This window comes from Phyllobates terribilis, unplaced genomic scaffold (assembly GCF_046119375.1).
Source record: "Phyllobates terribilis strain yellow unplaced genomic scaffold, ASM4611937v1 Scaffold_2__4_contigs__length_985480577, whole genome shotgun sequence".
NCBI classification, from domain to species: domain Eukaryota; kingdom Metazoa; phylum Chordata; class Amphibia; order Anura; family Dendrobatidae; genus Phyllobates; species Phyllobates terribilis.
Window position 1 is genome coordinate 319156452 of NW_027362762.1, and position 72089 is coordinate 319228540.

Sequence of the window (72089 nt, forward strand, 5' to 3'; positions counted from 1 at the left end):
TTTTTCTGCATCTACCTCTGAAAAAATATTGGGCTTCTAGCTGTGTGTGGGACTTGTTGTATTAGTCCATCTATACTGACCTCCATCAGGTTGCAAATTAAAAATAATTTTTATCTGCATCTACAGTACCTCTGAAAAAATATTTGGGCTTCTAGCTGTGTGTGGGACTTGTTCTATTAGTCCATCTATACTGACCTCCATCAGGTTGCAAATTGAATATAATTTTTATCTGCATCTAGCTCTGAAGAAATATTTGGCCTTCTAGCAGTGTGTGGGACTTTCTCTATTAGTCCATCTATACTGACCTCCATCAGGTTGCAAATTAAAAATAATTTTTATCTGCATCTACCTCTGAAAAAATATTTGGGCTTCAAGCTGTGTGTGGGACTTGTTGTATTAATCCATCTATACAGACCTCCATCAGGTTGCAAACTGAATATATTTTTTTCTGCATCTACCTCTGAAAAAATATTGGGCTTCTAGCTGTGTGTGGGACTTGTTCTATTAATCCATCTATACTGACCTCCATCAGGTTGCAAACTGAATATATTTTTTTCTGCATCTACCTCTGAAAAAATATTGGGCTTCTAGCTGTGTGTGGGACTTGTTGTATTAGTACATCTATACTGACCTCCATCAGGTTGCAAACTGAATATATTTTTTTCTGCATCTACCTCTGAAAAAATATTGGGCTTCTAGCTGTGTGTGGGACTTGTTCTATTAATCCATCTATACAGACCTCCATCAGGTTGCAAACTGAATATATTTTTTTCTGCATCTACCTCTGAAAAAATATTGGGCTTCTAGCTGTGTGTGGGACTTGTTGTATTAGTCCATCTATACTGACCTCCATCAGGTTGCAAACTGAATATATTTTTTTCTGCATCTACCTCTGAAAAAATATTGGGCCTTCTAGCAGTGTGTGGGACTTTCTCTATTAGTCCATCTATACTGACCTCCATCAGGTTGCAAATTCAAAATAATTTTTTGTCTGCATCTAGCTCTGAAAAAATATTGGGCTTCTAGCTGTGTGTGGGACTTGTTGTATTAGTCCATCTATACTGACCTCCATCAGGTTGCAAATTAAAAATAATTTTTATCTGCATCTACAGTACCTCTGAAAAAATATTTGGGCTTCTAGCTGTGCGTGGGACTTGTTCTATTAGTCCATCTATACTGACCTCCATCAGGTTGCAAATTGAATATAATTTTTATCTGCATCTAGCTCTGAAAAAATATTTGGCCTTCTAGCAGTGTGTGGGACTTTCTCTATTAGTCCATCTATACTGACCTCCATCAGGTTGCAAATTGAATATAATTTTTATCTGCATCTAGCTCTGAAAAAATATTTGGCCTTCTAGCAGTGTGTGGGACTTTCTCTATTAGTCCATCTATACTGACCTCCATCAGGTTGCAAATTAAAAATAATTTTTATCTGCATCTACCTCTGAAAAAATATTTGGGCTTCTAGCAGTGTGTGGGACTCATTGTATTAGGCCATCTATACCAAGCTCCACCAGCTTTGAAATTAATAATAATTTTTAGCTGCATCTAGCCCTGAAAATAATTTTTCCCAATAGTGGTAGCAATAGAAATATGGGGCGCGCGCCTGGCTAACAAAAATATACGCTTCATAACACAAAACACCAGCCTAGTGCACTGCATTAATAAGATGGCATCATCGTCTCTCCCAGTGCTAGGCCTACTACGCAGGCTAGTATTCCTGTGCCTAAAACACAATATATGGGTCCGTTCTAGCCACTATGCTGAGGGGTATAAAGCTGCTGCTAACGCTTTATAACAATTCAATTGGCAGATTTTCACAGAGCTCTTCCACAACGCCCACCCATCGGGCAACAGTTGTCCACCCTCCCTATGGGATCTAGTGGCGAATAGTTGAAGCCATTAATCAGAGCGTCAGTTGCCTCGTCAACGTGGCAAGCATACGGTAAGGCATGGGAAGATTGGACACGACTAGTAGCAGGCAGACGGGTTGACCAATGTGAACAAGCCAGATCACAAGTCACCATAGAATTTCTCCACCAGCTAATGATGAGGGGCATATCAGGGGCGTCAGCGCAGCGGTGTCTGACCGGAGTAGCATTTCACTTCCAACTACTGAATTGGGGAGATGTGACAAAGATTCATCATCAGACAATCCATAAAAGGGTGGAAAAGGGGTCAGCCAAGTCAGGAATGTAGACTTCCCGTCCCGTGTCACTAAAACTGATTTCTCACATCTTATCCCTAACACCATTAACATGACACTCACAATTTGAAGCAACACTAATGTCTACTGCATTTGTGATCGCCTTCTTCGGGGCGCTATGTATAAGCGAATTAGTCCCTCAATCCAAAATTACCACCAGTGGACGCTTATTACAACTAGTGTTGAGCCACCCCCGTAGTGTTCGATTTCGGTTCGGTTCGTCGAACACCCGTGTGTTCGCCGAACTGTTCGTCGAACTGTTCGTCGAACACCTTCGAACACCGTTAAAACCAATGGCAGGCAAACAAAAACACATAGAAACACATAGAAAACACCTTCAAAGGTGTCCAAAAGCTGACAAACTGCTCAGAAGACACAACTAACACATGGAAAAGTGACAAGTACATATAGTCATGCGAAAAGAAAAGAGGTGGAGGAGTAAAAGGAGGGGGAGACACAGATATAGGCATGTCATGCCCTTCTAAAATCCAAAAAGTGAGAAGCCGAGACGGCCAGTCCGCTCCTGCCCGTGCCACCTCCGTGTCGCCGGGTTTGTGCCAGAGCCGCGGTGAACCCTGACGGCCAGCCCCCCTCTCCCAATACTGGTGCCTGTCCGCTGGTGGGTCGAGAGAGCCCCCCTGTGGTGGAGGCAGCTCTAAGCTTTTTAATTTAAATTGTCCCTCTAATTTGAATGAATACACTTTAAATCCATTTACAAGGATCTATTGGAGGGCAAGTCTTATGCCAGCAGCCGCGTAATTCCAGCTCCAGTAGCGTCCACTAAAGCTGCTGCAGTTAAAAAGCTTTTATAAGGATCGAGCTCGGCTGTCCACCGCAAGGCATCCTAGTGCCAGTCCCAGCCCCTATGCCTTGGGGTGCCTCCTGATGCTCTTCACTAAGTATCCCGTGGTCCCGAAGCATTTCCTTTGAAAAAATTAAGTGTCCAAACTACAGGTGGTGTAGCTTGCTTAACAGCCGGGATAATCCGCTGACTAGCAGACACTGCTACTAGGCACAAAGTATTTCCTGGGCTAGATGCAGTTAAAAATTTGTAAGTAGATACTCTCGTTGGATGCTGAGAAAGCATTCCATAGAGTCTCCTGGCACGCCATATATGATTCTCTTAAAAAGCTTGGGGTAGGGGTCTAGGGGACCCTTTTATAGCCAAAATCACGGCCCTGTATCACAATACGTCACCTAGGCTGAAGATAAATGGAACTGTAGCACCGAGGGCTCGGTTGCTACAGACGTATTGCACCTCACCCAGAGGTGTGATATCTCACTCTCAGATAAGGATGGAGTGTGGATCAGGACCCGACACCTGCATGCATTACACCACATTGCCGTGGGGCAGGGCGACCAATATGCCCCTGAGATGGGCACGACAGTCCCTGTCCCTGGCTGGAGTGGGGGGAGGGAACACTGAGGAAGGGGAACCCTGCAGTGCAGGAGCAGGGAGGAAGCAGTTCCTGGGTGCATTGAGAAGGGAGTATAAAAGGTGGGCAGCATCTTAGTTCAGTGCAGAGAAGTCTGAGCAGAAGTGGCAGGGAGCAGGGGCTCTGCATGAGCTCTGCTCCGGAGGCGGGCCTAGTAACAGAGGCCCAGGCCTGCAAGAGGGAGAAGGAAGGAAGAGGAGCGGAGAAGGCTCCAGGAACGAGGAATGAAGGGATCCCAGGGGTGCGGACGGGCGAGTCGCCACCGCACGCCCGAATCCACCTGCGTGGAGGGGTCAGGCCAAAGGGGGAGACCGGTCCCCGAACTAGTGGAGGCAGGAAACGACCCTCAGCTAGAAACCGGAGGCTCTGACATTTTATGTGGCGCAGCCCCTTGCTCCACCCGCTAGGAAGGCACCACATAGGGTCAGGGAAACTGGCGCCAAGTTTACCAAGAGGAGGCCCGAGGCAGCCGGACAGAAGTGTTGGTAAGAAAGGCCAGACAAAGGACACACAAAGGGGGTCCTGTGAAGCGCTCCAAAGTTATCTGGGAGTTGTCTGAGCCCCTCACCTGGTGAGCACAGTACGACGTGGGCAGCCGTTACCTGCAGACGTGGTCTGGATAATAAGAACTGTGAGTAAAGGCCCTGAACTGCATCACTGACTCCGTGTCGTTACTGCTGCTGCCCTGCACCATCACCCCCATCCTCCGCATACACTGCCCTGAGGCTATACTCCTCCCGTGGGGAGTTATGCTACGCTCTGCTGCACCCACAACACCAGCCTTAGCGGTCTGCCCTGTAGCGGCGGTTCACTCTGACCGCAATCCACGGGTGGCGTAGTCGGACATTTAAACATCAAAACCACATAAATAGTTCCGCCACTGGTTTGACCGCCCTGAGCCACGGAACCGGATCGCCGCCACGAAGACTACAACCACCAGCATCCACCAAAAAGGGTCCGGCTCCGGGTGTCCCAAGGCCCAGGGGGTGCGTCAGAACATTTTCATCACCTTTCACAATCACCAATGGGACAAGGCAGGGATGTCCTCTGTCCCCTCTCTTATACATCCTAGTGACGGAGCACCTGCTCTCATCAATTCGCCATAACCCCAATATTAGGTGGATTGAGGTGGGAGGCACCGAGTACAAGTGCTCTCTATTTGCTGATGATGTCCTAGTATATATCACTCAATCACATATATCCATCCCTGCTGTTATGGCTGAAATAGATCACTTTGTTACATGGTAAAATTTTAAAATCAATGCAGCGAAGTCTGAGGCCCTCGATGTCTCCCTCCCTAAATCCATATAGGATTCCATCCAGTCCAACTTTCCCTTTGCCTGGCCCTCACAGGGTATCAAATACTTAGGAATTCCTATTCATAGAGACCTCTCCCATCTATGTTATCTTAATTTTGGGCCCTTTATTGAACAATTCCATACAGACCACGGTTGGCAAGTTGGAACTGTGAGATTCACTACGTGCACCACTGGTATTTTGTGGAAAAGCACATGTAAGATTCTGCAACAGTCTCTGCTGATACTCCTGCATGCGTGCATCCCTTTCTATGGCAGGAATAATTTCTGCAAATTTACTTTTGTACCGGGGATCTAACAGTGTGGCAACCCAGTAGTCAGGATTATTTCTAATTCTCACAATTCGAGGGTCATGTTGCAGGTAGTGCAGCAAGAAGGCACTCATGTGTGTTGCGCATCCAGGAGCACCAAGTCCCTGTTGTGTTGGTGGCGAGGTAACAATCATGCTTCCTTCCTCTGTCCTCTCCCCCCAACCTCGCACAACAGAAATGTGATCAAGGTCTCCCTCATCTGATGAGTCTTCCATCAGTTCGTCCTCCACTTCTTCCTGGGCTCCTGCACCTTCCTCACTAGTTTGGCTGCTACCATGCGCCCTGGTAAAATCATCTCCCCCACCCTCACATGCCTGCCGCCCTGGTGCTGCCGACCGTCTGGACCTTGCAGATGTTAGCCCTTCCGCATACAACTCCTCCTCCTCTACTTCCTCCACCTCCTCTTGTGCCACCACCTGACTCCGAATTCTGTTTAACATGTGCTCCAGCATGTAAATCACCGGAATAGTCATGCTGATAATGGCATCGTCAGCACTAAACATCTTCGTCGCCATTTCAAAACTGTGCAGAAGGGTGCATAGGTCCCTAATCTGAGACCACTCCTCCAGCGTGATTTGCCCCACCTCTGAATCTCGTTGGCCCAGGCTATACGTCAGAACGTATTGCACCAGGGCTTGTCGGTGCTGCCACAGTCGCTGCAACATGTGCAGAGTTGAATTCCACCGGGTAGGCACATCGCATTTTAGCCGGTGAAGTGGCAGGCCCAACGACTTCTGTAGAGATGTAAGTCGCTGAGCTGCGGGATGCGAACGGCGGAAGTGAGCACACAGCGACCGTGCCCTCTGCAGAAGGCCATCTAGTCTGGGATAGTGGGCTAAAAATTGCTGGACAACCAGGTTCAACACGTGAGCCATACAAGGCACGTGTGTGACATTGCCCCGGCGAAGGGCCGCACCCAGGTTTGCAGCATTGTCGCACACGGCCTTCCCTGGTTTCAGGTCCAGTGGAGACAACCATTCATGAAATTGGTTCTCCAGAGCTGACCACAACTCCTCAGCTGTGTGACTCACATTTCCCAGACATTTCAATGTAAAAACCGCCTGATGACGTTGAGCCCTACTGCCAGCATAGTAAGGAGGTGTGCAGGATCCCTTCTGCGCAGTTAGAAAGCTTGTGGCATGACCAGACAGGCTTTGGGTGCAGGTGGAAGACCGAGAGGAGGTTGAGGAGGCAGAAGCAGTGGAGGAAAAATGACATAAAGAGGATTGACGCACAACTCGTGGGGACGGCAAGACTTGGACAGCAGCCCCTTGTCCTGCTGTCACCATAGTTACCCAGTGCCCAGTCAGCGACATGTAACGCCCCTGTCCATGCCTACTCGTCCAAGTGTCTGTGGTGAAATGCACCCTGTCACACACAGAGTTTCTCAAAGAAGCGGTGATGTTGTGTGCGACATGCTGGTGGAGCGCAGGCACACCTTTCTTTGAGAAGTAGTGCCGACTGGGCATCTGGTACTGGGGCACTGCGACGGACATAAGGTCTCAAAAATCCTCTGTGTCCACCAGGCGGAAAGGCAGCATTTCTGTAGCCAAGAGCTTGCAGATGGTGAAATTCAACCTCTTAGCTTTCTCATGGCTAGGAGGAAATGGTCTTTTACTTGTCCACATCTGAGGGACCGAGGGCTGGCTATTGTGCTTAGACGGGGTTGATAAGGGTGTCCCCGGCAAACTGCCGGTCTGTGAGGAAGATGCAGGCGGACATGTTAGGTTGCCTTGATCCAAAGGTGGTGCTATCGATGTCGGACAGCGCTCAAGACCAGCTGGTGTTACCACCTCCAAAGAAAATGATGACCTGCCAATCACGCTGGCTGTTGCGGGTAAAGAGGTGGCAGGTCTGCGCCCCAAAACAGGTGTGACTGCTGTCCCCCCAGTCACAGAGGATGAAGAGGCCGCGGATGCACAAGATATGGCAGACGGTGGTTGGCCCGGCCGGCTAGACCGCATTGTAGCACACTGAGCTTCCCACTGCAACTTATGCTTCATGTCCATGTGCCGGTTCATGCATGAAGTACTCAAACTATGTATTTTTTGGCCTCTACTTAGCTTTTGCTGACAAATGTTACAGATAACACGAGTTGGGTCATCTTTATCGATCTGAAAAAATGCCCAGGCTATGCAAGGCTTAGCACCCATGCGACCTGAAGAGCCACCACGACTTGTGGTGAGAGGCAGAGTTGTGTTTGAGGATGCAGTTGTTGACGTGCTTCCAGTACTACGTCTCTGTCCAGGAAGGCGCAACCTGACCTCGTCGTCACTAGCATCTTCCTCCACCTCCTCTGCTGACCTCATCTCTTGGCTGACTGTGGGTTGACAGTAAGTGGGATCTCCGACCTCATCATCATCACCCTGTGCGTTATCACACCCGTCGTCCTCAGAGCCAACCTGTTCCTGCCCTGACAAAAAACTAAAGTTGTCGCTCCAATCAGGTATTTGAGTCTTATCATCGTCTTCCTCATTGTCTCCACCAACAGGAGTTACAGTTTGGGAATGAGGGTCTACATTATGGTCAGAACCTTCTGCGTCTGGTCCTGGATCCGACTCATAAAGATTCTGGGCATCAGTGCAGATCATTTCCTCGTCTGGATTCACAGAAGCGCTGGAGTCGACCTCTGATTCCCAGGCTATAGTATGAGTAAACAGCTCTGCAGACTCAACCATCTGTTCTACCTCATACTCAGACGGGCAGCTGGAGATTTGGGAGCTGTGAGGAAGCAAGTGCGATTTGGGTGACACCTTTGAGGACTGGAGTATTTGTGATGTTGAAGTTGATGTGGAGGAGAGCCCACTTAAAGGAGCACTTGATATCCGTTGAAGCACCTGCTGTTTTTGTGCCTCATCTGGAATTTGTAGCGATTGGCGTGGCCGTAAGAAAGGGATCTTATCACATTGTCTGCTAAAAGAAGTAGACATTTTAGTTTGGCTGGAAGATGGTCTTTCTTCTGCACCTACCCCACGGACACAACCTTTTTTCCCCTTCCCAACACGCACGCCTATTCCCCTTTCCACCAGCAGCAGGCCTTTTTCCACTCATTTTGGTGGTTAACTAATTCACAACTCTGGAGTTGTTTGCACAAAAAAACAATGGATGGTAACCGAGCAGAGCTGAGTGGCCAAACTGTGGTATTAGGCCAAAACTATTGGCTGGGTTAGATGCAGAAAAAAAATATTTTTAATTTGCAACCTGATGGAGGTCAGTATAGATGGACTAATAGACCAAGTCCCACACACCGCTAGAAGCCCAAATATTTTTTCAGAGCTAGATGCAGAAAAAAATTATTTTTAATTTGCAACCTGATGGAGGTCAGTATAGATGGACTAATAGACCAAGTCCCACACACCGCTAGAAGCCCAAATATTTTTTCAGAGCTAGATGCAGAAAAAAATTATATTCAATTTGCAACCTGCTGGAGGTCAGTATAGAAGGACTAATAGAACAGGTCCCACACACTGCTAGAAGCCCAAATATTTTTTCAGAGCTAAATGAAGAAAAAAATTATTTTTAATTTGCAACCTGATGGAGGTCAGTATAGATGGACTAATAGACCAAGTCCCACACACTGCTAGAAGCCCAAATATTTTTTCAGAGCTAGATGCAGAAAAAATTATTTTAAATTTGCAACCTGATGGAGGTCAGTATAGATGGACTAATAGACCAAGTCCCACACACCGCTAGAAGCCCAAATATTTTTTCAGAGCTAGATGCAGAAAATTTTTTTATTCAATTTGCAACCTGATGGAGGTCAGTATAGATGGACTAATAGACCAAGTCCCACACACTGCTAGAAGCCCAAATATTTTTTCAGAGCTAGATGCAGAAAAAAATTATTTTTAATTTGCAACCTGATGGAGGTCAGTATAGATGGACTAATAGACCAAGTCCCACACACTGCTAGAAGCCCAAATATTTTTTCAGAGCTAGATGCAGAAAAAAATTATTTTTAATTTGCAACCTGATGGAGGTCAGTATAGATCGACTAATAGAACAAGTCCCACACGCTGCTAGAAGCCTTAATATTTTTTCAGAGATAAATGAAGAAAAAAATTATTTTTAATTTGCAACCTGATGGAGGTCAGTATAGATGGACTGATAGACCAAGTCCCACACACTGCTAGAAGCCCAAATATTTTTTCAGAGCTAGATGCAGAAAAAAATTATTTTTAATTTGCAACCTGATGGAGGTCAGTATAGATGGACTAATAGACCAAGTCCCACACACCGCTAGAAGCCCAAATATTTTTTCAGAGCTAGATGCAGAAAAAAATTATATTCAATTTGCAACCTGCTGGAGGTCAGTATAGAAGGACTAATAGAACAAGTCCCACACACTGCTAGAAGCCCAAATATTTTTTCAGAGCTAAATGAAGAAAAAAATTATTTTTAATTTGCAACCTGATGGAGGTCAGTATAGATGGACTAATAGACCAAGTCCCACACACTGCTAGAAGCCCAAATATTTTTTCAGAGCTAGATGCAGAAAAAAATTATATTCAGTTTGCAACCTGATGGAGGTCAGTATAGATGGACTAATAGAATGATGCTATGCCCAAAAGATTTTACTTCACTAGGTGCAGTAAAAAAATTGGTATTCTATACACAGGTGGTATATCTTGCAACACAGATAGGCTACTCCACTGACTAACACACTCTGCAATAGGCCAAAAAGGATTAGCTTTGCTAGATTCAACCAAATGCTGTGAAAAAAACTTGCACAGCACTGGCACAGACCTGCCTGGCAAAAACTGATAGGAACTGATGTAACCTAGTCCTGAAAAGGACTCCAATTACAATTAGTCTTTACTCCCACAATCTATCTATTTAAGAGCACAGACCTGCCTGATAAAAGTCGTAGGAAATGCTGTAACCTAGTCCTTAAAAGGACTGCAATCACAACTATTCCCTACTCCCAAGCTATCTGTATATTTGTGCGAAAATTGGCTTGAAATTAACAAGGTATAGCGCACACAGCAACAGCGGTGCCGTCTAACACGCAGCTGCAGCAGTGAGAAAATGGTGGCGACGGGGAAAATGGCTTGGTCTTATAGGGCAAGGACATGTGACATACACTGCCAATCACACATGCCCTTGCTTGTGTGAAAAAAAGCACTTCGCTCCGTGTGTGCGCTGCTGATAGGCTGACAGATTGCACCTCCCCACTGCAAATGCGGGAAAGAGAAAAAAAAATGGAGATCTTCATTGTTCCTGCAGAGATCCATCCCCTGCCCCTCCCCCCGCCCCGCTGTACACTCAAACGGCGTATTAACATTAATTTTCATCATTACTGAGAAAAAATCCAGTTATGATTTTGGTGCACGAACAGTTATCGAACATAACCTCGAACAGCCGAATTTTTCTCAAATTGTTCGTGTTCGCCGACCGGCTCGAACACCGCCCAAAACAGCTCGAATTTGAGATTGGCGAACAGTTCGAGTAGAACAACGCTCATCTCTAATTACAACAGGAAGTAGTCATAGCCAATAATGCAATACGTGTACGCATACACCAATCGAAAACGGTTCCAGTGGGCAGGGGTACTTGTTTACTTCTACAACCCACAAACGGTACACTTAGTAAGGTAACAATAGTAAAAACATATCTAACCATCAGATCACAAAGTAATTTCTTCGTATCACACATTGATGGAACGCCATTATCAAGATACCTGTTCCAAGCTATATTTAATAAATGCATAACAACGGCAGGGAACCACCCCAAAGATTACGGGACACACTCATTCCGCATAGGTGCGGCCACGGAAGCAGCAAGCGCAGGACTGTCAGAAACGGAAGTTCAGAGGATAGGGAGATGGCGATCCACGTGTTTGGCGAGATACATAAGACCGGACTTGTTATCCTAACGTGGTTTGTTTCTTTTACAGGTGACGCTAAGCCAACAGCGTGAGTGATAGGCCACTCGTATATATATTGGGCACAAAAAAGGGCGAAAGTCCGCCCAGGCGGGAGGAAATTAGAGTTTCATAACACATATTTCAACTGGAGAGGTATTAGAGGCCTGTTATGGCCACAGGTACTAATGGAGGTAATCAAGGTAGGGAGAGAGGCAAGAGGTCCGGTCATCTTAGTTATACAGGCCGGGGGAAACAACCTAGGTCATCACAAGAGCGCATAACTAATGGCAATAATGAAACTAGACACTGAGCGCTTCAGAGAAATTTTCACAAAATTAGCTATAGTATGGTCAGAGATTGTGCCGATAGCGGTATGGCAAGGTGCGCGAGACATCACGGCCATCGAATGGACAAGGCGGGTAATAAATATTCGGATGGCAAAATTTAGAAGAGACAGAGGCAGTGTAGTGATACGACACCGACAACTGGAAGGAGATAAAGCAGGCCTCATACGGCCCGACGGTGTTCACTTAATAGATATTGGACTGGACATATTCCTGTCAGGACTCCAGGACGGAGTGGAACAAGCGTTAAGAGTGATGGGTGGGGGTCAGAGTCCTGCATACGAGTACGCTGGATCCTCCGTGGCCTGGAAATAGAAAGGACATGTTGGAGAGTTACACTTGTTGGCCAACTTGCCGGAGTGGGGACCCAGGGCATGCTGCAACAAGCTGAATTATTTTAGAAATAAAATGCCTTTCTAATGGAATGAGTATAAAGAGTTAATAAAGCTGTGACCGATCCTCACCCATCCAGTTGTAAGAGTTAAATTATTGGGTTGTCCATGAAAGGGGGGTGGTAGGGGGGCTGAGCATCTGGGTTTGGTTGGGGGTCCCCACAGTCTGCCTAGGCTAGATTAATTTAAAAATTCTTATTAGATACACAGGCGGTGCAGCTTGCTTCGCAGCTGGGCTACTACGCCCAAAGTATTGCCTAGGCTAGATGCAGTTAAAAATTCTACGCTGACTAGCAGACACTGAAGATTTGGAGCAGACCTCTGAGTAAACAGCTCTTCAGACTCAACCATCTGTGTTACCCCAAGCCATAGTGTATGTAGTTTCTTACAGTTAAAAGGGGGGGTGCGACACAACCCACCTGGAATTGACGATGCCAACGTCACGTAAGACACAGCAAGGGGACTGTCAAAATTGTGGCACAGACACCACTTAACCCTAGAACGCATACCTGTGGCCTTGCAGGCCCGCCCAGTTAATTGTTTTCTATTTTCTGCAAGATTGCTTTAGTTAGAATTTTGAAACTCTAGGTATTCTTCATGTATATAGTTGTTTGTCATTTGAGTTTGAGTTATTCCATGTTATTTGCACACGGGCCTAAAGGGCCCCAGGTATGTGAAAGTGTAGATTTTTATGGTCATGCGTTCTAGGGTTAAGTGGCATCAATTGCCCCACTGTTGCTTAAAACGGTTGGTGAGGTGATTTTACCAAATCCCCAAGCTTTTAGTCTCCCAAGGATGACACAGGGGTAAAAATGTCCTTGCGAATCCATGATTTGATCATCTTTATGAACGTGAGTCTGTCTACATTCTCAGTGGACAGCCACGTGCGCTTATCTGTCAGCACACCACCAGCAGCGCTGAACACACGTTCAGAGAGAACGCTGGCTGCATGGCATGACAAGATCTCCAAGGCGTGAGTGGCGAGCTCCGGCGATTTTTCAAGATTGGAATGCCAAAATGAGCAAGGGTCCAGTGACACAGTCATGGCTTCGATGTTCACTTGGAGATTCTCCTGTACCATCCTCTCTAGGCATTGACTATGTGTCAGACTTCTTGTCTCCTGTGGCCTTGCAAAGGATGGTCTAAAAAAGTGGTGAAACGATTTCACAAAATTGCTGTTACCAGCAGATACTGTTTTACTGTTACTGTTTGAGTGATGAAGACTCGACAGTCCCACCGTTGGCAAGTTAGAACTGTGAGATTCACTACGTGCACCACTGGTGTTTTGTGGAAAAGCACATGTAAGATTCTGCAACAGATACTCCTGCATTCGTCAATACCTTTTTATGGCAGGAAATATTTTGGCAAATATACTTTTGTACCGGGGATCTAAGAGTGTGGCAACCCAGTAGTCGGGATTACTTCGAATTCTGACAATCCGGGGGTCATGTTGCAGGTAGTGCAGCAAGAAGGCACTCATGTGTCTTGCGCAACCAGAAGGACCAAGTCCTTGTTGTGTTGGTAGCGAGGTAAGAATCATGCTTCCTTCCTCTGCCCTCTCCCTCCAACCTCGCACAACAGAAATGTGATCAAGGTCTCCCTCATCTGATGAGTCTTCCATGCCCATTGCCAGTTCGTCCTCCACTTCTTCCTCGGCTCCTGCACCTTCCTCAACAGTTTGGCTGCTACCATGCGCCCTGGTTAATCCCTCTCCCCCACCCTCCCATGCCAGCCGCCTTGGTGCTGCCAACCGTCTGGACCTTGGAGATGTTATCCCTTCCGCATACGACTCCTCCTCTACTTCCTCCACCTCCTCTTGTCCCACCACCTGACTCCGAATTCTGTTTAACATGTGCTCCAGCATGTAAATCACCGTAATAGTCATGCTGATAATGGCATCGTCAGCACTAAACATCTTCGTCGCCATTTCAAGACTGTGCAGAAGGGTGCATAGGTCCCTGATCTGAGACCACTCCTCCAGCGTGATTTGCCCCACCTCTGGATCTCGTTGGCCCAGGCTATACGTCAGAACGTATTGCACCAGGGCTTGTCGGTGCTGCCACAGTCGCTGCAACATGTGCAGAGTTGAATTCCACCGTGTCGGCACATCGCATTTCAGCCGGTGAAGTGGCAGGCCCAACGACTTCTGTAGAGATGTAAGTCGTTGAACTGCGGGATGCGAACGGCGGAAGTGAGCACACAGCGACCGTGCACTCCGCAGAAGGCCATCTAGTCTGGGATAGTGGGCTAAAGATTGCTGGACAACCAGGTTCAACACGTGAGCCATACAAGGCATGTGTGTGACATTGCCCCGGCGAAGTGCCGCACCCAGGTTTGCAGCATTGTCGCACATGGCCTTCCCTGGTTGCAGGTCCAGTGGAGACAACCTTTCATGAAACTGGGTCTCCAGAGCTGACCAAAACTCCTCAGCTGTGTGACTCACATTTCCCAGACATTTCAAAGCAAACACTGATGCCCTGCTGCCAGCATAGTAAGGAGGTGTGCAGGATTCCTTCTGCGCAGTTAGAAAGCAGGTGGCATTACCAGACAGGCTTTGGGTGCAGGTGGAGGACCGAGAGGAGGTTGAGGAGGCAGAAGCAGTGGAGGAAGTTCGAGATAAAGAGGATTAACACACAACTTGTGGGGACGGTAAGACTTGGACAGCAGCCCCTTGTCCTGCTGTCACCATAGTTACCCAGTGCCCAGTCAGTGACATGTAACGCCCCTGTCCATGCCTTCTCGTCCAAGTGTCTGTGGTGAAGTGCACCCTGTCACACACAGAGTTTCTCAAAGAAGCGGTGATGTTGTGTGCGACATGCTAGTGGAGCGCAGGCACACCTTTCTTTGAGAAGTAGTGCCGACTGGGCATCTGGTACTGGGGCACTGTGACGGACATAAGGTCTTGAAAATCCTCTGTGTCCTCCAGGTGGAAAGTCAGCATTTCTGTAGCCAACAGCTTGCAGATGGTGAAATTCAACCTCTTAGCTTTCTCATGGCTAGGAGGAAATGGTCTTTTACTTTTCCACATCTGAGGGACCGAGGGCTGGCTGTTGTGCTTAGACGGTGTTGAGTAGGGTGTCCCCGGCAACTGCCGGTCTGTGAGGAAGATGCAGGCGGACATGTTAGGTTGCCTTGATCCAAAGTTGGAGCTCTCGATGTCGGAGAGCGCTCAACACTAGCAGGTGTTTCCACTTCCCAATGAACTGACGACCTGCCAATCACACTGGCTGTTGCGGGTAAAGAGGTGGCAGGTCTGCGTCCAAAAACATGTGTGACTGCTGTCCCCCCAGTCACAGAGGATGAAGAGGCTGCGGATGCACAAGATGGGGCAGACGGTGGTTGGCCCAGCCGGCTAGGCCGCATTGTAGCACACTGAGCTTCCCACTGCAACTTATGCTTCATATCCATGTGACGGTTCATGCATGAAGTACTCAAACTATGTATTTTTTGGCCTCTACTTAGCTTTTGCTGACAAATATTACAGATAACACGAGTTGGGTCATTCTTATCGATCTGAATAAATGCCCAGGCTATGCAAGGCTTAGAGCCCGTGTGACCTGAAGAGCCACTACGACTTGTGGTCAGAGGCAGAGTTGTGGTTGAGGATGCAGTTGTTGACGTGCTTCCAGTACTCCGTCTCTGTCCAGGAAGGCGCAACCTAACCTCGTCGTCAATAGCATCTGTGATGCCCCGCTGCGCATGGTATCACAGATCCTACAAGAGTGCATTGATGGAATCCTCCACAAGAGGCCCCCATAAACATTCACACATCTCCACCTTCCACCTCAGACCAGCAGAGGGAGCCCGTTAGGGATATAAATAGGGAAGGTGGAGCTAGGCAGTTCAGTTCCTCTGAAGAGTTCCTGCAGTAGAGAAGCCTAAGAGAGGTCAGTCTGCAGTGGAGCTCAGTCTAGTCTAGAGAGCGCAGTTAATAGGTCAGCAGTGGAGCACGAGGCTCCTGCTTGCTAGATTCAGGGAGCCCAGATAGAGCTTAAGGTGTGCCGGTGCCGTAAGATCAGTGAAGCGCGGCAAGCTGCCGTTAGTGTGTATAGCCTAGTGAGGGCCCGAGTAGGCCGAAGGCGAGTGGCGAGTTAGTACATAAGGGGCAGAGGAGCTTAACCAGCTCACCCCGAAGCATTTACCGGACACAGGATCCAAGCTTACCGGTATCTCTATGACCCAGTAAGGCATAACCGGAATCCCTGGAGAACTACAAGTCCCAGGATCGCTAAGGTGCTGATATGTAACAGAGCCAGGAGACGCTTAGGCCCCGCATACAGGGAGTGTGAACTCCAAGAGAAGGCCCTACCACAAGGTCAGCCAGCGCAGGACAGAGACAAAGTTAGGCCTAGCTCCAGGCAGGTCAGAAACTTACTACGCAGAGGCAAGAAACAGGAGGCCCTACACCCGCTCATTGGGGAGGATCCTGATATGCACCCTTCAATCTACAGTGCTCCGGGATGTGCCTGAATTTCCACCAGTAAAAGGTACTGAAGTGACTACCGTGTCCGTTCCCGTTCTTGCTCTGACCCAGCTGGATCTCGCCTGTCCTGCATTCCCCCTGCATACGCTGCCCTGAGACCTAGCTCCACCTGTGGGGAGCTATACCATCGAGCTGCCTTATCACCGGCCTCAGTGGACTGCTGCAGCGCTGGTGCTTGTCACCAGATACCACAGGTGGCGTCATGAACTCTTATCAAATTAACAATTATCCACCCTTTTAAAGAGAGACCCCAGGGTACGGGCCAGGGAGCCGACCACCGCGACATCCCCAAGGCCAGGCAAATGCCCGGATACCGAGTCATCCCCATCCCCAGGGCTAGTCACATCCTCCTCCACCTCCTCTGCTGACCTCATCGACTGTCTGACTGTGGGTTGACAGTAAGTGGGATCTCCAACCTCGTCATCATCACCCTGTGTGTTATCACACCCGTCGCCCTCAGAGCCAACCTCTTCCTGCCCTGACCGAAAAGTCAAGTTGTCGCTCCAATCAGGTATTTGAGTCTCATCATCGTCTTCATCATTGTCTCCACCAACAGGAGTTACAGTTTGGGAACAAGGGTCTACATTATGCTCAGAACCTTCTTCATCTGGTCCTGGATACAACTTATAAAGATTCTGGGCATCGGATCAGATCATTTCCTCATCTGGATTAACAGAAGCTCTGGAGCAGACCTCCGTTTCCCAGGCTATAGTATGAGTAAACAGCTGGGCAGACTCAGCCATCTGTGTTACCCCATACTCAGACGGGCAGCTGGAGACTTGGGAGCTGTGAGGAAGCAAGTGCGATTGTGGTGACACCTCTGAGGACTGGAGTATTTGTGATGTTGAAATTGAGGTGATGGAGAGCCCACTTGAAGGAGCACTTGATATCCGTTGAAGCACCTGCTGTTTTTGTGCCTCATCTAGAATTTGTAGCGATGGGCGTGTCCGTAAGAATGGGATCGTATCACATTGTCCACGAAAAGAAGTCGACATCTTAGTTTCGCTGGAAGATGGTCTTTCTTCTGCAGATGTTACTCCCCCCCCCACCGTGGGGGGCCTCGACCCACCGGCGGACAGGCACCAGTATTGGGATAGGGGGGCTGGCCGTCAGGGTCCACCGCGGCTCTGGCACAAACCCGGCGACACGGAGGTGGCACAGGCAGGAACGGACTGGCCGTGTCGGCTTCTCACTTTTTGGATTTTAGAAGGGCATGACATGCCTATATCTGTGTCTCCCCCTCCTTTTACTCCTCCACTTCTTTTCTTTTCGCATGACTATATGTACTTGTCACTTTTCCATGTGTTAGTTGTGTCTTCTGAGCAGTTTGTCAGCTTTTGGACACCTTTGAAGGTGTTTTCTATGTGTTTCTATGTGTTTTTGTTTGCCTGCCATTGGTTTTAACGGTGTTCGAAGGTGTTCGACGAACAGTTCGACGAACAGTTCGGCGAACACACGGGTGTTTGACGAACCGAACCGAACTCGAACACTACGGGGGTGGCTCAACACTAGTTGTGGGGTCTTTTGTGACCTCTTGGATGAGACGTCGCTGCACATTTGAGGTAATTTTTGTCGGCTGTTGCATGTTTTCGCCATGTGTGGATACTTGCTCTCACTGTGGTTCACTGGAGTCCTAAAGCAGTAGAAATGGCTTTATTAACTTTTCCAGACTGATAGATCTAAATTACTTTGTTTCTCATTTGTTCCTGAATTTCTTTGGATCGCAGCATGATGTCTAGCTTTTGAGGATCTTTTGGTCTACTTCACTTTGTCAGTCAGATCCTATTTAAATTGAACTCAGCTTCCCAAAGATGTGATCAGCCACATTTAATTTGTTTTAGCCACTTTGTCACACAGGGCGCCGTAGGTTTGGATTTATTTTTCCCTGAATAATAAAGACCTTCATTTAAAAATTGCATCTTGTTTTTACTTCTGTTATCTTTGTCTAATATTTAAATTTGTTTTGCTATGTGAAACATTTAAGGCTGAGTTCACACGATGCAGTTTTTTATTGATGATGTCTTTTATTGAAAATGTGCAGACCATTTTGCTATGCGGTTAGTAATGGGGGCGTCTTATAGATGCCCTCCATTACTAACCTGGGCTTCATGTCAGCTGTCAATACAAGGCTGACGTGACCCCAACCCTATTACCCCCTGCCACCGCTACAGGGCAGTGTGGAAGACCAAGGCTAAGCACCAGATTTGGCGCATCTTATGGATGCGCCTTTTCTGTGACTGCTGAGGGGTGATATTAATAGCCGCAGAGGGGGCTAGTATTCATGGCCCCTTCCATGGCTATTAATATCAGCACGCAGCTGTCTAGTTTAGCCTTTGCTTGCTTGATTTTATAGGGGGACCCCATGTAAATTTTTTTCTGGGGTCCCCCTATAATCTAGCCAGTAAAGGCTAAACAAACAGCTGTGAGCTGATATTAATAGCCATGGAACATTGTTGGCTAATGGCCCCTTCCACAGCTAATAATATCATCCCCCAGCTGTAGGCTTTCCCTCTGCTGGTTATAAAATGACACGGGAGCCCACGCCAATTATTTTTTTAATTTAAGGCTTTGTGCCCATAATTCAGACGTAGCAGCGCTTTGGATGCAAATTTTTGCTGCGTCCAAAACGTTGCATTCTATTGAATGCAGATAACTCCACATGTGTTCACCGAACCATGCGGATTTAACGCATTCTATACTTTCTACTGATCAAATTTCTGTTATGGAGACTAGCGACTCCGCAAGAGAATTTGACATGCTGCGGTCCTGAAAGACGCATCACATGGCAGTGTCCGTGGGTGATTCGCAGCCTCAGATGCACGCATAGTGGACATGGGATTTCTAGAGATCCCATCCACTATGCTGTAACATGTGGATGCTGCAGGTTTGACGCTGTATAAACACACAGCGTCAAACTTGCAACAGCTCCTGACTGTGGCCACGTACCCAAAATCACACGCAGCATGTCAATTTCTGTAGTGGACACGCTCGTCTCCACTGCAGATTTTGACCGATTGAGACCGATTGAAGTGTCATTATATGCGGTGGATTCACATTTACCGACAACAAAGTGTGGCATTAGAACGCCGCGTTTTGGACATAAACACGTTGTGTCCAAAGCGCTGCTGAGTGCTGATCGGGGAATGTAGTGGCTAACGAACCAGCTGGAGATGTTAATTATAGCCAGGGAAAATGTTTGCCTACTGGCATATTCCCAGGCTAAGAAAAACAGCTCACAGCAGGGGCATAAATTACATGAATAGAAATGCTAATGAAGATTGGGTGAATGAGACTAGCTGACACCCATCTCTTTTGTTTGGTGATGTCAAGGTGTCAATCAGACCTTTTCATGACCAAAAAAAGTAAAGAAACACACACAGTGTAAACACTTTATTTGAAATACAACAGAGCCATTCTTTAATTATTTAAATGAACCAATATACTCAGCCCTATGATAATCCAAGGGCTTAAGCAATGTCCCACCAACTTTATAGCTCCAAAAATCATTCACTGATGCTCAAAAACGCTTCAAAAAACGCTTAAATAAACGCATGTAAAAGCGCATATAAAAACGAGTAAAAAATGCATGTAAAAACCGCATGTGTTTTTTCTGGCAAGGAGAGACAAAAATGCTCACGAAATTTCTGCTTCAAATCTGCATCGTGGGCACATATCCTAAGAGTGTGACAAACACGCAAAATAATAAGAAATCAGCAATGGGCAAACACTTTTTCAAACCACGGTAGGCACACACAGGGAAAGAAATTTTACAACACCCAACATTTTTGCTATGGCACCTACGATTGTTAAATGCAAATAGTCAAACAATTGCAAAACCTTAACCTGTTATATATGTATACATTGTTAGGAGGGCGGTTGCAGACAACTTTATTTTAATGGAACACAACTGACCCCGGGGTCCGCAATGCAGCCTAATGGACTGCTGCCGAACACTTTCCGGGTGGAAAGGAAAGTGACAACTAAACTGATAACCCGTCCGTGTTAACAGCACACCGGACCGGGTAAAGCGATACGCTCTATCTCCGTTAACTGCACGGAGGGAGAGCGACCGGCGACGCACCTATCAACTATCTTAGCCCTTCGTGTTAATGCACACGGAAGAGTTAGATGGTTCGCACAATCTCCAAGAAATGCAGGGAGACGTGTGACCGTGGGAGAAGAAGTAGCCCTGTCTTTGATACAGGCGCTACGCTATGGGGAATGGCGCAAAAGCGGCTCACACAATCTCCAAGAACCGCAGGGAGACGTGTGACCAGACTAGGAGCAGTAGACCTGTCTTCGATACAGGAGCTACGCTATAGGAGATGGCGCTAGTATGTGGGTGTGATACCCGCCGGGTATTCGTGCACTCAGCCGGCTTGCTACCGGACTGAGCAGACCCGCTCTATATGGCTCAAGCTACCTGCCTGCATAAAGCTATGGCTCTTAGAGGAGCCCAAGAGTTTCAGCGTGCACACCACAAACAACCAGCTCAAAAGATCTGAGCACGTCGCCATGTTTGAGGGCAGGCCTTTTAAAGACTAAGCCCTGCCCACCGACGCGCCATTGGTGACCTTACCCGTGAACCAATCAGGCGGTGCCAGGTCACCGGGTCAGGTGGGTGCCAAACCACCAATCATGATCCGCCAGGTCACGGACATGCTCAGTGCGGCAAACTCTGGACTTAGAATCCGCAAGCCCTATCTCTCTCTGCAGCCCAGGCTTAACATTGTTAGGCACAACTACCTGGGATATAAACAGTGCTCACGGACCAGCTAGGCGTTGGGGCTGACGACAATGCTGAGCAGCATCAGCCCCAGCAGGACTGAAATGGGAGACCACAGAAGGTCCTGGACCCATTTCGAATCCAGCACCAGACCGACGCCTAACATTATCCCCCTTTAACATTCCTCTCCACTTGACGCTCATTTTTCTCCATGAGCCGGGGGGCAAGGAAGTGGTCCAACGGGTCACAGAGAGGATTCACCAAACAGTGACCCCTCCGGTGTATAGGGTACCCTCTTTTAGAACGGGAAGCAGTGACATCTGGTTCTCTATGCGTAGAATCCTTCATGGGTGACAGAGAGGAAGGACCCGCCGGTCTCTGGCGAAAAGATTTATCTCTCGCACAGACGGAACACGCGAGAACAAAGTCCTTGACGTCCTGGCGCCACCGGGGCCACCAATAGGACCGTTGAAGGGACTTAGTGGTACGTTTGACCCCCAGGTGGACTCTGAACTTAGGGGCATGAACGCCGAAGAGCACCAGATTCTGTAGATTGGGGGAAACAAACGTCCTCCCCGATGGAACCGGGTTAGAGGACATTGCAGCCACCCTCTCTTCCTGAGAGTTCTTTACGGCATTATCTGACAAGACCCGGGTGACCTTGACCATACACTGAGATGTACAATTCTCACTCCAGGAAGAAATTCTCCCCGTATTCCAGTCAATGTGTGGAGTATGACAACGTAACCAGGGGAGCCCCAATAACACCTCGTCTAATCCACTGGGAATAATAAGAAATGAAATAACCTCCCGGTGGCCCTGGGGAAATGACATGGTGAGAGGAATCGACTGGTGGGTGATTTGCACATCCAGGAGTGAACTATTAGCAACACTAATGTTCATGGGACTAGAGAGTAGCTCAATAGGCATGGCATGCCTCTGGGCAAACGTAGATGATAAAAAATTGCCATCAGCACCAGAATCCACCCACGCCTTGGCAGTGCCTGCAGCTTTACCAAAGGACAATGTCACATTATGTAATAATTTGGAGGAAGAAGTCCCGGAATTAAATATGGCGCTAGTATGTGGGTGTGATACCCGCCGGGTATTCGTGCACTCAGCCGGCTTGCTACCGGACTGAGCAGACCTACTCTATATGGCTCAAGCTACCTGCCTGCATAAAGCTATGGCTCTTAGAGGAGCCCAAGAGTTTCAGCGTGCACACCACAAACAACCAGCTCAAAAGATCTGAGCACGTCGCCATGTTTGAGGGCGGGCCTTTTAAAGACTAAGCCCTGCCCACCGATGCGCCATTGGTGACGTTACCCGTGAACCACTCAGGCAGTGCCATGTCATCGGGTCAGGTGGGTGCCAAACCACCAATCATGATCCGCCAGGTCACGGACATGCTCTGTGCGGCAAACTCTGGACTTAGACTCCGCAAGCCCTATCTCTCTCTGCAACCCAGGCTTAACATTATTAGGCACAACTACCTGGGAGCATCAGCCCCGGCTGGACCGAAATGGGAGACCACAGAAGGTCCTGGACCCATTTCGAATCCAGCACCAGACCGACGCCTAACATATATAATATATATTATTATTTTTATTATTATTAATTGTTTTCTTTTTTTAATAAATATTGACATATCTTCTCCCTTTCAACCAAACTTAAACCAGACTTAGTAGGTTGCAAAGTTGCTACCCGTACATTCACCACTGGAAATAAGCAAAAGCGAGCAGTGTGGTCATGGGGTGTATGGTATCTAAGGTAGATAATTAAAGCAGGTATTCAAAAAACAAAAATTGCTTTTACAAAATAGGATGGGACTAGGAAATTTATATATCACTTGAATCTATGGATTAGTATTCACAGACTGAGACTAGCACTCCCATTTTCAATCTGGTACATTAGAATTAAAGGTAGTACACACACTATCGCTACGAGGTGTGCTAGGGGTTCTTATCCTTACATAAAATGATGCTCCTTGGCAGGCCTCTATCCTTCATACTGACTCAAATTGCCCCCATGATTGGCTAGCTTAGACCTCGGGATATAATTGTGAATAGGGTATTATGGGGAAGGCCAAGCCATTATCACGCTCACTGAGTCTCCAGTAGTGTGTCAAATGGCACCTGGCATATTTTTTTTTTGCTGATCAAATTGGCAGAGTGTTTGAATCCATGTGGAACCATAAATTTCAACAAATTTGACTCAAGCTCAATCATCTGTTGATCTCTAAAAATAAGTCATTCTGCATGCTTTTTCATTTCTTGTGGATCCCTAAATTGGAAGGATCCCTGTGCATTACCTTTTAAACACAAAATGATTGTAAGATTGCTCTTACAAAGCGCTATTAGGCAGTTAGGTGACATCTAAAAATGTACAAATTCACTACAAGGACACAAGGCTTTATGTTCTGATCTCATTTTTTCAAGTTGATCAGGTCACTTGATGTGAAAAAGATGAAGGTATTGAGTTAGAGCCCTTTGGGAGTAATGTAATCTTCGGTAGATCTGGTTTAATTACCAGTGAAACTAGATAGCTAACAGTAAATTAAAATATATTTGGAGCAACTTTAGAGGGAATTCCTAAAAATAATGTATATACAATTATATAAATATGTACATACATGCATAAAATTTTTAAATGTTACTTATGAGAGAAATCTAATACTGTATATTCTGTAGATTAATCTATAGCTTCTACAGCCGTAACACATTTAAAAGATGGTCACAAATGTATTATTTTATGCTTAGAGCTTATCGTCTTTTATCAGGACCAGATCCCTCCCTTTATTTGCCAGGAAATGAGGAAGCTCGTCCCTTCATTGCTGCATATCAATATCGCTGAGATAAAAGGACAAAGATAACAAAAAAGATTCATCTCTGGACAGATTAAAAAGAAAGGAATTCTGACAGCCATATTCTGCTTGATTCTTACATTGCAATATTATGAATAATGTTTACTCTATGTCATAATATAAACAATATATATAAGTACAAGTTCTAATGTACAGGAAGAATGAAACACACCAACCCACACACACACAGACATATACAACACACACACACACACCTTACACATTCTTTCATATAAAATAAAATATACATTATTCAAATACACTAATCTGTTCAGTTTGTATAAGAGTCAGAATGCTGTTGTAAATATACAAAATTATATGGAAGGTTTCAAGCTTCAAAATTACAAATCAGCCCAATAAATCAGTCCAATAAATTAGCATTAGGTGTTGCTGGTTATGCTGTTATTTGATACACACACTCATGCACAAAACACACCACAAATATTTAGTTTAAATATGGCTTGGTTGTACAGTTTTGCAATGCTTGTTTTGGTTTATATTTATATTTTTAATAGTTTTGTCCAGCATGGAAAACTATTGATCTTTCCATTTCACTTTATTAGGGCATCTGTCTTCAGTCCTGAAAAAAATGCAGTTTCGTAGCTTCCAAACCCATACATTTTCCCAGTCTATTTGGTTTTCGCTTCATTAATATCTGATGTACAGATGATGGCAGTAAAAGGGTCACCTCAACACCTTTGTCTCACTAACTCTGGAGATAGACCTGCTGCAGGAGATTGTTCTGATAGCACAACACTTAAAGGGGCAGACAAGTGCTGATCCTTTCACTAACATCATCTGAACTCTAAATTAGTACATTCTAATATACTGTAAATACAACTAAAGAAGAGATTTGAATGCAATTTTTTAACGCATAAAGACAAATTCCCTAATAAAGTGATTTGCAAAAATTAATAAATATCTGTGCTAAACAAAATTATTACAAAAATGAAAGTTTAATTACTTAGTTAAAAATATATTAACACGTAGTATTTTTTTTTAAGATTTTTAATGCCTATTTCGTGCCATATTGTACAAAATTCACCATCAAATAAATATTACCAACAGTCTAATAAGGGCAGCACAATAATACGTTCTAAACTATCTAAAGTTGATATATGCCACTTATGCCCAATCAGCAAAACTCTTAATCATAAAAATGCATGGATTAAATGAAAATTTTGAATAATTTAGGCAAAAGTTTAATTTAATCATTTGCACTCATAATCGCCTTCAATTAACTTTCCAACATTTTTTTTTACCAACTCTAGAAGTGTTCAAGTGCCTGTCTAAAAGGAATCCAAGCAGACACATCATCACCTTGGTATGATGCAGCACCAACTAATAGCAAGACTGGGTTATGGAGGCCAATAGCGAGGCATGGTACCCTATTTAAATCTCTTTGTTCTCAGTGGGAAAAACAAGATAATCTTGTAGCTATGATACTTTGTCACACTAGCAGTGACCGTTATAAAGTTATATTACTGGTCCTGTGCTACCTATGCCAGTTGCTATATTGATACCTTACATGTTATGAACTAACCCGGGTTGGAGTAGTGGTATTGCAACCACTAGGGGCAGCATCGGCAGGTAGCATAGTCAGGAATCAGCCAGAGGTCGGTATATGGGAACAGCAGTATAGTTTGAAGGATAAGCAGGTTGTGTAGTCAGGAATCAGCTAGAGGTCAGTACAAGGAAGCAGCAGTATAGTTATGGATGAGGCAGCAGGTGAATGGAGAGCTTGACTAAAGGTTGAGGGCTCAATAATCTCACAAGGAAAGAAGTGCAATGCCAGGCTTAAGTAGGGTGTTCAATCAGGAGCTTACAGGGTTGAGACAAGCAGGAACTCGGGGTGGAGGCAATCAGGAACAACACAGGAATAGCATTGAACTTTCCAGTGAGCTGAATAACTCAAAGGGAAGAGCTGCTGACTGGTGCACAAGAGCTGCTGGGTTTGAGTCCTGACAGTAGTCCCCTCCTTCCAGGATAGCCTCTGGACATCTCAAGAGCTGGCTTCTCTGGATGCCTCTAATGAAAGACTCTTGTAAGCCTGGGAGCATGAATGTTGCACCCTTGCTCCAATGAATTTTCTTCTGGTCCATAACCCAACCATTGCACCAAATATTGTAATCTTCCTCTAATTCTTTTAGAGTCCAGAATTTTATCCACAATGTACTCTTCTTCACCATGAACTTTTTATGGTGGAGGAGGTGTCTGAGCTCTTCCTAGAAACGGGTTCTCATTGAATGGTTTGAGCAAGGATACATGGAACACAGGGTGAATTTTCAGGCTGTTAGGAAGTTTTAAATGGAAAGCAACTTGGTTACTTCGTACAGAAATTTGAAAAAGTCCTATGAATTTTTTACCCAATTTAGAAGACGGTACATTCGTTTTAAGATTTTTTTAGGTAGCCAAACCTTGTCATGGACCTCAAGGGTAGGGGGCTTTGCAATGTTTATCTTCTGCTTCTTTATAATCTTTTTGGGCCTTTTTTAACATCTCAATTAGTTCTTTCTGAGATTTCTCCAACTTTGTAAGTCTGTCAGTAACAGCAGGAATGGAAGTATTAAATGGGAGATTAGGAATAAATGCTTGATGCAAGCTATAGTTAGCAAAAAATGGATTTTGAGATGTACAACTATGTATGGAGTTATTATAGCCAAATTCTGCTGTTGATAAATAGTCCACCCAGTCATCCTGCAGGTAAGAAATAAAACTGCTCAGGTAATGTTCTAGAGTTTGGTTAGTTCTTTCAGTCTGGCCATTGGATTGTGGATGGAAGGCAGTAGACAAATTGCAAGTAACTCCTTAAGCTGCACAGAAGCTTTTCCAAAATCTTCATATAAACTGAACACTTCTATCAGAAATTACATTGTCAGGAATTCCATGCAGCCTAAATATCTCTCTGTCAATTAATTCTGACATTTGTTCAGCAGTAGAAATCCCTTTAGTTGGAACAAAATGGGCCATCTTTGTGAGCCGATCCACCACAACAAGGATAACAGTTATTTATTTAGATGGAGGTAGGTCCGCGATAAAATCCATTGAGTTTGATCCCAAGGGCCTGGATGCAACTGGAAGAGGTTGAAGGAGTCTTAAAGAAGAAGATCGTGGTGGCTTGTTCCATGCACATGTTAAATAGGAGGAAACATATTTTCTCACATCCTTCCTACAATTAGGCCACTAAAAAGAACAAATCAATAGTTCTTGAGTTTTCATGACTCCAGGGTGTCCTACAAGTTTATAATAATGGACTAGTTTGAGGACTTCAAGTTGAGCAGATTCGGGGACATGCATCCAAAATCCCTCCCTAAAAGAAAGATCAACATCTTTAGAAGGATGGTTAAGAAAAAAGTCAGTTTGGTATCTATCTTTAATCTTCGTTAAAAATTCTTTATTGTCCAGTTTTCCCAAGAATTTTTTTGGGCGTAGAAGGGTACCATCAGTGTTCAACCTCTCCTGAGGTTTGGTAAATATCCTGGACCGAGCATCAGCCTTGCCTTTCCTTGAACCAGGCCAATAGGAAATTATAAAAATAAACCTGGACAAAAAAAAGGCCCAACGTGCTTGCAGAACAAAAAACAAGGGTGCGCCAGCTGGAGAAGAAGAAGGTTGAATGAAGCCTTTCTCTAAATTTTCATCTAGGTAATCTCTTAGTACTTTTAATTCTGGTTCAGAGAGATTGTAAATTCACCCAAATAGAATAGATGCTCCAGGAAGCAATTCAATTGGACAATCGCAAGAACGATGAAGAGGCAGTTGATTGACTTTCTTCTTACTGCAGACCTCACTGAACTGTTGGTACTAAGGTGAAAGTTTATCATAATTCCGATGAGAAATCTCGGATACTTGAATTTGTTTGAGAACAGATAAATTCACATGGCAATTGTCCTTACAGTACCCAGAGGGAAAGGTAATATTCCTCAATGCCCAGTTGAGAGAAGAGGTACGAATTGAAAACAGGGAATTCCTAGAATAACTGTAAATTTTGATGATTTGGTTCAATACAGATTTCAAGTTCAATTGTCTCATGAGTAACAGGCCCAGAAGATAAGGGTGATCCATCCACAGTTTCCATATTGATTGGCATGGATTTAGTCCTACTTGCAATGTTATTATCAAATGTAAATTGTTAGTCCATGAAATTCCCTCCTGCTCTAGAATCTAACATGGCAGACCATTGCATTTTTTGGCTCCCGATTATGACCTGTATGGGAATGACAAAATGAGAAAATAGTGATTGTTCTTTGCCTTTATCCTGCATTACAGATGAGATGGTCTGCATAACAGGATCTGGCCATTCAGAAAGGTCTAAATTGCTTGCAGTTTTGGCATTTGTGCAGGCTATAGTCCTTTTACTAGGACAGTTAACTGCAAAATATCCAGAGCCCTCACAATAGAGGCATACATTTTCTGTACGTTGCCTCTCTTTCTCTACTGCAGAGAGAGGGTTTTGGATGACATCAATTCGCATAGGTCCAGGCACACTTTCCATTTCCTGTTGGTTTTTCATTGCTAATTGAGTAAAGGAGTAGTTAGGGTTGATTCCAAATACTCGGAGTCTTTCCTTTCTTCGTTCAGTGAGTCTTTGATCAATTTGGATGCACAGTTGAATAAAGTCCTCTAAATTATCAGGAGTCTCAACTATTGCAAGTTCATCCTTTAGTAGCTCTTATAATCCTCATCAAAATTGTCTCCTCTGGACAGCTAAATTTCATGTGGTGTCTGCTACCCAGCGGCAGAATTTTGAGGTTTATTCAGGTACAGAGTGCCGCCCTTGACATAAATTATGCAACTTGGTTTCAGCTGTAGCACAACGATTCGGGTCATCAAACACTTGATCCATAGCTGTGATGAAGGAAACTAAGTCATTGAGGAGGTCACAATTCTTTTTCACATAAGGTTAGGCCCATGCAAGAGCCTCATTAGTCAGGAGATTAATGATGAAAAGAACCTTTTCCTGTCACTGGTAAATTGAGAAGGTTGAATTTGAAAATAGATACAGCATTGATTAAGGAATCCACAGTAATGATGATGATCCCCACTGAACTTTGTAGGCAGTATCATGCGTGCATTTGATTTCGAGACTGAGTTGCGCAAATTCAGAAGTTGCCTCTATAACTCAATAATTTCTTTTTGCTGATCCGACTTAGAAAATTTTTCTTGGTATGTGCAAATTGCCTCTTCTTCTTATTATGTGGAACCAAAATTCTGAAGTTCAGCAACTTGTTGCCTCAGGCTGGTTACAACAGACCCCATTTTGTGTATGAGATTATCCTGTTACGAACTGACCTGAGTTGGAGTAGTGGTATTGCAACTAATAGGGGTGGCACCATCCGGTAGCATAGTCAGGAATCAGCCAGAGGTCGGTACATGGAAGCAATAGTATAGTTTGAAGGATAAGTAGCTTGCATAGTAAGGAATCAGCCAGAGGTCGGTACACAGGAGCAGCGGTATAGTTTGAAGGATAAGTAGGTTGCAAAGTCAAGAATCAGCCAGAGGTCAGTACACGGGAGCAGCAGTATAGTTATGAACAAGACAGCAGGTGAAAGGAGAGTTTGACTAAAGGCTAGGAGCTCAATAATCTCGCAAGGAATTGTCTCCTCTCCCATCCTTTGTAGACTGTGAGCCCTCGCGGGCAGGGTCCTCTATCCTCCTGTACCAGTCACCGTCACATTTTTGTTCAAGATTATTGTAATGGTTTTTGGTATGTATACCCCCTTTTCATATGTAAAGTGCCATGGAATAAATGGCAATATAATAATAATAATAATAATGAGGCCCAGACTCAGTTCTACTGAGACTGGACCGTGTGGAAGATAGAGTGGTAGTGGTGGCAAACCAAATGGAAGCATTATCTATTTATTTATCTATCATTTATGTATTTATCTGTTATCCAACTAACAACATTTTCACACTGGTCTGGCTTCAAGAATGGTATTCCGTGGCCCCCTAGAAAGTGGGACAGGAAGTTAGGTTGACATGATGTGGGTGCTTGTGGTACTCCCTCAGCACGCACAGTTTCATCTTGCCCACGGCCTCGGCCTCTGCGTGCACCATAACCATTATGTCCACTTTCCCTCACTTGCCATATGCCTTGCCAATTTTAATTGAAGTTTAGTATTTGTCATGCTGCCAAAAATGTTTGTATTATTATCACAGTAATATGGGATCATGTCTGATGACCATGGTTTTAGGCAGTGACCTGGGATGCAGAGATGCTTCCAGGGGTCTTCCCCATGCTGTTCCCATGTCATTTCAGCACTGTATGGATTTGTCTAATCATGTATCATACATCATATGACCAGATAAGGTAGTAAAATGTTAAAATTACATTTACTGGTGAATGTATTTTTCACCAATGAAAGCAATTCAAAAGTGCAAAAACGCATCCAAAATGCTACGTGGGAACTTTTGGAGGAGCATTTTTGCTTTTGGACATTTATTTTGCCTTATATACAAGTCATTACCCTGGAAAGAATGTTCCGTAACATTTTTTCCAGAAAAATCCACAACATTGTTGACAGCAGTGACCTGGGAGTCAGAGATGCTTCCAGGGGTCTTCCCCATGCTGTTCCCATATCATTTGAGCACTGTTTCCATCAATTGGCTAATTTACAGGCCCCCTCCAAACCTCCGGAGGGGCAGTTGGAAAAATGATCGAGTTTCCTACCTGGGCATTCCGATTTTCTTGACCGGAGCAACGAGCACCCAAGCATTGTAGTGATCGCTCATTACTAATGGGTTCACGTTTCATGAGATTTTGGCCAACAACCTCCTTCCCTCAGTAAGAGCATTTAAGATGGTTCATAGCTGGGTCTTCCAGCATGACAATGACCTGAAACACAGAGCCAGGACTACAGGGCAGGTCAAGAACTAGAGGAAACGACTGACCTCTCTAATTGCAAACAAAGGATTCTGTAACAAATTTTAAGTTCTGTTTTTCTATTATATCAAATACTTATTTCTAGTGTTGAGCCACCCCCGTAGTGTTCGAGTTCGGTTCGGTTCGTCGAACACCCGTGTGTTCGCCGAACTGTTCGTCGAACTGTTCGTCGAACACCTTCGAACACCGTTAAAACCAATGGCAGGCAAACAAAAACACATAGAAACACATAGAAAACACCTTCAAAGGTGTCCAAAAGCTGACAAACTGCTCAGAAGACATAACTAACACATGGAAAAGTGACAAGTACATATAGTCATGCGAAAATAAAAGAGGTGGAGGAGTAAAAGGAGGGGGAGACACAGATATAGGCATGTCATGCCCTTCTAAAATCCAAAAAGTGAGAAGCCGACACGGCCAGTCCGCTCCTGCCCGTGCCACCTCCGTGTCGCCGGGTTTGTGCCAGAGCCGCGGTGAACCCTGACGGCCAGCCCGCCTCTCGCAATACTGGTGCCTGTCCGCTGGTGGGTCGAGCGAGCCCCCCTGTGGTGGAGGCAGCTCTAAGCTTTTTAATTTAAATTGTCTCTCTAATTTGAATGAATACACTTTAAATCCATTTACAAGGATCTATTGGAGGGCAAGTCTCATGCCAGCAGCCGCGGTAATTCCAGCTCCAGTAGCGTCCACTAAAGCTGCTGCAGTTAAAAAGCTTTTATAAGGATCGAGCTCGGCTGTCCACCGCAAGGCATCCTACTGCCAGTCCCAGCCCCTATGCCTTGGGGTGCCTCCTGATGCTCTTCACTAAGTATCCCATGGTCCCGAAGCATTTCCTTTGAAAAAATTAAGTGTCTAAACTACAGGTGGTGCAACTTGCTTAACAGCCGGGATAATCCGCTGACTAGCAGACACTGCTACTAGGCACAAAGTATTTCCTGGGCTAGATGCAGTTAAAAATTTGTAATTAGATACTCTCGTTGGATGCTAAGAAAGCATTCCATAGAGTCTCCTGGCATGCCATATATGATTCTCTTAAAAAGCTTGGGGTAGGGGTCTAGGGGACCCTTTTATAGCCAAAATCACGGCCCTGTATCGCAATACGTCACCTAGGCTGAAGATAAATGGAACAGTAGCACCCTGAGGGCTCGGTTGCTACAGACGTATTGCACCTCACCCAGAGGTGTGATATCTCACTCTCAGGTAAGGATGGAGTGTGGATCAGGACCCGACACCTGCATGCATTACACCACATTGCCGTGGGGCAGGGCGACCAATATGCCCCTGAGATGGGCACGACAGTCCCTGTCCCTGGCTGGAGTGGGGGGAGGGAACACTGAGGAAGGGGAACCCTGTAGTGCAGGAGCAGGGAGGAAGCAGTTCCTGGGTGCATTGAGAAGGGAGTATAAAAGGTGGGCACCATCTTAGTTCAGTGCAGAGAAGTCTGAGCAGAAGTGGCAGGGAGCAGGGGCTCTGCATGAGCTCTGCTCCGGAGGCGGGCCTAGTAACAGAGGCCCAGGCCTGGAAGAGGGAGAAGGAAGGAAGAGGAGCGGAGAAGGCTCCAGGAACGAGGAATGAAGGGATCCCAGGGGTGCGGACGGGCGAGTCGCCACCGCACGCCCGAATCCACCTGCGTGGAGGGGTCAGGCCAAAGGGGGAGACCGGTCCCTGAACTAGTGGAGGCAGGAAACGACCCTCAGCTAGAAACCGGAGGCTCTGACATTTTATGTGGCGCAGCCCCTCGCTACACCCGCTAGGAAGGCACCACATAGGGTCAGGGAAACTGGCGCCAAGTTTACCAAGAGGAGGCCCGAGGCAGCCGGACAGAAGTGTTGGTAAGAAAGGCCAGACAAAGGACACACAAAGGGGGTCCTGTGAAGTGCTCCAAAGTTATCTGGGAGTTGTCTGAGCCCCTCACCTGGTGAGCACAGTACGACGTGGGCAGCCGTTACCTGCAGACGTGGTCTGGATAATAAGAACTGTGAGTAAAGGCCCTGGACTGCATCACTGACTCCGTGTCGTTACTGCTGCTGCCCTGCACCATCACCCCCATCCTCCGCATACACTGCCCTGAGGCTATACTCCTCCCGTGGGGAGTTATGCTACGCTCTGCTGCACCCACAACACCAGCCTCAGCGGTCTGCCCTGTAGCAGCGGTTCACTCTGACCGCAATCCACGGGTGGCGTAGTCGGACATTTAATCATCAAAACCACATAAATAGTTCCGCCACTGGTTTGACCGCCCTGAGCCACGGAACCGGGTCGCCGCCACGAAGACTACAACCACCAGCATCCACCAAAAAGGGTCCGGCTCCGGGTGTCCCAAGGCCCAGGGGGTGCGTCAGAACATTTTCATCACCTTTCACAATCACCAATGGGACAAGGCAGGGATGTCCTCTGTCCCCTCTCTTATACATCCTAGTGACGGAGCACCTGCTCTCATCAATTCGCCATAACCCCAATATTAGGTGGATTGAGGTGGGAGGCACCGAGTACAAGTGCTCTCTATTTGCTGATGATGTCCTAGTATATATCACTCAATCACATATATCCATCCCTGCTGTTATGGCTGAAATAGATCACTTTGTTACATGGTCAAATTTTAAAATCAATGCAGCGAAGTCTGAGGCCCTCGATGTCTCCCTCCCCAAATCCATATAGGATTCCATCCAGTCCAACTTTCCCTTTGCCTGTCCCTCACAGGGTATCAAATGCTTAGGAATTCCTATTCATAGAGACCTCTCCCATATATGTTATCTTAATTTTGGGCCCTTTATTGAACAACTCCATACAGACCACGGTTGGCAAGTTAGAACTGTAAGATTCACTACGTGAACCGCTGGTGTTTTGTGGAAAAGCACATGTACACTGCGTTCCAAATTATTATGCAAAAAGTGTTTAGGAGTGATAAGGGAAGAATTTGTTTGTTTGTCAGTTAAACTCATTGATGGTGATGTGTGTCAGGGCTCTTTATATCACTGTAAGCAATTGCAGACACCTGTGCTAATTAGTTTGGCAGGTGTGTCCAATGAAAGGCAAGACTACTTAAGAAGGCTCTCTCACATTATTAAGCAGCCTACATTTTCTGCCAAAATGGGAAAGAAAAAGGATGTGTCGGCTGCTGAGAAGCAACAAATTGTGGAGTGTTTAGGTCAAGGCATGACTACAATCAACATTGTGCGATGATCAGGATGAAGTGTCTTGGCAATCAAGAAGTATGTAGCTGATTCACAGTACACACGTGTGCGTGCTGATAAGGGCAAATTGAGGACTCTTTCCTACAGGCAATTACGTCAGGTTGAAAGAGCAGCGGCAAAAAAGCCTTGTCATAGCAGCAGACAAGTTTTTGAAGCTGCTTGTGCCTCCAACGTCCCCCGAACAACAAGATGCAGGGTCCTTCAGAGGTTTGCAGCTGTGCATACGCCATCCTGTCGACCTCCTCTATCCACTTCACACAAGCAGAAACGGCTCCAGTGGGCCAAACATTACATGAAGACTGATTTCAAAACTGTTTTGTTCACGGATGAGTGCCGTGCAGCGCTCGATGGTCCAGATGGATGGAGTGGAGGAAGGCTGGTTGATGGACACCCCACGCAAACACGGCTACAGCGCCAACAAGGAGGAGGTGGAGTAATGTTTTGGGCTGGAATCATGGGGAGAGAGATTGTTGGCCCCTTTAGGATCCCTGAAGGCGCTAAAGATGAACTCCATAATGTATGTGGATTTTCTCAAACAGCACTTCCTGCCATGGTTCAAGAAGAAGAACCGTGTATTTCACAGCAAGATCATTTTTCTGCATGATAATGCACCATCTCATGCTGCACATAAAACATCTGCATCTCTGGCTGATATGGGCATAAAAGGGGACAAACTTATGGTGTGACCCCCATGCTCCCCTGACCTCTACCCCATTCAGAACCTTTGGAGCATCATTAAAAGGAGTGTCTATGATGGCGGGAGGCAGTTCACATCTAAGCAACAGCTCTGGGAGGGTATTCTGTCCTCATGCAAAACAATTGAAGCAGAAACCATCCAAAACCTGACAAATTCAATGGACGAGAGAGTTCAGAAGCTCCTTTCGAACAAGGGGTCCTATGTGAAAATGTAACATCACCTAGAATAAAGTTTTGAGTTGAAAACTGTTTGATTTCAGTTTCTAACAACCTGCTAATGCTTATAATTTCAAAAATGACCATTTTTTTGGTCTTTATTAAAATGAAAAGGTTGATCGAAAAGTTTGGGGGATCTAAGAGTGTGGCAACCCAGTAGTCATGATTACTTCGAATTCTGACAATATGAGGGTCATGCTGCAGGTAGTGCAGCAAGAAGGCACTTATGTGTCTTGCGCATCTCGGAGCCCCAAAATTATTTTCCGGGCTAGATGCAGCTAAAAATTATTTTTAATTTTAAATCTGGTGAAGCTTTAGTATAGATGGCCTAATAGGATCAGTGCTGCACACTGCTACAAAGCCCAAAATATTTTCCAGTCAAGATACAGATAAACATGATTAGTAATTTGAAAGCTTAAAACGGTTGGTAGGGTGATTTTAACCAATCATCAAGCTTTTACTCTCCCCAGGATGACACAGGGGTAGAAAAGTCGTTTCGGATCCATGATTTGTTCATCTTTATGAACGTGAGTCTGTCTACATTATCAGTGGAGAGCCGCGTGCGCTTATCTGTCAGCACACCACCAGCAGCGCTGAATGCTGGCTGCGGGGCATGACAAGATCTCCAAGGCGTAAGTGGCTAGCTCCGGCCATTTATCCAGATTGGAAGTCCAAAAAGAGCAAGGGTCCAGTGACACAGTCGTGGCTTCAATGTTTACTTGGAGATACTCCTGTACCATCGTCTCTAGGCGTTGACTATGTGTCAGACTTCTTGTCTCCTGTGGCCTTGCAAAGGATGGGCTAAAAAAGTGGTGAAATGATTCCGCAAAATTGATGTTACCAGCAGATACTGTGGTTCTGTTACGGTTTGAGTGCTGAACACTTGACGGTCCCACGGTTGGCAAGTTGGAACTGTGAGATTCACTACGTGCACCACTGGTATTTTGTGGAAAAGCACATGTAAGATTCTGCAACAGTCTCTGCTGATACTCCTGCATGCGTGCATCCCTTTCTATGGCAGGAATAATTTCTGCAAATTTACTTTTGTATCGGGGATCTAACAGTGTGGCAACCCAGTAGTCAGGATTATTTCTAATTCTCACAATTCGAGGGTCATGTTGCAGGTAGTGCAGCAAGAAGGCACTCATGTGTGTTGCGCATCCAGGAGCACCAAGTCCCTGTTGTGTTGGTGGCGAGGTAACAATCATGCTTCCTTCCTCTGTCCTCTCCCCCCAACCTCGCACAACAGAAATGTGATCAAGGTCTCCCTCATCTGATGAGTCTTCCATCAGTTCGTCCTCCACTTCTTCCTGGGCTCCTGCACCTTCCTCACTAGTTTGGCTGCTACCATGCACCCTGGTAAAACCATCTCCCCCACCCTCACATGCCTGCCGCCTTGGTGCTGCCGACCGTCTGGACCTTGCAGATGTTAGCCCTTCCGCATACAACTCCTCCTCCTCTACTTCCTCCACCTCCTCTTGTGCCACCACCTGACTCCGAATTCTGTTTAACATGTGCTCCAGCATGTAAATCACCGGAATAGTCATGCTGATAATGGCATCGTCAGCACTAAACATCTTCGTCGCCATTTCAAAACTGTGCAGAAGGGTGCATAGGTCCCTCATCTGAGACCACTCCTCCAGCGTGATTTGCCCCACCTCTGAATCTCGTTGGCCCAGGCTATACGTCAGAACGTATTGCACCAGGGCTTGTCGGTGCTGCCACAGTCGCTGCAACATGTGCAGAGTTGAATTCCACCGGGTAGGCACATCGCATTTTAGCCGGTGAAGTGGCAGGCCCAACGACTTCTGTAGAGATGTAAGTCGCTGAGCTGCGGGATGCGAACGGCGGAAGTGAGCACACAGCGACCGTGCCCTCTGCAGAAGGCCATCTAGTCTGGGATAGTGGGCTAAAAATTGCTGGACAACCAGGTTCAACACGTGAGCCATACAAGGCACGTGTGTGACATTGCCCCGGCGAAGGGCCACACCCAGGTTTGCAGCATTGTCGCACACGGCCTTCACTGGTTTCAGGTCCAGTGGAGACAACCATTCATGAAATTGGTTCTCCAGAGCTGACCACAACTCCTCAGCTGTGTGACTCACATTTCCCAGACATTTCAATGTAAAAACCGCCTGATGACGTTGAGCCCTACTGCCAGCATAGTAAGGAGGTGTGCAGGATCCCTTCTGCGCAGTTAGAAAGCTTGTGGCATGACCAGACAGGCTTTGGGTGCAGGTGGAAGACCGAGAGGAGGTTGAGGAGGCAGAAGCAGTGGAGGAACTTTGACATAAAGAGGATTGACGCACAACTCGTGGGGACGGCAAGACTTGGACAGCAGCCCCTTGTCCTGCTGTCACCATAGTTACCCAGTGCCCAGTCAGCGACATGTAACGCCCCTGTCCATGCCTACTCGTCCAAGTGTCTGTGGTGAAATGCACCCTGTCACACACAGAGTTTCTCAAAGAAGCGGTGATGTTGTGTGCGACATGCTGGTGGAGCGCAGGCACACCTTTCTTTGAGAAGTAGTGCCGACTGGGCATCTGGTACTGGGGCACTGCGACGGACATAAGGTCTCGAAAATCCTCTGTGTCCACCAGGCGGAAAGGCAGCATTTCTGCAGCCAAGAGCTTGCAGATGGTGAAATTCAACCTCTTAGCTTTCTCATGGCTAGGAGGAAATGGTCTTTTACTTGTCCACATCTGAGGGACCGAGGGCTGGCTGTTGTGCTTAGACGGGGTTGATAAGGGTGTCCCCGGCAAACTGCCGGTCTGTGAGGAAGATGCAGGCGGACATGTTAGGTTGCCTTGATCCAAAGGTGGTGCTATCGATGTCGGACAGCGCTCAACACCAGCTGGTGTTACCACCTCCAAAGAAAATGATGACCTGCCAATCACGCTGGCTGTTGCGGGTAAAGAGGTGGCAGGTCTGCGCCCCAAAACAGGTGTGACTGCTGTCCCCCCAGTCACAGAGGATGAAGAGGCCGCGGATGCACAAGATATGGCAGACGGTGGTTGGCCCGGCCGGCTAGGCCGCATTGTAGCACACTGAGCTTCCCACTGCAACTTATGCTTCATGTCCATGTGCCGGTTCATGCATGAAGTACTCAAACTCTGTATTTTTTAGCCTCTACTTAGCTTTTGCTGACAAATGTTACAGATAACACGAGTTGGGTCATCTTTATCGATCTGAAAAAATGCCCAGGCTATGCAAGGCTTAGCACCCATGCGACCTGAAGAGCCACCACGACTTGTGGTGAGAGGCAGAGTTGTGTTTGAGGATGCAGTTGTTGACGTGCTTCCAGTACTACGTCTCTGTCCAGGAAGGCGCAACCTGACCTCGTCGTCACTAGCATCTTCCTCCACCTCCTCTGCTGACCTCATCTCTTGGCTGACTGTGGGTTGACAGTAAGTGGGATCTCCAACCTCATCATCATCACCCTGTGTGTTATCACACCCGTCGTCCTCAGAGCCAACCTGTTCCTGCCCTGACAAAAAACTAAAGTTGTCGCTCCAATCAGGTATTTGAGTCTTATCATCGTCTTCCTCATTGTCTCCACCAACAGGAGTTACAGTTTGGGAATGAGGGTCTACATTATGGTCAGAACCTTCTGCGTCTGGTCCTGGATCCGACTCATAAAGATTCTGGGCATCAGAGCAGATCATTTCCTCGTCTGGATTCACAGAAGCGCTGGAGTCGACCTCTGATTCCCAGGCTATAGTATGAGTAAACAGCTCTGCAGACTCAACCATCTGTTCTACCTCATACTCAGACGGGCAGCTGGAGATTTGGGAGCTGTGAGGAAGCAAGTGCGATTTGGGTGACACCTTTGAGGACTGGAGTATTTGTGATGTTGAAGTTGATGTGGAGGAGAGCCCACTTAAAGGAGCACTTGATATCCATTGAAGCACCTGCTGTTTTTGTGCCTCATCTGGAATTTGTAGCGATTGGCGTGGCCGTAAGAAAGGGATCTTATCACATTGTCCGCTAAAAGAAGTAGACATTTTAGTTTGGCTGGAAGATGGTCTTTCTTCTGCAGATGTTACTGTTGCTTTAACACCTACCCCACGGACACAACCTTTTTTCCCCTTCCCAACACGCCTATTCCCCTTTCCACTAGCAGCAGGCCTTTTTCCACTCATTTTGGTGGTTAACTAATTCACAACTCTGGAGTTGTTTGCACAAAAAAACAATGGATGGTAACCGAGCAGAGCTGAGTGGCCAAACTGTGGTGTTAGGCCAAAACTATTGGCTGGGTTAGATGCAGAAAAAAATTATATTCAATTTGCAACCTGATGGAGGTCAGTATAGATGGACTAATACAACAAGTCCCACACACAGCTAGAAGCCCAATATTTTTTCAGAGGTAGATGCAGAAAAAAATATATTCAGTTTGCAACCTGATGGAGGTCAGTATAGGTGGACTAATAGAACAAGTCCCACACACTGCTAGAAGGCCCAATATTTTTTCAGAGCTAGATGCAGAAAAAAATTATATTCAGTTTGCAACCTGATGGAGGTCAGTATAGATGGACTAATACAACAAGTCCCACACACAGCTAGAAGCCCAATATTTTTTCAGAGGTAGATGCAAGTCCCACACACAGCTAGAAGCCCAATATTTTTTCAGAGGTAGATGCAGAAAAAAATATATTCAGTTTGCAACCTGATGGAGGTCAGTATAGGTGGACTAATAGAACAAGTCCCACACACTGCTAGAAGGCCCAATATTTTTTCAGAGCTAGATGCAGAAAAAAATTAAATTCAGTTTGCAACCTGATGGAGGTCAGTATAGATGGACTAATACAACAAGTCCCACACACAGCTAGAAGCCCAATATTTTTTCAGAGGTAGATGCAGAAAAAAATATATTCAGTTTGCAACCTGATGGAGTTCAGTATAGGTGGACTAATAGAACAAGTCCCACACACTGCTAGAAGGCCCAATATTTTTTCAGAGCTAGATGCAGAAAAAAATTATATTCAGTTTGCAACCTGATGGAGGTCAGTATAGATGGACTAATACAACAAGTCCCACACACAGCTAGAAGCCCAATATTTTTTCAGAGGAAGATGCAGAAAAAAATATATTCAGTTTGCAACCTGATGGAGGTCAGTATAGGTGGACTAATAGAACAAGTCCCACACACTGCTAGAAGACCCAATATTTTTTCAGAGCTAGATGCAGAAAAAAATTATATTCAGTTTGCAACCTGATGGAGGTCAGTATAGATGGACTAATACAACAAGTCCCACACACAGCTAGAAGCCCAATATTTTTTCAGAGGTAGATGCAGAAAAAAATATATTCAGTTTGCAACCTGATGGAGGTCAGTATAGGTGGACTAATAGAAAAAGTCCCACACACTGCTAGAAGGCCCAATATTTTTTCAGAGCTAGATGCAGAAAAAAATTATATTCAGTTTGCAACCTGATGGAGGTCAGTATAGATGGATTAATAGAACAAGACCCACACACAGCTAGAAGCCCAATATTGTTTCAGAGCTAGATGCAGAAAAAAATATATTCAGTTTGCAACCTGATGGAGGTCAGTATAGGTGGACTAATAGAACAAGTCCCACACACTGCTAGAAGGCCCAATATTTTTTCAGAGCTAGATGCAGAAAAAAATTATATTCAGTTTGCAACCTGATGGAGGTCAGTATAGATGGACTAATACAACAAGTCCCACACACAGCTAGAAGCCCAATATTTTTTCAGAGGTAGATGCAGAAAAAAATATATTCAGTTTGCAATCTGATGGAGGTCAGTATAGGTGGACTAATAGAACAAGTCCCACACACTGCTAGAAGGCCCAATATTTTTTCAGAGCTAGATGCAGAAAAAAATTATATTCAGTTTGCAACCTGATGGAGGTCAGTATAGATGGACTAATACAACAAGTCCCACACACAGCTAGAAGCCCAATATTTTTTCAGAGGTAGATGCAGAAAAAAATATATTCAGTTTGCAACCTGGTGGAGGTCAGTATAGGTGGACTAATAGAACAAGTCCCACACACTGCTAGAAGGCCCAATATTTTTTCAGAGCTAGATGCAGAAAAAAATTAAATTCAGTATGCAACCTGATGGAGGTCAGTATAGATGGACTAAGGCTGTGTGCCCACGTAGCGTTTTTCAAGCGTTTTTGATGCGGAATTTCCGCAGCGGAAACGCTTGTAAAACGCTTGGTAACCCGCACCCCATGGTCCCCAATGGGATTCCGCAAGTTCTATGCACATGCTGCGGTTTTTTCCGCAGCGTTTATGCTGCGTTCAAAAATCCGCAGCATGTCAATTAATTTTGCATTTCCGCAAGCAGAATTGCCATAGTCCAATGCATAAAAAACGCAAGGCAATTCCGCATGTGGAAAACGCGTGATAAACGCGCGAAAAACGCGCGATAAACGCGTGCGGAATTCCGCATGCGTTTTTCCGGGAGAGGACTTGCATTTATGCAGCAGAAATTTTCTGCTTCATAAATGCAACGTGGGCACATAGCCTAATACAACAAGTCCCACACACAGCTAGAAGCCCAATATTTTTTCAGAGGTAGATGCAGAAAAAAATATATTCAGTTTGCAACCTGATGGAGGTCAGTATAGGTGGACTAATAGAACAAGTCCCACACACTGCTAGAAGGCCCAATATTTTTTCAGAGCTAGATGCAGAAAAAAATTATATTCAGTTTGCAACCTGATGGAGGTCAGTATAGATGGATTAATAGAACAAGACCCACACACAGCTAGAAGCCCAATATTTTTTCAGAGCTAGATGCAGAAAAAAATATATTCAGTTTGCAACCTGATGGAGGTCAGTATTGGAGATGAGCGTTGTTCTACTCGAACTGTTCGCCAATCTCAAATTCGAGCTGTTTTGGGCGGTGTTCGAGCCGGTCGGCGAATACGAACAATTTGAGAAAAATTCGGCTGTTCGAGGTTATGTTCGATAACTGTTCGTGCACCAAAATCATAACTGGATTTTTTCTCAGTAATGATGAAAATTAATGTTAATACGCAGTTTGAGTGTACAGCGGGGCGGGGGGAGGGGCAGGGGATGGATCTCTGCAGGAACAATGAAGATCTCCATTTTTTTTTCTCTTTCCCGCATTTGCAGTGGGGAGGTGCAATCTGTCAGCCTATCAGCAGCGCACACACGGAGCGAAGTGCTTTTTTTCACACAAGCAAGGGCATGTGTGATTGGCAGTGTATGTCACATGTCCTTGCCCTATAAGACCAAGCCATTTTCCCCGTCGCCACCATTTTCTCACTGCTGCAGCTGCGTGTTAGACGGCACCGCTGTTGCTGTGTGTGCTATACCTTGTTAATTTCAAGCCAATTTTCGCACAAATATACAGATAGCTTGGGAGTAGGGAATAGTTGTGATTGCAGTCCTTTTAAGGACTAGGTTACAGCATTTCCTACGACTTTTATCAGGCAGGTCTGTGCTCTTAAATAGATAGATTGTGGGAGTAAAGACTAATTGTAATTGGAGTCCTTTTCAGGACTAGGTTACATCAGTTCCTATCAGTTTTTGCCAGGCAGGTCTGTGCCAGTGCTGTGCAAGTTTTTTTCACAGCATTTGGCTGAATCTAGCAAAGCTAATCCTTTTTGGCCTATTGCAGAGTGTGTTAGTCAGTGGAGTAGCCTATCTGTGTTGCAAGATATACCACCTGTGTATAGAATACCAATTTTTTTACTGCACCTAGTGAAGTAAAATCTTTTGGGCATAGCATCATTCTATTAGTCCATCTATACTGACCTCCATCAGGTTGCAAACTGAATATAATTTTTTTCTGCATCTAGCTCTGAAAAAATATTTGGGCTTCTAGCAGTGTGTGGGACTTGGTCTATTAGTCCATCTATACTGACCTCCATCAGGTTGCAAATTAAAAATAATTTTTTTCTTCATTTAGCTCTGAAAAAATATTTGGGCTTCTAGCAGTGTGTGGGACTTGTTCTATTAGTCCTTCTATACTGACCTCCAGCAGGTTGCAAATTGACTGTAATTTTTTTCTGCATCTAGCTCTGAAAAAATATTTGGGCTTCTAGCGGTGTGTGGGACTTGGTCTATTAGTCCATCTATACTGACCTCCATCAGGTTGCAAATTAAAAATAATTTTTTTCTGCATCTAGCTCTGAAAAAATATTTGGGCTTCTAGCAGTGTGTGGGACTTGGTCTATTAGTCCATCTATACTGACCTCCATCAGGTTGCAAATTAAAAATAATTTTTTTCTTCATTTATCTCTGAAAAAATATTTGGGCTTCTAGCAGCGTGTGGGACTTGTTCTATTAGTCCATCTATACTGACCTCCATCAGGTTGCAAATTAAAAATAATTTTTTTCTGCATCTAGCTCTGAAAAAATATTTGGGCTTCTAGCAGTGTGTGGGACTTGGTCTATTAGTCCATCTATACTGACCTCCATCAGGTTGCAAATTAAAAATAATTTTTTTCTGCATCTAGCTCTGAAAAAATATTTGGGCTTCTAGCAGTGTGTGGGACTTGGTCTATTAGTCCATCTATACTGACCTCCATCAGGTTGCAAATTGAATAAAAAAAATTTCTGCATCTAGCTCTGAAAAAATATTTGGGCTTCTAGCGGTGTGTGGGACTTGGTCTATTAGTCCATCTATACTGACCTCCATCAGGTTGCAAATTAAAAATAATTTTTTTCTTCATTTAGCTCTGAAAAAATATTTGGGCTTCTAGCAGTGTGTGGGACTTGTTCTATTAGTCCTTCTATACTGACCTCCAGCAGGTTGCAAATTGAATATAATTTTTTTCTGCATCTAGCTCTGAAAAAATATTTGGGCTTCTAGCGGTGTGTGGGACTTGGTCTTTTAGTCCATCTATACTGACCTCCATCAGGTTGCAAATTAAAAATAATTTTTTTCTGCATCTAGCTCTGAAAAAATATTTGGGCTTCTAGCAGTGTGTGGGACTTGGTCTATTAGTCCATCTATACTGACCTCCATCAGGTTGCAAATTAAAAAAAATTTTTTTCTTCATTTATCTCTGAAAAAATATTTGGGCTTCTAGCAGCGTTTGGGACTTGTTCTATTAGTCCATCTATACTGACCTCCATCAGGTTGCAAATTAAAAATAATTTTTTTCTGCATCTAGCTCTGAAAAAATATTTGGGCTTCTAGCAGTGTGTGGGACTTGGTCTATTAGTCCATCTATACTGACCTCCATCAGGTTGCAAATTAAAAATAATTTTTTTCTGCATCTAGCTCTGAAAAAATATTTGGGCTTCTAGCAGTGTGTGGGACTTGGTCTATTAGTCCATCTATACTGACCTCCATCAGGTTGCAAATTGAATAAAAAAAATTTCTGCATCTAGCTCTGAAAAAATATTTGGGCTTCTAGCGGTGTGTGGGACTTGGTCTATTAGTCCATCTATACTGACCTCCATCAGATTGCAAATTAAAAATAATTTTTTTCTGCATCTAACCCAGCCAATAGTTTTGGCCTAATACCACAGTTTGGCCACTCAGCTCTGCTCGGTTACCATCCATTGTTTTTTTGTGCAAACAACTCCAGAGTTGTGAATTAGTTAACCACCAAAATGAGTGGAAAAAGGCCTGCTGCTGGTGGAAAGGGGAATAGGCGTGTTGGGAAGGGGAAAAAAGGTTGTGTCCGTGGGGTAGGTGCAGAAGAAAGACCATCTTCCAGCCAAACTAAAATGTCTACTTCTTTTAGCGGACAATGTGATAAGATCCCTTTCTTACGGCAACGCCAATCGCTACAAATTCCAGATGAGGCACAAAAACAGCAGGTGCTTCAACGGATATCAAGTGCTCCTTTAAGTGGGCTCTCCTCCACATCAACTTCAACATCACAAATACTCCAGTCCTCAAAGGTGTCACCCAAATCGCACTTGCTTCCTCACAGCTCCCAAATCTCCAGCTGCCCGTCTGAGTATGAGGTAGAACAGATGGTTGAGTCTGCAGAGCTGTTTACTCATACTATAGCCTGGGAATCAGAGGTCGACTCCAGCGCTTCTGTGAATCCAGACGAGGAAATGATCTGCACTGATGCCCAGAATCTTTATGAGTCGGATCCAGGACCAGACGCAGAAGGTTCTGACCATAATGTAGACCCTCATTCCCAAACTGTAACTCCTGTTGGTGGAGACAATGAGGAAGACGATGATAAGACTCAAATACCTGATTGGAGCGACAACTTTAGTTTTTTGTCAGGGCAGGAACAGGTTGGCTCTGAGGACGACGGGTGTGATAACGCACAGGGTGATGATGATGAGGTCGGAGATCCCACTTACTGTCAACCCACAGTCAGCCAAGAGATGAGGTCAGCAGAGGAGGTGGAGGAAGATGCTAGTGACGACGAGGTCAGGTTGCGCCTTCCTGGACAGAGACGTAGTACTGGAAGCACGTCAACAACTGCATCCTCAAACACAACTCTGCCTCTCACCACAAGTCGTGGTGGCTCTTCAGGTCGCATGGGTGCTAAGCCTTGCATAGCCTGGGCATTTTTTCAGATCGATAAAGATGACCCAACTCGTGTTATCTGTAACATTTGTCAGCAAAAGCTAAGTAGAGGCCAAAAAATACATAGTTTGAGTACTTCATGCATGAACCGGAACATGGACATGAAGCATAAGTTGCAGTGGGAAGCTCAGTGTGCTACAATGCGGTCTAGCCGTCCCGGCCAACCACCGTCTGCCATATCTTGTGCATCCGCGGCCTCTTCATCCTCTGTGACTGGGGGGACAGCAGTCACACCTGTTTTGGGGCGCAGACCTGCCACCTCTTTACCCGCAACAGCCAGCGTGATTGGCAGGTCATCATTTTCTTTGGAGGTGGTAACACCAGCTGGTCTTGAGCGCTGTCCGACATCGATAGCACCACCTTTGGATCAAGGCAACCTAACATGTCCGCCTGCATCTTCCTCACAGACCGGCAGTTTGCCGGGGACACCCTTATCAACCCCGTCTAAGCACAATAGCCAGCCCTCGGTCCCTCAGATGTGGACAAGTAAAAGACCATTTCCTCCTAGCCATGAGAAAGCTAAGAGGTTGAATTTCACCATCTGCAAGCTCTTGGCTACAGAAATGCTGCCTTTCCGCCTGGTGGACACAGAGGATTTTCGAGACCTTATGTCCGTCGCAGTGCCCCAGTACCAGATGCCCAGTCGGCACTACTTCTCAAAGAAAGGTGTGCCTGCGCTCCACCAGCATGTCGCACACAACATCACCGCTTCTTTGAGAAACTCTGTGTGTGACAGGGTGCATTTCACCACAGACACTTGGACGAGTAGGCATGGACAGGGGCGTTACATGTCGCTGACTGGGCACTGGGTAACTATGGTGACAGCAGGACAAGGGGCTGCTGTCCAAGTTTTGCCGTCCCCACGAGTTGTGCGTCAATCCTCTTTATGTCAAAGTTCCACCACTGCTTCTGCCTCCTCAACCTCCTCTCGGTCTTCCACCTGCACCCAAAGCCTGTCTGGTCATGCCACAAGCTTTCTAACTGCGCAGAAGGGATCCTGCACACCTCCTTACTATGCTGGCAGTAGGGCTCAACGTCATCAGGCGGTTTTTACATTGAAATGTCTGGGAAATGTGAGTCACACAGCTGAGGAGTTGTGGTCAGCTCTGGAGAACCAATTTCATGAATGGTTGTCTCCACTGGACCTGAAACCAGGGAAGGCCGTGTGCGACAATGCTGCAAACCTGGGTGCGGCCCTTCGCCGGGGCAATGTCACACACGTGCCTTGTATGGCTCACGTGTTGAACCTGGTTGTCCAGCAATTTTTAGCCCACTATCCCAGACTAGATGGCCTTCTGCAGAGGGCACGGTCGCTGTGTGCTCACTTCCGCCGTTCGCATCCCGCAGCTCAGCGACTTACATCTCTACAGAAGTCGTTGGGCCTGCCACTTCACCGGCTAAAATGCGATGTGCCTACCCGGTGGAATTCAACTCTGCACATGTTGCAGCGACTGTGGCAGCACCGACAAGCCCTGGTGCAATACGTTCTGACGTATAGCCTGGGCCAACGAGATTCAGAGGTGGGGCAAATCACGCTGGAGGAGTGGTCTCAGATCAGGGACCTATGCACCCTTCTGCACAGTTTTGAAATGGCGACGAAGATGTTTAGTGCTGACGATGCCATTATCAGCATGACTATTCCGGTGATTTACATGCTGGAGCACATGTTAAACAGAATTCGGAGTCAGGTGGTGGCACAAGAGGAGGTGGAGGAAGTAGAGGAGGAGGAGTTGTATGCGGAAGGGCTAACATCTGCAAGGTCCAGACGGTCGGCAGCACCAAGGCGGCAGGCATGTGAGGGTGGGGGAGATGGTTTTACCAGGGCGCATGGTAGCAGCCAAACTAGTGAGGAAGGTGCAGGAGCCCAGGAAGAAGTGGAGGACGAACTGATGGAAGACTCATCAGATGAGGGAGACCTTGATCACATTTCTGTTGTGCGAGGTTGGGGGGAGAGGACAGAGGAAGGAAGCATGATTGTTACCTCGCCACCAACACAACAGGGACTTGGTGCTCCTGGATGCGCAACACACATGAGTGCCTTCTTGCTGCACTACCTGCAACATGACCCTCGAATTGTGAGAATTAGAAATAATCCTGACTACTGGGTTGCCACACTGTTAGATCCCCGGTACAAAAGTAAATTTGCAGAAATTATTCCTGCCATAGAAAGGGATGCACGCATGCAGGAGTATCAGCAGAGACTGTTGCAGAATCTTACATGTGCTTTTCCACAAAATACCAGTGGTGCATGTAGTGAATCTCACAGTTCCAACTTGCCAACCGTGGGACCGTCAAGTGTTCAGCACTCAAACCGTGACAGAACCACAGTATCTGCTGGTAACATCAATTTTGCGGAATCATTTCACCACTTTTTTAGCCCATCCTTTGCAAGGCCACAGGAGACAAGAAGTCTGACACATAGTCAACGCCTAGAGACGATGGTACAGGAGTATCTCCAAGTAAACATTGAAGCCACGACTGTGTCACTGGACCCTTGCTCTTTTTGGGCTTCCAATCTGGATAAATGGCCGGAGCTAGCCACTTACGCCTTGGAGATCTTGTCATGCCCCGCAGCCAGCGTTCTGTCTGAACGTGTGTTCAGCGCTGCTGGTGGTGTGCTGACAGATAAGCGCACGCGGCTCTCCACTGATAATGTAGACAGACTCACGTTCATAAAGATGAACAAATCATGGATCCGAAACGACTTTTCTACCCCTGTGTAATCCTGGGGAGAGTAAAAGCTTGATGATTGGTTAAAATCACCCTACCAACCGTTTTAAGCTTTCAAATTACTAATCATGTTTATCTGTATCTTGACTGGAAAATAATTTGGGCTTTGTAGCAGTGTGCAGCACTGATCCTATTAGGCCATCTATACTAAAGCTTCACCAGATTTAAAATTAAAAATAATTTTTAGCTGCATCTAGCCCGGAAAATAATTTTGGGGCTCCGAGATGCGCAAGGCACATAAGTGCCTTCTTGCTGCACTACCTGCAGCATGACCCTCATATTGTCAGAATTCGAAGTAATCATGACTACTGGGTTGCCACACTCTTAGATCCCCCAAACTTTTCGATCAACCTTTTCATTTTAATAAAGACCAAAAAAATGGTCATTTTTGAAATTATAAGCATTAGCAGGTTGTTAGAAACTGAAATCAAACAGTTTTCAACTCAAAACTTTATTCTAGGTGATGTTACATTTTCACATAGGACCCCTTGTTCGAAAGGAGCTTCTGAACTCTCTCGTCCATTGAATTTGTCAGGTTTTGGATGGTTTCTGCTTCAATTGTTTTGCATGAGGACAGAATACCCTCCCAGAGCTGTTGCTTAGATGTGAACTGCCTCCCGCCATCATTGACACTCCTTTTAATGATGCTCCAAATGTTCTGAATGGGGTAGAGGTCAGGGGAGCATGGGGGTCACACCATAAGTTTGTCCCCTTTTATGCCCAAATCAGCCAGAGATGCAGATGTTTTATGTGCAGCATGAGATGGTGCATTATCATGCAGAAAAATGATCTTGCTGTGAAATACACGGTTCTTCTTCTTGAACCATGGCAGGAAGTGCTGTTTGAGAAAATCCACATACATTATGGAGTTCATCTTTAGCGCCTTCAGGGATCCTAAAGGGGCCGACAATCTCTCTCCCCATGATTCCAGCCCAAAACATTACTCCACCTCCTCCTTGTTGGCGCTGTAGCCGTGTTTGCGTGGGGTGTCCATCAACCAGCCATCCTCCACTCCATCCATCTGGACCATCGAGCGCTGTACGGCACTCATCCGTGAACAAAACAGTTTTGAAATCAGTCTTCATGTAATGTTTGGCCCACTGGAGCCGTTTCTGCTTGTGTGAAGTGGATAGAGGAGGTCGACAGGATGGCGCATGCACAGCTGCAAACCTCTGAAGGACCCTGCATCTTGTTGTTCGGGGGACGTTGGAGGCACAAGCAGCTTCAAAAACTTGTCTGCTGCTATGACAAGGCTTTTTTGCCGCTGCTCTTTCAACCTGACGTAATTGCCTGTAGGAAAGAGTCCTCAATTTGCCCTTATCAGCACGCACACGTGTGTACTGTGAATCAGCTACATACTTCTTGATTGCCAAGACACTTCATCCTGATCATCGCACAATGTTGATTGTAGTCATGCCTTGACCTAAACACTCCACAATTTGTTGCTTCTCAGCAGCCGACACATCCTTTTTCTTTCCCATTTTGGCAGAAAATGTAGGCTGCTTAATAATGTGAGAGAGCCTTCTTAAGTAGTCTTGCCTTTCATTGGACACACCTGCCAAACTAATTAGCACAGGTGTCTGCAATTGCTTACAGTGATATAAAGAGCCCTGACACACATCACCATCAATGAGTTTAACTGACAAACAAATTCTTCCCTTATCACTCCTAAACACTTTTTGTATAATAATTTGGAACGCAGTGTACATGTGCTTTTCCACAAAACACCAGTGGTTCACGTAGTGAATCTTACAGTTCTAACTTGCCAACCGTGGTCTGTATGGAGTTGTTCAATAAAGGGCCCAAAATTAAGATAACATAGATGGGAGAGGTCTCTATGAATAGGAATTCCTAAGTATTTGATACCCTGTGAGGGCCAGGCAAAGGGAAAGTTGGACTGGATGGAATCCTATATGGATTTGGGGAGGGAGACATCGAGGGCCTCAGACTTCGCTGCATTGATTTTAAAATTTTACCATGTAACAAAGTGATCTATTTCAGCCATAACAGCATGGATGGATATATGTGATTGAGTGATATATACTAGGACATCATCAGCAAATAGAGAGCACTTGTACTCGGTGCCTCCCACCTCAATCCACCTAATATTGGGGTTATGGCGAATTGATGAGAGCAGGTGCTCCGTCACTAGGATGTATAAGAGAGGGGACAGAGGACATCACTGCCTTGTCCCATTGGTGATTGTGAAAGGTGATGAAAATGTTCTGACGCACCCCCTGGGCCTTGGGACACCCGGAGCCGGACCCTTTTTGGTGGATGCTGGTGGTTGTAGTCTTCGTGGCGGCGACCCAGTTCCGTGGCTCAGGGCGGTCAAACCAGTGGCGGAACTATTTATGTGGTTTTCATGTTTAAATGTCCGACTACGCCACCCGTGGATTGCGGTCAGAGTGAACCGCCGCTACAGGGCAGACCACTGAGGCTGGTGTTGTGGGTGCAGCAGAGCGTAGCATAACTCCCCACGGGAGGAGTATAGCCTCAGGGCAGTGTATGCGGAGGATGGGGGTGATGGTGCAGGGCAGCAGCAGTAACGACACGGAGTCAGTGATGCAGTTCAGGGCCTTTACTCACAGTTCTTATTATCCAGACCACGTCTGCAGGTAACGGCTGCCCACGTCGTACTGTGCTCACCAGGTGAGGGGCTCAGACAACTCCCAGATAACTTTGGAGCACTTCACAGGACCCCCTTTGTGTGTCCTTTGTCTGGCCTTTCTTACCAACACTTCTGTCCGGCTGCCTCGGGCCTCCTCTTGGTAAACTTGGCGCCAGTTTCCCTGACCCTATGTGGTGCCTTCCTAGCGGGTGTAGCGAGGGGCTGCGCCACATAAAATGTCAGAGCCTCCGGTTTCTAGCTGAGGGTCATTTCCTGCCTCCACTAGTTCGGGGACCGGTCTCCCCCTTTGGCCTGACCCCTCCACGCAGGTGGATTCGGGCGTGCGGTGGCGACTCGCCCGTCCGCACCCCTGGGATCCCTTCATTCCTCGTTCCTGGAGCCTTCTCCGCTCCTCTTCCTTCCTTCTCCCTCTTCCAGGCCTGGGCCTCTGTTACTAGGCCCGCCTCCGGAACAGAGCTCATGCAGAGCCCCTGCTCCCTGCCACTTCTGCTCAGACTTCTCTGCACTGAACTAAGATGGTGCCCACCTTTTATACTCCCTTCTCAATGCACCCAGGAACTGCTTCCTCCCTGCTCCTGCACTACAGGGTTCCCCTTCCTCAGTGTTCCCTCCCCCCACTCCAGCCAGGGACAGGGACTGTCGTGCCCATCTCAGGGGCATATTGGTCGCCCTGCCCCACGGCAATGTGGTGTAATGCATGCAGGTGTCGGGTCCTGATCCACACTCCATCCTTACCTGAGAGTGAGATATCACACCTCTGGGTGAGGTGCAATACGTCTTTAGCAACCGAGCCCTCAGGGTGCTACAGTTCCATTTATCTTCAGCCTAGGTGACGTATTGCGATACAGGGCCGTGATTTTGGCTATAAAAGGGTCCCCTAGACCCCTACCCCAAGCTTTTTAAGAGAATCATATATGGCGTGCCAGGAGACTCTATGGAATGCTTTCTCAGCATCCAACGAGAGTATCTAATTACAAATTTTTAACTGCATCTAGCCCAGGAAATACTTTGTGCCTAGTAGCAGTGTCTGCTAGTAAGCGGATTATCCCGGCTGTGAAGCAAGCTGCACCACCTGTAGTTTAGACACTTAATTTTTTCAAAGGAAATGCTTCGGGACCATGGGATACTTAGTGAAGAGCATCAGGAGGCACCCCAAGGCATAGGGGCTGGGACTGGCAGTAGGATGCCTTGCGGTGGACAGCCGAGCTCGATCCTTATAAAAGCTTTTTAACTGCAGCAGCTTTAGTGGACGCTACTGGAGCTGGAATTACCGCGGCTGCTGGCATGAGACTTGCCCTCCAATAGATCCTTGTAAATGGATTTAAAGTGTATTCATTCAAATTAGAGAGACAATTTAAATTAAAAAGCTTAGAGCTGCCTCCACCACAGGGGGGCTCGCTCGACCCACCAGCGGACAGGCACCAGTATTGGGAGAGAGGGGGGCTGGCCGTCAGGGTTCACCGCGGCTCTGGCACAAACCCGGTGACATGGAGGTGGCACGGGCAGGAGCGGACTGGCCGTGTCGGCTTCTCACTTTTTGGATTTTAGAAGGGCATGACATGCCTATATCTGTGTCTCCCCCTCCTTTTACTCCTCCACCTCTTTTATTTTCGCATGACTATATGTACTTGTCACTTTTCCATGTGTTAGTTATGTCTTCTGAGCAGTTTGTCAGCTTTTGGACACCTTTGAAGGTGTTTTCTATGTGTTTCTATGTGTTTTTGTTTGCCTGCCATTGGTTTTAACGGTGTTCGAAGGTGTTCGACGAACAGTTCGACGAACAGTTCGGCGAACACACGGGTGTTCGACGAACCGAACCGAACTCGAACACTACGGGGGTGGCTCAACACTAGTCAGTATAGGTGGACTAATAGAACAAGTCCCACACACTGCTAGAAGGCCCAATATTTTTTCAGAGCTAGATGCAGAAAAAAATTATATTCAGTTTGCAACCTGATGGAGGTCAGTATAGATGCACTAATACAACAAGTCCCACACACAGCTAGAAGCCCAATATTTTTTCAGAGGTAGATGCAGAAAAAAATATATTCAGTTTGCAACCTGATGGAGGTCAGTATAGGTGGACTAATAGAACAAGTCCCACACACTGCTAGAAGGCCCAATATTTTTTCAGAGCTAGATGCAGAAAAAAATTATATTCAGTTTGCAACCTGATGGAGGTCAGTATAGATGGATTAATAGAACAAGACCCACACACAGCTAGAAACCCAATATTTTTTCAGAGCTAGATGCAGAAAAAAATTATATTCAGTTTGCAACCTGATGGAGGTCAGTATAGATGGATTAATAGAACAAGACCCACACACAGCTAGAAGCCCAATATTTTTTCAGAGCTAGATGCAGAAAAAAATTATATTCAGTTTGCAACCTGATGGAGGTCAGTATAGATGGATTAATAGAACAAGACCCACACACAGCTAGAAGCCCAATATTTTTTCAGAGCTAGATGCAGAAAAAAATATATTCAGTTTGCAACCTGATGGAGTTCAGTATAGATGGATTAATAGAACAAGACCCACACACAGCTAGAAGCCCAATATTTTTTCAGAGCTAGATGCAGAAAAAAATTATATTCAGTTTGCAACCTGATGGAGGTCAGTATAGATGGACTAATAGAATGATGCTATGCCCAAAAGATTTTACTTCACTAGGTGCAGTAAAAAAATTGGTATTCTATACACAGGTGGTATATCTTGCAACACAGATAGGCTACTCCACTGACTAACACACTCTGCAATAGGCCAAAAAGGATTAGCTTTGCTAGATTCAGCCAAGTGCTGTGAAAAAACTTGCACAGCACTGGCACAGACCTGCCTGGCAAAAACTGATAGGAACTGATGTAACCTAGTCCTGAAAAGGACTCCAATTACAATTAGTCTTTACTCCCACAACCTATCTATTTAAGAGCACAGACCTGCCTGATAAAAGTCATAGGAAATGCTGTAACCTAGTCCTTAAAAGGACTGCAATCACAACTATTCCCTACTCCCAAGCTATCTGTATATTTGTGCGAAAATTGGCTTGAAATTAACAAGGTATAGCGCACACAGCAACAGCGGTGCCGTCTAACACACAGCTGCAGCAGTGAGAAAATGGTGGCGACGGGGAAAATGGCTTGGTCTTATAGGGCAAGGACATGTGACATACACTGCCAATGACACATGCCCTTGCTTGTGTGAAAAAAAGCACTTCGCTCCGTGTGTGCGCTGCTGATAGGCTGACAGATTGCACCTCCCCACTGTAAATGCGGGAAATAGAAAAAAAAATGGAGATCTTCATTGTTCCTGCAGAGATCCATCCCCTGCCCCTCCCCCCACCCCGCTGTACACTCAAACTGCGTATTAACATTAATTTTCATCATTACTGAGAAAAAATCCAGTTATGATTTTGGTGCACGAACAGTTATCGAACATAACCTCGAACTGCCGAATTTTTCTCAAATTGTTCGTGTTCGCCGAACGGCTCGAACACCGCCCAAAACAGCTCGAATTTGAGATTGGCGAACAGTTCGAGTAGAACAACGCTCATCTCTACTTATTTCATGCAATAAAATGCAAATTAATTATGTAAAAATCATACAATGTGATTTTCTGGATTTTTTTTAAGATTCTGTCTCTCACAAGTGAAGTGCACCTACAATAAAAATTACAGATCTCTCCATTCTTTGTAAGTGGGAAAGCTTGCAAAATCGGCAGTGTATGAAATACTTATTTTCCCCACTGTAGATATGTTCCCTGAGGGGTCTAGTTTCCGGAATTGTTTAACTTGTAGGGGCTTTCCACTGTTTAGACACATGAGAGGCTCTCTAAATGCGACATGGCGTTTGCTAATTATGCCAGCAAATTTTACATTCAAAAAGTCAAATGGCGATCATTCCTTTCCGAGTCCTTCCGTGCACCCAAACAGTGGATTTCCCCCACATATGTGGTATCAGTTTGCTCACGAGAAATTTCACAACAAAATTTGGGGTCCATTTTCTCCTTTTACCTTTATGAAAGTAAAAAAATTGGGTCTAAAGGAACATTTTTGTGAAAAATTAAAATGTTTATTTTTTCTTCCACATTCCATTAATTTCTGTGAAGCGCCTGAAAGGTCAATAAACTTCTTGAATGTGGTTTTAAGCACCTTGAGGGGTGCTGTTTTTAGAATGGTGTCACTTTTGGGTATTTTAAATGTGATGTAGTCCCTAAAAAATTGGTTTTATAAATTTTGTTGTAAAAATTAGAAATTGCTGGTCAAATTTTAACCCTTATAACTTCCTAACAAAAATAAATTATGTTTCAAAACTTGTGCTGATGTAAAGTAGACATGTGGGAAATGTTATTTATTAACTCTTTTTGTGACATGACTCTCTAATTTAAGGGCATAAAATTAAAAGTTTGAATATTGCAAAATGTTCAATATTTTCACCAAAACCGATTTTTTCACAAATAAACGTAAGTCATATCAAAGACATTTTACCACTGCCATAAAGTTCAATATGTCATAAAAAACAATCTCCGAATCAGTGGGATCTATTGAAGCGTTCCAGTTATTACCTCATAATGTGACAGTGATCAAAACTGAAAAAAATTGGCCTGGTCAGGAAGATGAAAATAGGCTTCAACTGAAAGGGTTAAATAGACAAAACCTAAGATAGAAACAAAATGAACATATACCCTGCTATAAGTAAGTAAAAAGCAATAATGCATATAAATAACATATGGTACTTAGTAAACACTGTTTTTGTTCAAAAAAAGTGTAAAAGCTATCCCACCAGCGCCAAGGTGTACCCAGTCGGGACTTTCCTAACCTTTAGTATTAAAAACTTACCATGTGTCAAAAATTATCTCAATGGCAGGACCGGGACCCAACTATGGACATGCAGGAACGGGAAGCCAAATAAACTTAATGTGCTGCTCAAGAAAAGGGAGGCCACACCCTTAAGTGCACTGATCAAAAACAGTGATTTCTAAGTACCCTATGTTATTTTTATGCACTACTGATTTTCACTTACATATAACAGGGTATCTGTTAGTTTTGTTTCTATCTTCAGTTTTTTAAGTGTTTTAACATGCCTGAAAGAAAAAGATAAGTGTGAGCGGTGGATGCAACACTGTACCGTATTGCTATTGGGAATAGTGTCATATCCACTGAGGAGGATGCCGAAGAGGTGTAAGAGCTAGTAAATATCCTGTATTGTTCATCTCTTTTCCTTTGACTTCCTGCCACTCCTTGTAATGCTCCTATGACCAGAAAACTCCTGTTATATCCTGAAATCAAATGAAAAGCAGAAAAAAGAATGGGTGCTGAAAGGTGGGTACTTTTATTTTATCTATAAATCATTGAAAATCTGTCTTATAATGGCTGGATGGGAAAAAAACAGTGCTTGGGCCTCATGACATGTATGGAACAAACTTCATACTTATCCCTCTTCTGCATTATAAGATAAGTTGTATTCCCGTACTGGCACTTTTGCTGTTATCTAAAGATAATCCTAACTGACAGAGGAGGACAGTGGTTCCCAGCGGTGCTCTCTTTCAGTGTGCTGGCCCTGATTAGTCGTTTAGCATAGAAGAAAAAAGCCACTCTTTCTGTTCCACCTATCACTCTCAGATTGTAGAGATGAAGGAGGAGTATTTTTCATCCATCTATTTGTCATTCTGCCACTTTGCTTGATATTGTGTGCGTTGTCATAAACCCCTCCTTCCAAAAAACTACAGTTTAACCCTAATTAAAAACAGAAAAGAGAGGTTTTTTTAAAAAATGTGTTTTATTTCCATTCAGCTGGTGCCGCATTCTGTAGTCTGCTGCCCAAGGCACTGGACCTCCAATGCCTAGTGGTAAATATGGTACAGGTGTAAATCTTGCAATGGAGATATTTTTGGAGACACACAGAAAAATGCATGAAAATATACTGTAGTACCTTGAGTTGTCATCATTTGCCATATATTTTTCCCATCTAATCTCTGTTAACTTCTATGTAATTTAAAAAATCTCCAGTTTTCACAATGAATCTATAAAAAAATGGATCAAGACTAGAGATGAAGGGATCTTTTGACAGTCAAATTTGCCAGGTTTGCTTAATTTTCCTTAAAATTTTAATGATGTTCAACATATGTTTTGCGACTTATAATACTGAAATTGACTAGAAAAAGACAGAAAGAGATCAATTAATTAACACTGAGTGACTATTAAGGTACTGCACTTCCCTATAAATCATTTAAATCTTAGGATTAGCATTCAAAGACTGAGACTAGTGCTCCATTTTCAATTTGCTAGAGCACTGAAAATACTATAACATAATCAGAATAGGCCTTTTTCTATCCCCAGGTGGAATAAGCATGGTGATCTGACCTACTACCCCTACAATGTGCAAGCATAACAAGGCACTCCTTGGCCGTCCCCAGTATTTTATACTGCCTGTCATAGTCCCGCTGACTGGCTGCTCTTACCCATGTTATGTGATAACTGCAGGGCATTATGTTGAATTCTGCGTGGTCATGCTTGATACCATTAGCCTGCTCTCTGATTCTTCAACAGTATGTGAAATAACACCAGGCATTTAACTATTTTTTTGGCTGATCCTTGTGAATCAAAATGCAGATTGTTCAAGTTCAAAGGTACCTGTGAATTTTAGGAGATTCGACTCCAAGTAACATGGGTATGGAAGTAACCTAATTTAGCTAATTGGTACAGAAATGTTACAGAAAATCTGCAACATCAAAAACTCACCAAATACCCATTGTGAGAACATACTTTAACAGATGATGAGTCATACCCGTTTGTTGGGACCCTAAACCTAACATGATGCTTCTCCTGGGCTAAAAGCGTACAATTATATGGGCAGATAGGATCAAGCTCTATTTAAAAACACCTCAGGCTTATGGGAGTAGCGCTCAGTCAGATGGCATTTACTGTAAATATAAAAAAAACTGACCCACACTTCCAAACAGAAAAAGACAAGTGTGAATAAGTGGAAGCTAAGATAGCCACTCAATATAACTAACAAACTAAACCTGCACTCTGAAACGCTATAGTATGTAAACATTTCATATATGAATTTAGAATTGCATTATTGCTACAGAAAATATGAAAAAATTAAGGTACTTAGCCCACAAATTCGCTAATTCGTGTGAGCCAGACAACCAGCGACAAGGCATACCCTTTGTTGAGACCCTAAACCTAACATGATGCTTCTCCAGGGTTAAAAGTCTACAATTTTATGAGCAGGTAGGATCAAGCTCTATTTAAAAATGCCTTAAGCTGATGGGAGGAGTGCTCAGTCCGAGGGCATGTACTGCAAATATCAAGAAACTGGCATTCACAAGCAGAAAAAGACAAGTGTGAACAGGTGCAAGCTAAGAGAGTCACTCTATTTAACTAACAAATTGAAGCTGCACTCTTATATGCTATAGTATGCAAACATTGAATATATGAAATTAGAACTGCATTACTGCTGTAGAAAACATGTTAAAAATGAAGGTACTCAGAGCACAAATTGGACAATTTGTGTGACCCCGACAGCCAGTGAGAAGGCGTACCCCTTTTTTGGAACCCTAAATCTAACATGATTCCTATCCCGGGCTAAAGGCCTACTATTATATGGGCAGGTAGGATCAAGCTGCACTTCGAAATACTATTGTATATAACCATTGAATATATGAAATTGGAACTGCATTAAAAAAAATTGAACAAAAGCTGTTGACAGTATGCAGTCATATATAAGGCTCTGTTCACATCTGTTTTGGAGTACCACTTGTCCGTTCTGTTTTAATAAGAGACAAATGTAATCCATGTCCAAAAAAGATGCGTTTGCTAACTGTTGCAAGTGGAAGCAGAGAGGCTGCTTTGATTACTATGGGGACAGTCTTCTTCCCTGTTTGGTATTAGTTTTTAGAATGAAAGTAAAAGCACAATACACAGATTTTTTCATTTGTTTTATAAAAATGAACATATAACAGAACTCAAGCAACCCTCACATTAATAAATGGGCAACTTCTGTGTAAATATACAAATGCATCAATTTTTTCGCTTGAATTCAGTTTGTCTATTCCTAAAAGGGAATAAACAACTCCCAAATGAACATGTGAACTTAGACTACATTCTTTAATTGATTGTGCTTATATTATAGAATATAAAAGTTTGGATGGGTAAAACTAATTGCCTACATCATTGCATAACCACAAATTTTTCCAAAAATCATCGCACAGCAAATTCCTCCATAGGGATGAAGCAATTTTATTGGGCTTTTTGCAAAAAGTTTTCACCAAGTAGAAAAAGATTTTGCTTCAAGTTTGCACCTGCCATTCAGTATAGTGATCCTCCTGCTGTTTCATGTCAACAACCGACTTATTCCACCTTGATCAAACTGAGGCACTAACCCTTATTATTACAGCTGGCCAACTTATCTGGTAAGCAGGGCACACATCTGATTCTCTGGAGGAATTCACTGTGTCTAGGGTATTATGTGTGCCAGACTTTTAATTTCCTTGTTACCTTCTGGCCATGTTCACTTCTTGCGAGCAGTGCTTTTTTTACTCTCTATAATGTGAGCGCACAGGAGTGTTTTCTTCTGATTAATTGTTCTTTACACACATTTAATTAATTACATAAATGCTTAAGAAGACTCTTCTGCATTAAAATGCAGCTAAACAATAGTGGTGAATTGAAGGTGATGAGAAGGTCACAATACCTATTTAGGACACGATGGGCTGCAATGAATTGAGTTAAATAATCAGGAGCACTTTGGAAATGAAATTTCAAACAGTATACAAAATAATTTACTTGATCTATATTAAGGGGCCGCATACACAACAGAAAGCTGTTGTCCGAATGGTGGTTCGGCCAATCATTTGTCCAGCAGTTATCTCTCATGACTTCTCCATTCACCACAGGAGTACTCATGCTGCCAAGCACTTCTGTGCCTTCTAAGTGAGAACGACTGCCAGTGGAGTCTAATCTTGCCAAGAAGAAAAGGATTAACAGTTCAAAATCGAATCGGGAGACCACTATACATTAGGCTGTTGGTTGAGCCCACTGATATCGATGGGTGCAACTGACGTTACTCAAATGGGAATGGAGACGTTAAAACACATCTATCTATTGTATCTATCTGTCCATTTATGCACTTGCTCTATTTACAGTGTAAACTTCTTTCTGGGTTCAACCTTATTCACATTTATGTGCTACAGATGTCAATGGCATGCATCATATGACACTGTACTATACTGGAGTTTTCCTCAAAAGCATTACCACAACACTCTGGCACATGAAGAACCATGGGGACTTAAGTGAGTTTCTTTACAGACACTGTGCACTAAGTTAATTAATTTTTTGTTTTATTTGAACGGAAATGCAATTAAATTTCCTGTGTTTAACCGATCACAGGATTTGGCTTTATTCTCAAATAGTGATGGGCGAGAACTAAAATGCTCGGGTGCTCGATGATCAGGTTGAGCATGTTGGAATACTCAGGTGCTCAACCCGAGCAACGAGCCCAATGTAAGTCTATGGGAAACTCGAGCATTTTTCAGGCGGTTCCCCCCGGCGGTCTGCAGAGGGCCTAAAAATTGGCCAAATCGATGGGAACAGTGCTCAAATGGCATGGAAACAGCATGGGGAAGACCCCTGGAATCATTTCTGACTCCCAGGTCACTGCTATCAACAATGTTGTCAGAGGTATTACGCCACTCTTACGGACTCACAATAAAACATACAAAAACGAAACCAAAATGGATTTTTCCTGGGAAATATGTTAAGGAACATCCTTTACAGGGTACTGACTTGTATATAAGGCAAAATAAATAACAAAAAACAAAAATACTCCTCCACACCATAGGCTATGTTCACACTTAGCGTTTTTGATGCATTTTTGCACTTTTGTATTGCTTTCAACTATGACAAATGCATTCACTGGGAAATGTCATTTTAACATTTTACAACCTTATCTGGCCATGTGGTGTGTAAGACATGATCAGGCACATCCTGTTTCATTTATGAAGGAGGGACTCTGAAAGTCACTAAGCCTATTTTTATAGGGCCATCAGGTGGCCTTTACTATTCTTAAAGGTCTAGCAGTCGGCCCTCGCTATTCTAATAGAGCTATCAGCCGGCTATGCTTTGTTGTTCCCATTACTAAAGAGTGGGCCTCTTATACTGTTATTGGTTATGCAGTGAGTGTCAGGGCTCACCAAAATTTGGTCGCACCCCAATACCCCTTTGAAAATTTGGATGCACCCCAATACCCCTTTGAAGAGACTTAGAGGAGGGCCTCCTGAAAACAATGTTCCCATTATTAGGAAATGGATCTCCCATACTGTTGCCTATGCAGTGTATGCAAGGGCTGCCAAAAATTTGAACCTACTCCAACGCCCCTTGGAAGAGACGTAGAGTAGGGCCTCCTGAAAAAAAAATGTTCCCATTATTAGGAAGTGGGTCTCCCATTGTGTTTGCCTATGCAGCAAATGCAAGGGCTGCCAAAAATTTGGAGGCACTCCAATGCCCCTTGGAAGAGACGTAGAGGGCCTCATGAAAAAATGTTCCCATTATTAGGAAGTGGGTCTCCCATAGTGTTGGCCTATGCAGTGAATGCAAGGGCTACAAAAAATTGGGAGGCACTCCAATGCCCCTTGGAAGAGACGTGGAGGAGGGCCTCATAAAAAAAATGTTCCCATTAGAAAGGAGCGGGTCTCCTATACTTGTAATGCCCATGCACTAAGTGTATGGGCTGACAAACATTTACCTCTTGGGGTATACATGAACATACTGTATAACAGATTTTTTTTACGGGCATCATAAACACCCTTGGAAACAATTATGTCGGTGTTGCATCACAGACCACGGTCACCCTGGTGATAGGGTGTCATATGGTGGTGGAGGATGAGGAGAAGGAGGACAAAAGCAAATAGCCAAAATCAGGAAGCGTATACCCATGTGTGGGTGTGAAAAGGAGTGCCAGGTTTCTATAGTCATCTATAATTGGGTGTGAAAAGGTGCATGGGAATACACCTCCCCAAAAAAGACACTGGATTTGAGTTTATGTTACGCTGCTATCATTCGGTGGTGTTGAGAAGTCTGGCCCAATCCAGCCTTTGTTAATTTTTATAAGAGTCAGCCTGTCAGCATTTTTTGTTAACAGGCAGATGCGCTTATCAGTTATAATTCCACCAGCGGCACTAAAAACCCTCTATGATAAAACGCTAGCAGCAGGGCAGCCCAGGACCACCAAGGAGCCAATTCATTCCACGTATCCAGCTTGGATACCCAATAATTTTAAGGCACAGAGGAATCATGGAGGATGATGGTACGGTCGGCAAGGTACTCACTCAGAATCTTCCCAAACTTTGCACACCTTGTGAGAGTACACCGTGCCTCAGGGCCTGTGCGATGGGAGGGGCTGAGAAATTCTCCCAGAACTTTGACAGTGTTCCCCTGCCTCTGCTGGATTGGAGTTGTGTCTCTCTCGCCTGTAGTCCTTGGTTGTCCAACGAACTGTGACTTCTGCTGCCAGCGTATTCAGATGGGAATTTTTTTAATAGTTCCGCAACAAGGGCCTTCTGGTGCTGCCTCATTTTTGTAGGTCTGTCCGCCTCAGGAATAAGAGATAATAAGTTCTTCTTGTAGCATGGGTCTAGAAGTGTCACCAACCAGTAATGACTGTCACCCAAAATTTTGAGAATACGAGGATCATGGGAAAGGCAGTGTAACATAAACTCAACCATGCGTGCCAGACTGCTAACAGTCAAGATTCCTGTGTCCTCACCAAGAGGACCACTGACCATGCTCTCCTTCTCATCCTCCTCCTCCTCTCTGTCCTCAGGCCATCCATGCTGAACAGACGGTATGACAGTTGTGCAGGTACTGTCTATAGCGAATGAAACTAGCTCCTGTTATTCCTCCTCCTCCTCCTCTTCCTCATTGTCACCCAATCCACATTGGGATGAGATGAGACTGGGCTGTGTGTAATCACCCTGTATGGTTCCTCGCTACGTCTCATTGTGCTCAGCCTGCAATACATCCTCCTTGATTGTGAACAGAGAGCGTTTCAGAAGACAGAGAAGCGGGACGGTGACGCTAATTATGGCGTCATCGCCGTTCACCTACAGCCTTGTTAATGCTGGTACTCAACAACTGCCCTCTTCTGCTCACAAATCCTTCCCAACATTTACAGTGTAGAGTTCCAACGCGAGGGGACATCACACACCTGTCTGTGAGCCAGAAGCTGCAAACGATGCTGAAACACCGCAAGGGCGGCGGAAGGTGTAGGTGACTTTCTAAAATGGGCACACAGGCGGCGTACTTTAACAAGTAGATCCATCAGCTACGGGCAGGATTTGAGGAAACGCTGAACCACGAGGTTAAGCACATGGGTCAGGCATGGTACGTGTGTGAGCTTGCCTCGCCTCAGAGCCACCACCAGGTTCAAGTCATTGTCACACACAACCATGCCTGGCTGTAGGCTCAGCGGTGTGTGCCACAGATCTGCCTGCTCTTTCAGAGCTGTCCACAACTCTAGCATTGTGCGGTTTGTCACCTAAGCATATTAGCTTCAGTACAGCCTGTTGCAGCTTGGCCGAGGCAGTGCTGCAGTGCTTCCAGCTTGTGACTGATGTGGTCTTTTTGGAGATGGAGGCTGAAGAGGAGAAGGAGGCTGAGGAGGATGAGGTGCAGGAGCTGTAGACTGTTGGAGGCAACCCTGATTGACCTAGGCGTCGGGAGGACGTGTTATGTCCCAAAGTCCGACTGGGTCCCGACTTCCACTATGTTAACCCAGTGTGCCCTCAGCGAGATGTACTGTCCCTGCTCACAAGCACTTGTCCCCGTGTCCGTGGTAAGTTGCATTTTCTTGGTAACTGCGTTGTTGAGGCACGGCTAATGTTTTGGGACACGTGCTTGGGTAATGCGGGAACGGTACACCAGGAGAAATAGTGGCGGCTGAAGACCGAGTACCGAGGGATGGCCGCCGCCATCACGTTGCGGAATGCTTCCATCTCCATGAGCATAAAAGGCAACATTTCGAGCACAACCAGTCGCGAAATGTGTGAATGTAGTATTGTGGCCTGTAGGGCATTGGCTACGTATTTGTGCTTGCGTTCCAAGGACTGGGGTATGGACAACTGAACACTGCGCTGGATCAAGGATGTGGATGTGCTTCCTTATGCTGCTACTTGAGAGTGTGCAACAACAGGTGCAGGGCAGGAGGCATCTTCGCATGCACCATGGACAGAGGATTGGCTTGCATGCACAACAGCGAAAGAAGCAATGGTGCCACCTGCAGACACTGTTTCTGGACAATGGGGTATGACCTACAAAGTCAGGTGTTTTGCTGCCATGTGCCTGATCATGCTGGTGGTGGTCAGGCTGGTAGGTTTTGCCACCCCTGCTGATGTTGGCCTGGCAGGTGGTGCAAATGGCCTTTTTGGGGTTATCGGCAGAGTCTTTAAAAAACAACCAGACTTGTGAAAACCTAACAGTTGTACTGGCAACTTCCTTAGTGTTGTTGTTACGGGGAATGGTTGCCTGCCTTCTGTCTGCAGCCATCACACTGCTTCTTCCTGCCTGTTGGGCTGATTTGCCTCTCTCCACCTGTTTGCTGCTGTCCTTGCTCTGCTTATTCTCCTGCCAGGTTGGTTCAGTTACTATATCATCCACCACCTCGTCTTCCACTTCCGCACCCTGGTCCTCCTCCTGACTTTCTGGCAATTGTGTCTCATCATCGTCCACCTCTTGTGACACTTTGCCACCGACGCCTTCATGTGACCGTGGCTGCTTAAATATTTGGGCATCGCTACATGCGATCTACTCTTGCCCCGCTTCAAGTGGACCAGGCGAGAGGCCCAAATCTATAAATGGAAAAGTGAACTGCTCTTCAGAGTGTCCAAGTGTTGTCTCCGGGCACTCAACATGGTGGGAAGAAGGAGGATCTGGGTGAGCAATATGCAGTCCACACTCACGGCTACTGAGACTTGACAATGTGGAAGACAGGATGGTGGTGGTGGCAAAGTGACTGGAATCATTATCCGCTATCCAACCAACAACCTTTTGACACTGCTCTGGGTTCAATAGTGGTGTGCTGCAGTTTCCGAGGAATTGGGACAGAAAGGTCGGGCGAGAAGATGTGGATGTTTGTTATGGCACAATTTCAGCTTGCCCACGGCTTCGGCCTCTGCATGCACCATCACCACCTCATCCATTGCCACGTACCTTGCCCATTTTAAATGGAGGACAATATCTTCCATGCGCACTACAAGTGGCTGAATTTGGAGCAGTTATATGTGATCCGTGTGACAGAGAAACCACAGTTTTAAATACCTGGCCTGTAGATAACTATTTTGAACAGCAAACCGGTGTCAAAAAATTTGCTGACACACTGGAATTTTTTTTTAATGGAGGTCAGAAATGGCAGTATTTTCTGAAAACGTATATGTGATCCGTGTGACGGAGAAACCACAGTTTTAAATAGCTGGATCTTTAGCTCTCTAATATGGAAAGGACCTGGCTGTATTCTGCACTGCCAACAAGCAAATGGTGCAGAAAAAAGTTTTTCTCTGTATTGTTTTTTAAGCAAATAATGAGAATTAAGATCCAAAAAAAAATTATTCCTGGCCCCTGAGACCTTGGCCTATGTTTAGAAATGTCTGACAGCAGCAGCAGACAGAAGTTGAATGGAGCCTCTTGTGCTATAGGCACTGCAGTCTGCTATATACACTGCCTGCCTGATATCTCTGCAGATGGATTAGTCCTCAGAAGGACTGTTTGTTGAGATGGATATGTGTAATATACTTCTGTTCTACCTACACTACCTAATAAACAAGCAAATCTCTCCCTAGCTCAGCAGCACCTCTCCTTACACTGTCTGATTGCGGAGTAGACTGACGAGCACATTGGCGCCAGGTCTGATATAGACCTCATGACGCTGTGCGGCCAGCCAATCACTGTAATGCCACAACCAACATGGCTGCATCATTACAGTGAGTGTCAGGCATTCCCTGCATGTTCATTGCCTCTGTAAAGAGCGCTAAACATGCAAGGAGGGAACCAGAGCATCCGCCCGAGCATCTCGCAAGTACTCGGCGAGATCCGAGCACTCCGAGTACCGAGTACTTGCGAGTATGCTCGCTCATCACTATTCTCAAACCTTGATGGTTGATTTTTTTTTTTAGTGAGGGTTGATTTACAATCTATTATGAATCAAAACACATTTTTCCACATGCATATGTTTTTACAAGCTTTATTCTTGCAGTATTCCAGCAAAACATTAAAAAATGTCCATCAGAGCAGGTGCACTGAATGATTCCACAAAGGGTACCGGATCCAGCTGAGCACAGCTGAGGAGTATATGGCACATTAATCGGATAAAAGTAAGCTTTATTAAATGTACATTTAGAAAACAAGGATCCAAGGAAGGGGACTAAAACCTGATGCATTTATGGCGTATACAAGGTGCTTGTATGCACCAGAAACGTGTCAGATTTCAATTCCCATTCCTTGAATCCTTGTTTTTCAAATAGATATTTAATAAAGATTACTTTTACAGGATAAATGTGCCGTATGCTCCTGCTTCTTCATTGTTAAATAACTATATTGACATTTTAAACTTATCCTAATATATTCTTTTGTTAGTAGCTTTTAAAGGAGTTATCCACTACTCAGACAACCCCTGCTAAATCCATTTGTTTCCCTCCATTAAAATTAAAACGCCTATTTTCATCTTCGGTGCTGCTGTTCCAGAGATGTCGGCACTGGCTTTCCCAGGGCTCACATGACATTATGTCACAATCTCTGCAGCCAATCAGAGCTGGCTTCACTCTTCCTTCCTTTGGACGAATAAAAACATCTGGAGGAAGTGAGAGGGCAGCCACAGCTCTCACTACATTCGAATGTCAATTACAATTGTAGGAGAGGAGATTGAACCTAGTGCTGAATGGCAGCAGGGATCATGTGACATGCAAATGCAGGAAAAGTGGGGCTTCTGGAGGTGAGTATAGGTGTTATTATTTTACTGGGGGAAATATATAGATTTTCCAAGTAGTGAACAACTCCTTTAACGTCTACCATAGAAAAGTAACAAAAACAATTTAAAAATCTTAAAATGGGTTTCAAGCGAAACAAAATGTAGATAAATGAAATAGGAAATAGCATGTACAGGTGCGTTTTTCAGGATCCCAAAGAATCAAGAACACAGGTCACCAATGCAAGACATACAGTTGAAACTAGAAGTTTACATACACTATATAAAACGACGTACAGTCATATGAAAAAGTTTGGGCACCCCTATTAATCTTAAGCTTAATGTTTTATAAAAAATGGTGTTTTTGCAACAGCTATTTCAGTTTGATATATGTAATAACTGTTGGACACAGTAATGTTTCTGCCTTGAAATGAGGTTTATTGTACTAACAGAAAATGTGCAATCTGCATTCAAACAAAATTTGAAAGGTGCATAATTATGGGCACCCTTATCATTTTCTTGTTTTAAATACTCCTACCTACTTTTTACTGACTTACTAAAGCACTTTTTTTGGTTTTGTAACCTCATGGAGCTCTGAACTTTATAGCCAGGTGTATGCAATCATGAGAAAAGCTACTTAAAGTGGCCACTTGCAAGTTGTTCTCCTGTTTGAATCTCCTCTGAAGAGTGGCATCATGTGCTCCTCAAAACAACTGTCAAATGATCTGAAAACAAAGATTATTCAACATAGTTGTTCAGGGGAAGCATACAAAAAGCTGTCTCAGAGATTTAACCTGTCAGTTTCCACTGTGAGGAACATAGTAAGGAAATGGAAGAACACAGGGACAGTTCTTGTTAAGGCCAGAAGTGGCAGGCCAAGAAAAACATCAGAAAGGCAGAGAAGAAGAATGGTGAGATCAGTCAAGGACAATCCTCAGACCACCTCCAGAGAGCTGCAGCATCAACTTGCTGCAGATGGTGTCACTGTGCATCGGTCAACTATACAAGGCACTTTGCACAAGGAGAAGCTGTATGGGAGAGTGATGAAAAGAAGCCGTTTCTGCAAGCACGCCACAAACAGAGTTGGCTGAGGTATGCAAAAGCACATTTGGAGAAGCCAATTTCTTTTTGGAAGAAGGTCCTGTGGACTGATGAAATCAAGATTGAGTTATTTCATCATACAAAAAGGCGTTATGCATGGTGGCAAAAAAACACAGCATTCCAAGAAAAACACTTGCTACCCACAGTAAAATTTGGTGGAGGTTCCATCATGCTTTGGGGCTGTGTGGTCAATGCTGGCACTGGGAATCTTGTTAAAGTTGAGGGACGCATGGATTCCACTCAGTATCAGCAGATTCTTGACAATAGTGTTCAAGAATCAGTGATAAATATGAAGTTACAAAGTGGATGGATCTTTCAGCAAGACAATGATCCAAAACACCGCTCCAAATCTACTCAGGCATTCATGCAGAGGAACAACTACAATGTTATGGAATGGCCATCCCAGTCCCCAGACCTGAATATCATTGAACATCTGTGGGATCATTTGAAGAGGGCTGTCCATGCTCGGCCACCATCAAACTTAACTGAACTGGAATTGTTTTGTAAAGAGGAATGGTCAAAAATACCTTCATCCAGGATCCAGGAACTCATTAAAAGCTACAGGAAGCGACTAGAGGCTGTTATTTTTGCAAAAGGAGGATCTACTAACTATTAATGTCACTTTTCTGGTGAGTTGCCCATACTTATGCACCTGTCAAATTTTGTTTGAATGCAGATTGCACATTTTCTGTTAGTACAATGAACCTCATTTCAAGGCAGAAACATTACTGTGTCCAACAGTTATTACATATATCAAACTGAAATAGCTGTTGCAAAAACACCAATTTTTATAGAACATTAAGCTTAAGATTAATAGGGGTGCCCAAACTTTTTCATATGACTGTATATGCATGTGTTTCTCAATATCTGACATGAAATCAGAATAAACCTTTCCTGTTTTAGGTCAATTAGGCTTACCATAATTTTTAAGATTTGCCAAATGCGAGAATAATGAGAGAGAATGTTTTAAAGCATTTTTATTGCTAAATGCAAAGTCAAAAGTTTACATACATTTCATTAGTATTTGGTACCATTGCCCTTAAACTCAATGACTTTGGTCAAACATTTGGGATATCCTTCCACAAGCGTCTCACAATAGTTGGTCGGAATTTGGGCTTATTCCTCCTGACTAAACTGGTGTAACTGATCAAGGTTTGTAGGTCGCCTTGCTCGCACCTACCTTTTCAGCTTTGCCCATAAATTTTCAATAGGATTGAGATCAGGGCTTTGTGATGGCCACTCCAAAACATTGACTTTGTTATCCCTAAGCCACTTTGTTACCATTTTGGCAGTATGCTTTGGGTCATTGTCCATTTGGAAGATCCATTTCCGACCAAGCTTTAACTTCCTGGCTGATGTCTTGAGATGTTGCTTCAGTATTGCCACATAATCTTCTTTTCTCATGATGCCATCTATTTTGTGAAGTGCACCAGTCCCTCCAGCAGCAGAACAACAACAATGATGCTGCCACCCTCGTGTTTCACAGTTGGGATGGTGTTTTTAGGCTTCCAAACTTTCTCCCTTTTTCCTCCAAACTTAATGATGGTCATTATGCCCAAAAAGTTCAATTTAATTTTATCAGACCACAGGACATGTCTCCAAAAATTAAGGTCTTTGTTCCTGTGTGCATTTGCAAACATTATTCTGGCTGTTTTATGTTTCTTTTGGAGTAATGGCTTCTTCTTGCAGAGTGGCCTTTCAGCCCATGTTGATACAGTACTCATTTCAATGTGTATATTGCCACAATCTTACCAGCTTCCGCCACCATCTTCACAAAGTATTTTGCTTTTGTCCTTGGGTTGATATGCACATGTCGGACTAAAGCACCTTCATCTCTGGGACATAGATCCCGTCTCCTTCCTGAGCGGTATGATGGCTGGACATTCCCATCTTGTTTGTACTTGTGTATAATTGTTTGTACAGATGAACGAGGCACCTTCAGATATCTTGAAATTGTACCCAAGGATGAGCCAAACTTGTGCAGTCCACAATTCTCTTCCTGATGTCTTGGCTGATTTCTTTAGACTTTCCCATGATGCTACACAAAGAAGCAGTGTGTTTCATTTGTGCATTAAAATACATCCACAGGTGTGTCTCTAATTAAATCAAATGTTGCCAAAAACCTTCCAAACACATGACATCATCATATGGGCAGTCCAGAATTTTTTAAAGGCATAGTAATCTTACTGTATGTAAACTTTTGACTTTTCAGTAAGTAATAAAAATGCCTTCAAACATTCTCTCTCATTATTCTGGCATTTGGCAAATATTAAAAATTATGCTAATCCTAATTGACCTAAAACTGGAAAGGTTTATTCTGATTTAATGTCAGATATTGTGGAAAAACATGCATATATGTCTTTTTATATAATGTATGTAAACTTCTGGTTTCAACTGTATGTTAAACCATATTAACCAGAATTATAAATGTTAAAGTGGGGGAGGTGAATTGTTCAGGAATAGTTTTTCTAAAACATTGGCAGTGCATTGAGTTTGTAGAAAACTATTTAGTTTCACACTGTGGTCTGCCATTGAGTTGCTTAGAGATTGTTCAATTTCTAACCTTCGTGGGCCGCAGCATTGTTCAATCACACACCTAGCTCAATGTTTACAATGTGTGCAGCACTAATTTAATTAAACTGTCCTAATTCAAAACTTGCTATCTTAGGTGACCAAGTCAAGATGGAAAAAATCACAAAAATAAATGTGTTTCATATACTGCTGTATTTGCTTTTTTGTCACTAAAAACGTAGCAAAACCTGATAGCTATGTTCACACTAGACGTTTTCAGCATTTTTTCACCCCCCATTACTTTCAATGTGTGAAAAACGTTGAAAAAACGCAGAAAAAATGCTGAAAGAAGTGACATGCTCTATTGTGCATAAAAACATGCGCAGCACAAGATACTAATGACTCAAACACAAATGTGTTTGCATTTTCTGAAATCTCATAGACTTTGCTGGTACTGTAAAATGCAGCTGAAAATTTGCATAAAAAAAGCTGAAAGAAATGACTAGTGTGGCATAGCCTAATTCTAATATATTAGTAATTGCCAAATTACAAAGTTGAACAGTCTACAATTTGATTTGCGCAAATTGGTCCCGAAAAAAAGTTCAGAGCATTTTTAGACAATGCTGAAGAGTAACAGTCCAGGCTAATGAAATCAGACACGGCTAGGGGAACTTCCCCATGATGCTCTTAATGACTAGTGTTGAGCCACCCCCATAGTGTTCGAGTTCAGTTTGGTTCATCGAACACCCGTATGTTCGCCGAACTGTTTGTCGAACTGTTCGTCGAACACCTTCGAACACCGTTAAAACCAATGGCAGGCAAACAAAAACACATAGAAACACATGGAAAACACATAGAAAACACTTCAAAGGTGTCCAAAAGCTGACAAACTGCTCAGTAGACACAACTAACACATGGAAAAGTAACAAGTACATATAGTCATGCGAAAAGAAAAGAGGCGGATAAGTAAAAGGAGGGGGAGACACAGATATAGGCATGTCATGCCCTTCTAAAATCAAAAAAGGCTGGAGTAAAAATCTAAAATCAGCCTACCAACACCCAGACATTGTGACTAGAAGATTAAAAAAAGAAATATCTTTAGGTAGAATGGCGGTTCCATTCACAACACTTTCCTTACAAGACGTAGTGGTATCCCCGTTGTGAGTTGTGCCAAAAACGGTACCCAATACATTCGGACTAATCCACCATTTGTCATATCCAAGGGGCAGGTCAGTAAACGACAACATCGACTCGGAGCCAAGTACAGTAGTATATACTGTACATCCTTTGACAAGGCAATCAGGCGGATCAAGAAGTTGGGAAGGGTCACCCTAATGGCCAAAACAGACATTGATGTCGCGTTCCGGTTACTTACTACCTGTGCCTCCGAATGGTGTCCACCTATTGGGCTGCTTCTGGGAAGGAGCATACTATATAGATCGATGTTTGCCCATGGGGTGGTCCAGATCCTGCTCACTATTTGAGGTGTTTAGTTGCTTCCTCGAATGGGTTGTAATGGACGTTTCTAAGGGGGCACATATTATCCATTACCTGACAACTTCTTATGCCTGGGCCCAAAAGATTCGTCACAGTGTGAATACACGTAGTAGTCCACCTGTGAGAAGGAGAGAGCTGGAGGGAGAGCGGGCACCACAGAGCCGAGGGGTTAGATGGAGAACGGAAGAAGGAAAGAGGGCGAGGGAGGTAAGGGAGTACAG